Genomic DNA, 72,089 nt, shown 5'->3' on the forward strand with positions numbered 1-72,089 from the left:
TGATATTGAGGCGATGGAAATTCCACTCCATCACCTATACCTACGATGTTCAGATGGATGAAAACCACTGAGAAAAATCAAAGAGCTCTCTCACCACTTCTCCTGGGCCCAGTTTTATGTCCCAAAGTAGGCGACGAATTAAAATCCATCAACAGAATGCACCAAATCTCTTAGCTCAGTCTGTTAGCTTCCTACTTGCTCTGGTTTTGGCAAGCAGAACCATCTTTCCAGCCTGCTTTGCAAGTTACAGACTTGCACACCAGCCATCTGGGAGCATCTGTCAGCCAAAAGCAGGAAACTTAGGAACATCATGTCTTAACTGAGGCTGCTCCCTTCCAGCCCTCAGCTCTGTGGTTCCCTATTCAAGTCTTATCCCACCCTTTACTGCCTTTATAGCTAAAGAGCCAGCTCACAGACAGCGTTACCTGGGTGATTGGTTATGAGGCTGAGAGGAGAGGGTGCCTTCACAACCTTCAACCTCCTGACTGCCTGTTGTGTGTAAAACTCTGAAATCCTGGTCAGCCTTCTCTTTATACCCTTCCATTTCTACAGGGACATTCCTTAGAAATAGTGCTGTGGTCAAACAGCTCAGCTGTCTCTTGGTGTTTATTTTCTAAACTACAGAAAAGTGGAAATTAAATTTGTTTCTCTGTAAGATGGCAAAGACCTTGAACATAGCATTTCAGTGAACTTGTGCTTACCTAAGTTTCACAACTTTTCCTCTGGGCCAAGGAAGCATGAATTTATTCCACAAAAGATTGTTTGAACAAACAGGGGACTTGGGGCGGGGGATGTGTGTGGAGAATCTCGAGCTTGTACCTTTCCATAAATATGAAAATCCCTATATGTAACACAGTTCCAAATGGTTCCCTTGAATTTACCCATCTGTACAAATAAGATTGCCACAGTCTTTCTTGGGGATTTCACACCCCTGGGTTTAGTTTTTGTTTTTTTCTTCTGCTCCTCCATGCACTTTTCTTTACATTTAACATAAGCGATCATTTCTTTCGCATCATGCAATATGGATAAAATTAAATGGTGCAATTAGCACCTCAAGTTAATTCAGGGAAGTCTTTGTCAGTTTATTTTGGGTACAAGTCAAGTTTGTTTGTTTGTTTGTTTTAAGTACGCCTGTAAGCCTTCACCATATTATTTACCATCCAAGTGGTCATCTTTACTCTTGCTTTGTCGTACTTGCTGACATGATAACTTTTAAGTTTGTTGTGTCATTGCTATATTCCAGAAAAACTAAGGTTTTGCTTAGTTTTATTCATTGCTATATTCCAGAAAAACTAAGGTGTAACGGGATCATTAGCTTGCTTCACTTTTGTAAAATCTGACGCTGGCTTATGAATCTTTGTAATTCTCCAGGCAAGAAATCAGCTTAAACAAGGACTGGACAAAGGAAGCATTCATTCAGTTGCCCTTGCTCTGACTTCATAGGAATCCTTGACAGTCCTATGTGCTTTTTATTTTCTCTCCTATAAGCGAAATGTACATAATCTACTTCCAGTCCATTATTGGAAGCATTCAAACCCAGACTAGAAATGTCTTTTCTATTGGCCGTTTTTAATTCTGTGGCTCATTTCATGGGCGGAAAACTTCAGGAAATTTCAAGATACTCCAGAGATTAATCCAACTAGAAGTTGGAGAAACAGAAAAATATTGAACGTGCTCAGTGGTAGGGCACCTGGCCACACCACAAAGGAGGGATCGATAGAAAAATCTAAATGCTGCTGCCTGTGTGTCTCTTGTCAAGCCTGTTTCAAAGGAGTCATATTTTTAAGGGGCTTAGAATTTCCAACAAGTATCCAATAGCAATATTTCTCTGCCCATAATCTACAGGAGGAGCAGCTGTGTCCTTGCCCAAGCAGACATGGAGCTTAGGAATTCCCAGCATCCATTCCCACATTTCCAGTAATGTTTATAAATCGAACCTTTTGGAACAGGGCACATTTTTAAGGGCCAATGAAATAGAATGCCATTATTTTCCCTCTTGGAATCTCAAGACAGAAGTTTCACATCTGCAGAACAAAGAGGTGATATTTGAATGCTTGGTTCCAGCTCTCCTTGGAGTAGATGACACACACTCACCCCAGGGAATGGAGAACTACAAATATGGTCACAAAAGATGACAGATCCAATAGGCATGGGATTTGCAACTGGATGTGAGTCCTAATCCACTTATTCTTCCCTTCATTGATTCATTTATCCAACATTTTCTGAGTCTTTTCTGTGGCCCAGATAGAGGTCACTTGGACCATTTCACAAATTGCCAGTGGTGCTACTTCATGCCTGTCCCTTAATCCTGCTTCACTTTGATGCCCTCACCTGTCTGGTTTACTGTATATTAGAGTAAGGATAATAATACTAATTAATCATTTGTAAAACCCACTCCTCAGGGCTTTCTTGAAGATTTGTGAAGCACTGTGCTTCTTTGTCTTAGTACTTTAGTTCCTGTTCTTTGGTCTTCTGTAGAAGTTTTAATATTCTACTAGAATTGAAAGGTGGGAGTTCTCTGGCCTCCCGACTTTATTCTCAAGAATTCACATTTTTGGCCTGCATAGAGTTTTGGGTTCCTTGAGGGTCTAAGCTTCAGACTTTACTGGTCTAATGAAGGAGTGGGCAGCCTAGGAAAGTCAAGAAAGGAAAAACAGTTAGGGAGACTTCTCCCCACACACAAATACACATGTGCCTGTGGACGCAGAAAAATAGTAGAACAGAGACCTTGCAACAGAAACTAGATTCTAGAGTTCATTTAGACAATGGCTTAAATACTTGTACAAATCAAAAACTTGTTCTGACTCTAAATTAGTCCACAGTCTTTCTTCTAATTGAACACCCTGCCTTAATGACCACGTGGTGCTGAAACAAAAATACCACATGTGGATGGCTTTAAATAAAAGACATTTGTTTTCTTGTGGCTCCAGAGGCTTTCCTTGTGGTTAGCCCTGAATTCCTTGATTCCTTAACTTATAACCAGTCCTCACGTGGAGTTTACCTTTTTCCTTGTGTGTATCTCTATGTCTGCTACTTACTTTTTTCATAATATGGAAGTGATCAGGTCTAGGGTCTACCCTACATTGGCATGACCTTGTTAACGTAACAAAAGATTACTCTTATTTCCAGACAGTCTCACATCCACAGGTACAAGGACAACACTGTTTTTGAGGGACCCATTTCAATCCGTAACCCATCCTTTGCTCTAGTCACCATAACAGCTGACATGTCTTGGAAAGTCACAGGTATTACCAGGTCTCAGAGAATTATTAAGTCCTCAATTTAGAGCACTTTGTCCTCAGAGATAGCATTTGACATCTCCTTAGCTTTAGCAGCAGTCCACACAGACCAAATGTCGTTGTAATCCTGATGTCTCGGGGCAAAGCTCTCATCTGCTTTTTGTCCAGTCACTAATACAGGGCTTCTCTAATATTTTTTTTTGCAAATATTCACAAAGCAAACTGAATGTGATGTGCTTGAGTAATTGGGAAATTTGGTTTGCAATTTTAGTTATTATGTGATTGCATTAGAGGTCTAATACCCTGCCCAGAAACAAGAACCTTTTACAAAAAAAGAGTTGTAGCTTAGCTTCTTTGTGTTTGTTTTAATGATGAGTAGTACACACAATAAAGTGGGGTGTACAAATTATCCTGAAATGATGGGTCAAGTTGTAAAAACCTAAACCGCATTGTGGAAATGTTACTTATAATGAAGCACTGGGTTTACTCAGTGATGCATGAGTTTATAAATTTATGCTAATATATTTTGTTGTTGTTGTTGTTGTTGTTAGGTACCATGGAGTCATTGCCGACTCATAACACAGGTTTCCGAGGCTGTAAATCTTTACAGGAGCAGAAAGCCTCATCTTTCTCCCATGGAACAGCTGGTAGTTTCAAACTGCTGACCTTGAAGTTAGCAGCCCGATTTGTAACCACTACACTACCAGAGCTCCTTAATATATTTTAGGGGGCTTTAAGAAGTTCATGGAAAAATGGAATTAAAACATAATGGAATTGTTCCACCAACTTTTTTAAGCCCTCTGTACAAAGGAAAGCTTTATTGGTGAAATGTCAACAGGAAAAAGAACTTGGTTATTGTGAGTCTGAAATCCTTGCTACAAATGCCATTTTCCCAATGAAATTACTGATTTTATAGCAGTTTTCAGTGTGAGCTTTCTTCTTGTTGTTAGGTGCCATCGAGTCAGTACTGAGTCTTATATACAACAGAACAAAACCCTGCCCAGTCCTGTACCAGCCTCACAATCATTGCTCTGACCCTACTTGATAACACTTAAACAGCAGGAACTACAGGACTGCCAAGGAACCCTGGTGGTGCACTGGGTTAAGTATTGGGGGATGCTAACTGAAAGATCCATGGTTCGAACCCACCAGCCACTCTAAGGGAGCAAGATGAGGCTGTCTGCTTCCGTAAAGGTTTAGTCTCGGAAACCCTAGGGAGCAGTTCCGTTGTGTCCTATAGGGTGACTAGTTCGGGAGTTTGGAAGTGACAACAGGACTGCCACTGAAAATAGTAAAATAATTCAGAAGGGATACATTAAGAGCATATATTTGCTTATAATATGATGTATTTAATGATAGTTTGTTATTGTTTATCTAATGTAATTTTTAATAACAGCTATGTTTACAAACTGGCTCACAAAATTCCCAACAACTGTAATCTCCCAAGCCGGCCAGAGCCAGCAAGTGTGCATGTGTGTGTGTGTGTGTCCTATTTGTTATCTGTGTCATTCTTCACAGCACTGAGTCCCCTCTTGGCTGGGAGTAGATAGCTCAAAGTCCCTCAAAGACCTCCCTAATCAGCCAGCCAGCCTTGCTCCTGATTATTAGTTACACAGGATCGCCATCTAGTGACACAGAGGAGATTGTCAGTGGTATTTGTCTTAACAGTTTTGTTTCTTCAGGCTCTGAGTGTTTCTAAGGCAAGCCCAGTCCTTAGTGGTGCTAACGGTTAATTATTTGACTACTAGCCAAGAGGTCAGTGGTTCAAACCCACCCAGTGGAGGCTCAGCAGACCGGCTGTGTCTGAAAGGTCACAGCTTCGAACCCTTGGAGCACAGTTCTACTCTGCTCTGGTGATCATGAGTCAGAATCAAGTTGACAACTAACAACAGCAACACTGAGCCAGGAGAATGTCTCCACAGTGCTATCCAGCCCTGCAGTGTGGTGAGAAGTAGACACTGATCAATTCACTGACAAAGGCTTCCTGTATCCCTCGGAACATCAAAAAATTTGAATTTTTATTGAGAGCATTCTGGAAAGCTTGCTCAGAATTAGGGGAAAAGTCCTTGGCCATTGGCCAATTCCTTACATGCTTTACAAAAGACACCGATTCTCCCAGACTTGCTGTGACTTGCCCAAGTTCCTTGCAGAGCTGGTCCTCAAACCCAGGACCCTTAAGCCAGTGCCCCTTGCCCTGTTACAGACTGTCCCTTGGTCAAATTGAGTTCACCTTGTGTCCCTGGGCCTTGTGTGTGACTGGGGGCTACAGTCCCACTGCCAGAGTGTAGAGTCTACTGCCTTAATGGGGGATGGCCAAATAGTCACATAAGTCATTAAAATCCACCCCCTGCTTTGAAGGAGGCAATAAGAGGATATGATAGGGGGTTGTCCGTGTCTGAGAAAGTGGTGATGAAAATGAGGTCCAAACAGGACTTAGCAGTGCTGGCTGGGCTGAGGACAGACCACAGGAGCATGACAGACCTAGGAACGGGAAACATCAATGTGGCTAGAGCTCAGGGGGCCCTTATGCCTTTGCCATTGTGTTCAGCCAATGATGAAACCAGCGGGAAGACGTGTGCTCTTCCGATCGAGCTCAGGGGGCCCTTATGCCTTTGCCATTGTGTTCAGCCAATGATGAAACCAGCGGGAACCCACATCTGTCGTCTCCTGAGGGTGTTGTGAAAATTAAACAAAGCATCGTCTACAAAATGCCTAGCAGGATGCCGGGCCTGAGCAGGTGCCACCCGGGAGAATGTAGCTGTAGCTCATTCATCTGTTCCTTTCACAAGAACCGTGGAGACATGCTCAGATACAAGAATTGGGTGGAAGTGACCTGGGAGATGGAGCAATTGTCCCCTTTCCCGGTAATGGAGGGCCATTAAACAAGAGAAAGCCACACAAAGGTGGCTTCAGGTTGCCTAAACAGACCATTCCCCCACCCCCCAAGCTGCAGAACTGCCCAGGCCTGATCGGATACAGCCCTCCAGTCTATACTCTGCACCCCAACAAACAGCGCTGGACTCAGCTAAATCTATGAAACCCTCTCACAGAGGGAGACATGCCTGGGATGCTTACACCGCCCCTGGTCAGCCAGCACGAGAGCAGTGTTCAGGGCCTGAGGACAGTCCAGCGAGCTATACCCCTGGGTCTACACCATCCTTGATCGTGTGATGTCTTTCCATTTGTGCGGGTGTTCCTTAACTTCTTCCAAAGATACTGTGCCTTGTTTAATGCACCAGTCTTGCACTTCTCTTGTTAAAATTTTCTTAAGTATTGTTTTGATGTTATTGAAAATAGATTTGCTTTCTTAATTGCATTTGAGATTGATCGTTGCTAGTATGTAGTTTAGTGAACTTTTCTGTATATTGATCCTGCGTTGTGCCATCTGGCTGAACTTACTTATTAATTCTAATAGCATTTTAGTGTCAATCTTAGTACTCTCTTTATTTATGCAACATCATCTTCAAACAGAGATTTTTTTTAACTTTTTTATGTTTCAATCTTGACACCTTTTATGTCTTTTCTCGTGCCTTGGCTAGAACTTCCAGCAGAGTGTTAAATAGAAGTGGTTGAGAACAGGTTTTGTTTTGTTCCTGATGTTTGTGTCTTTCGTCACAAATCTGATATGAGCTAGGAGTGTGTGGACAGTGTCCTGAGCCCCAGCGAGGGCAAGGACCTCCATGGAGAAAGTGTCAGTGCGGCTGAGGCCAGAGAAGGTGAGCAGGCGCTACACTTGGCAGGAGGGGTTTGGTCCTTTTCCCAGATGCAGAGAGAAGCTGCTAGAAGGATGAAGGACTCTCAGGTGGCGAGGTTAGGGAGCTGCTAACAGCTGAGCCAGGGGCTCTGGAATAGAAGCTAGTGTCTGAGAGACACAGCAGGCTTAGTCAAAGCTGGAGCGAGGTGAGGGACGCCCAAAGGCTGCCTGAGTAGGGAGGAGTCTGCCATCCTCTCCCTTCCTCACCGAGTCCTGAGGGTTCTGGGGGTTTTGGTGGGATATAGTGCCTAAGTCCTCATGTTCTTTTGGGTTCCAGACACCCCATCAACCTGTGCTAATGATAGCAGTGTTTTCCCCTGGACATAAACTCAGATCACTGTCGCCAAGTAAACTCAACTCATAGCAGTTACATGTGTGTCGGTGAGAACTGACTTTTCAGAAGTAGATGGCCAGTCCTTTCTTCCGAGGTACCTCTGAGTAAACTCAAACCTCCAGCCTTTTGGTCAACATTAAGTATTTGAACCATCCCTGGGCATAATAGGGGTTAAATTTCCATCTACAAGTATTTGGAGAGAATGAACATGCGTGTGTGTGTGTGTGTGTGTGTGTGTGTGTGTGTGTATACACGTGCACAGGACTGCACTACTTCATAGAACTTCCAGCTGGAGACTTTGCTTCCTCCCAGAATGTTCTGATTACACTCCCTACCTCCACCCTCTCCTGTCATTTCCTGTTGCTGGGAAATCAGGAGTCAGATGACTTCTGGTATCCAGGCTAATGGCTCTTATTAACCAAATGCTGACATGTCCCTAACATATAGGTTGCTTAATTAAAAACCAGCTTGCTCGGCCAGCTTTCAAAGAAGAAAGCACTTTGAGCAGGGAATGGGGATTTCCAACAGACATTGGATGAGAAATGATGTCATACTAATGGTCTAGAAAAGCGCTTTTTCTCTTAGATGAAAGAAAAGTGATGGGGGCAGGGAGGAGGGGCGCTGAAAGGAGCAGAGCTTTGGGGATGGCTACCTTCCATGCAGCCGGCCGCCCCACAGCTGTCCTCTCACAATTCCTTCAGCTTGTTGGTCAGCACCTAAGCATCTGCCATCACACAGCCGACTTTGCAAGCTGTGAATAGGAAGCAGGACCTCAACTCCTGTGAGCTTAGCTCAAAGCTGGGTGTGCTTTTTCCTTCCAGAACTCAGGCCCAAGGAAGGACCCTCCCTCTTCCTACTTCCTCCTGCAGGTTTAAACCTGCCTGGCCAGACCTAACAGCCAGCCCACTGTGTGGGCTCACAGCCCAAATCCTCTTAAAAGAAATCAGAAGCTTAAATTTCATTGTTAGTAAATGAATGTATACTTTCCTATGTTTTGTTGCAAAGCAAGGGAGTGGTTGTATTTTTTTCTTTCGTTCTTTTTTTATTTTGTTTTGTTAAATGGATTTAATGAAGATTCTTAGTAAATAATTAAGTAGCCCTGATTAGTGTGGTGGATTTTGAGCTGGGCTACTAACCACAAGGTCAGCAGTTCAAATCTACCTTCAAGTCACTTCATGGGAGAAAGATGAGGCTCTCTGTTCCCATAAAGATTTACAGTTTTGGAAAGCCTGTTTGTATGAATCGGAACTGACTTGATGGCACGCTCCCACCACCACAACCAGTAAATAATTCAGTAAATCGGTTTAAAGAGTTTATTCAGTAGAATTGTGTTATAGTTGCATGACTTTGAGACAATGGATAGATAGTGACTTGAGGTAGCATACTATGTAGAAAAGGAGCCCTGGTGATGCAGTGGGTTAAGCATTGGGCTGCTAATGCAAGGTCACTGGAAAGAGTACATTGAAATCTAGAACGTCTGATTCTAGTTCTGGAGACATTTTTGATGGTCATGACGGTAGGATGCCACTGATGACTAGTGGGTAGAAGCAAAAGATACTGCTAAACACCCTCCAATGCTCAGGGCAGCCCCAACACCAAAGAACAATTCTGCGCACAAAGCTAACAGTGCAAAGGCTGGGAAACTTTGCTCAGAATCTGGTACAAGAAGATTCTAAGCAGAATTTTTTCATGATATTGAAAAATGGATTCAACCCACATGGCCACCCACAGTGACCTGCCTAAGCCAATTGTGACATTCGTACAATGGACTAGTCGAAAGCAACATGGGTACGTCTCATGAATCTTCAGTGGATGATAGAATTTGTATAGTGTGATTCCTTGTGTACAGTTTCTGGAAACAGGCAAACTGTTATACATAGTGTTTAAGAATATTTTCATGTGTGATAAAACTGTAAAGAAAAACAAGAGATCATTAATACAAAAGGTGGGGGAGGGGTGGCTTCTATGGTACTGGCAAAAGTACTAGTTCCAAAGGGGTGGGGGGGAGCATAACTCTTCATTTTATTATTATGTCTGTGTGTGTGTGTGTTCACACACACTGTGTCGACCTTAGTATGAGCATGTGTCTTTTCTACATTGCCTTCCTTGCTGTGGAAGTGACGATAGCAATGGTAGTTATTATGGTTTATTGAACCCTAGTGGCCCAATGATTAAGCACTCATCTACTAGTCAAGAGGGCATTCAAGCCCACCAGCTGCTCCATGGGAGAAAGATGAAAATTTCTGCTCCCACAGAGATTTAAAAGCTTCTGAAGACCATATGCAGGGTCACTGTGAGTCAGCACTAACTCGATGACACTTAACACAAAACAAACACTTTATTAAGAGGTTACAAGTCAGAATTGACACAATGGCAACTAAAAACACTGACTTTTGCAATGGTTTTGTCAGATATTTTTATTAGAGAAAATTTAGGGAGTGAAACCTGGGGTGCTCGCTTCCACGAGTGGAGCTGGAGTTGACCTTGAATGAGTGGGGCTGGCCTCTTCCTGTACTCAGTGCTGCCGCCTTCCATTGGCTGGCCTCTGTTCCTCTACTCAGTGCTGCCGCCTTCCACTGGTTCCCATCTCTCACCCAGCTCCCTTCTCTCCACAGTGTCCGGAGACAAACGACCAGCCGGCCGCCCCCAGCAGGGGGCAGACCCAAGCCCCAGCCCAAGCCTAAGCCTCAGGTGCCACAGTGCAAGGCGCTCTACGCCTATGATGCTCAGGACACAGATGAACTCAGCTTCAATGCCAATGACATTATCGATATTATCAAAGAAGGTAAGCGCATCGCTAGCTGACTGAGACACCCTCCCAAAGAGCACAGTCACTTTGCTATAAAAACTAGTTTAATATGAAGAGAATGAATGAGTTCCTCTAGCTGAAACTTACATGCTCAGCTTTATAAGGACTTGAACTTCATTGTTTTAACGCTTCTATCAGCTTGGCTCTGTTCTTTGTATCGGCTTCCTCTTCATGTTGTTTTACCACATGGTAGCAATGCCAAACCAAAGCCACTGAGCAAGAGTCTTAGCTTTCACGCTGATTGGGCCCCTTTAGGTTACATGTCCATCCTGAACAATCACTGTATCCTGACTGTGTTAGACCTGGCAGTGATTTCCTTGGAAGAGGGGGTGAATCTACCCCACCGAAACTTCAGGCCTCCATACAGTGAACGGGAATGGAATGAAGCCAAGGAAATATCCTACAGTGTTATAAAAGGGCAAGGGGAAATAAAAGGGACTCACAGACTTGGTTGAGTGCTTTTTTAATTTGGAAGAAAAGATAAATTAGAATATAATGAGGTTAATTTCTTTTTTTTTTTTTTTTAATTTCAAACATACGTGCTTATGGAAACAAAACAATAAATCCTGCTTCAGGGTATTAGAAACCGCAGGAGGGAAATGGCATTTGTGGTGAGAGTTGGGGAGAATTAACTCTGAGGTAGATAGTGGGAGGGAGAGAGAATGAGCAAAGTCTAGAAGGAGCAGGTCATTTTAGGAAAACAAGTAGCCACTGGACCAAGGTGTAGAACCCCAGGGAGATGTCATGGAAGGTCAAGCTGAAAATAGCCTGGTCTTGGAGGGCCCTGAATGACAGGCTCAAGAGAGTGTGTGATGATAGCAGAGAGCCATGGAGGTATACACAGAACAAGGGAACCTGGGTGATTCTCTGTTCTGCAGAAAGGTTAGTTTCCACGAAGAGATGGTCAAGTTAACATCCAGGTTATCTCAATCGGTCTTTCTTTGCCTGGAGAGAAGAAGTCAGGGAGAGGAGGAGAAAAGGGAATATGTAACTGGGAACCACTGCCCCTCCATGAGACCAGAAAATCTGGATGGTGCCCCTTTTGATCAAAGATTTTACAGAAGAATCCTGATGGGGGTGTGAGTGTGGAGGAGGATGCAGAACGATTCCAAATTCGGACAGAATTCAGCCTTTCTGGCATCATAGAGGCTGGATGAATCCCCCAAACCACTGCCCTGCAATAATCTTTAAAGCTTAAACTAAAAATAATTCCCCGAAGTTTTCTTAAAACTAAGAATAGTTTTTGCTTATCTAGTGAGAAGGGCTACCTTGAGCATTCTGCTCTTTTTAAGAACCATCTATATGAGATCAAATTGGCACCAGCATCTCAAAAGAGTGGATAGAAAACTCAGGGCAGGAAGTTTATGTTAATAGGGAGAAACAATTGAGAAGTGGAGAATGAGAATAGGTGTATAGCTTGAATGTAATCGTTGTCACAGATTCGTACATGGAGACATGGTTGAATTGTTGTATGTTCTGCAGCAACAAAAAAGGTGCCCAAGGACAAGTTCTAGAATTGTGCTTTTAGTAGGTTCCCTCATCATATGAGCTTGCCTCAGGAGAATTCTCAGCCCGTGCACCAACCCCTACTAAATGACCTCTGAGTTTTGTTTTTATCTCCTTTAACTATTTAGTTTTCTACAAGTTTTACAGCCATTTAACATCCTTTTTCAAAGATGGAGGAATAAAAATGAGTGTTGAAAATATGCTTTGGTAAACAATAGACTTGTTCCATAATAATATTGGAAATAACCCAATTATGGGGTTGGCTAAATAAGCTTTCTGTTTCCATCAGTGAATCATCAGTGCAATTTTTTTTTTTAATTAAAAATAATGAGGCATATTATTTAAAGGGCATAGGGTTTGTGTGTGAGAAGATAAAGAAGACATGGTGACCCTAGATGGCAGTGATGGCTGCAGGGCTGTGCATGTACGTCATGTGACGGAGCTGCACATTCAAACATAGCTGCAGTATATATATTCTACCACAGTTTCAAAATATGAAATAGAAACAGATTAAAGCTTTTTTTAAATGATGCAAAAGTATAGTGTATTTATTGACTTGGAAAGACGTTCACGAAGAAAAGGAAAAAGTTAGATTATAAATGTGTAGTTTTATTCTTATAGAAACACACATAGCTGTTGTTGTTGTTAAGTGCTGTTGAGTCGGTTCCGACCCATAAAGGCCCTGTATAGGGTTTCCAAGGAGCAGTTAGTGAGCTTGAACCATCAGCCTTGAGGTTCAAATCAACTTTGCAGTCCAGCACATTAACCCAGAGCACCACACCAGGACTCCATACAAAAGTGTAAGTGTGTGTGTGTGTGTGTGTGTGTATAAGTGTATATATTCTCAAGTGTATATGTGTCAGTATATTGATATAAAGGAGGTACGGAAAATGTTTAAAATGGCCATCCTTGAGTATTGAATGTACAAGTGAGCATTACTTTTCATTTTTCAGTTCTTTCACATTTTCCTAGAAGGAATATGCACTATCAGGTATAATTACAGCAACTATATACTTGTGTAAAATATAGAATCTTAGACACACTCGGACTGTAAGTTAACATTGTAAATAATGTGGTGTGGTTGCAGGAATAAAGGGTACAGGTAAATGGAATAGAACAGAATCCAGAAGCAGACCCATGTATATAGAGACATTTAATACATGATAAGTGTGACATTTGAAATCAGAGGAAAAAGGATAGAAAATTACTTCCCATTTTGAAAAGGAAATAAAAGTTGATCTCTACCTCAGACATCTCTGCCTCAATAAATGTCAGATAAATCAAAGACCTAAAAATAAATTATAGTCTTAGAAGGAAACCCAGAATATTTTATTCATCTTTGGATGGGAAAAGTCTTGCTATGCAAAACATAAAACCCCCAAACCATGCAGGATTTAACTTCATTAAAAGGCTCAATTAAAACCTTTTGCATAGTGAGAAGTGCCAGGAACAAAATTCAATGCTAGGAAGCCGACTAGGAGACAGTAGGTATTGCACCCATTAATTAGCTCCGGTCCGTGAGTACTAAGAAGTGGGCGGTGAGGCAATGCACAGAAGAGCCGCCCTCATCATCAACAAGATGCAGAGGAAAACATTTCACCTGCCATGACACCGACAAAGAATAAAAGGTGATACTGCCTACCTTCCCTTATCCCAGTCCTTGAAGCAGATGAGTTTTAGAAACCAGAAAAATATGGGAACAGTTTCTTTTTTAATAACATCAGACTGGAAAGGATTTCTAAAAATGAAAGAAACCCCAGAAGCCATAATAGATCAGGTGACTCAACAAATTATCAAAACATCATAACAGAGTTAATAAAAATGGGGAAGGGCTATTTACAACTTCCAACAGAAAAGTAGGCAAAGGACAAGAATAGCAGAATCCAACGTGCAAGTGCTATGTACAGCTCTAAAACAAAGGCGTCATGGTGTGGCGCTGTGGGTTCATGCATTGAACTGCAAGGTTGGGTTGAACCTCAAGGTTGGCGGTTTCAGCTCACCTGCCGTTCCTCAGACACCCTATTCCAGGGTCGCTATGTATGAGTCAGAACAGACTCGATGGCACTTAATGACAACTGAGGTTGCCCTGGTGTGGTGCTGTAGGATAAGCACTGTACTACTAACCACAAGGTCAGCAGTTCAAACCTACCAGCCACTCCTTGTTGTTAGGTGCCATCAAGTCAGTTCCGACACATAGCGGCCTTCTGCACAACAGAACCAAACACTGTCCCATCCCGCGCCGTCCTTACAATCATTGTGAAGCTGGAACCCATTGCTGATGCCACTGTGTCAGTCCATCTTGTTGGGGGTTCTTCCTTTTTTCACTGACTCTCCACTTTACCTTGCATGATGTCCTTCTCCAGGGACTTGTCCCTCCTGATATGTCCGAAAGTATGAGAGACAGGTCTCACCATTCTGGATTCTAAGGAGCATTCTGGCTCTACTTCTTTCAACACAAATTTGTTTGTTCTGGAAATCCACGGTATTTTTAATATTCTTCTCCAACACCATAACTCATATCAAATGCATCACTTCTTCTATGGTCTTCCTTATTCATTGTCCAACTTTTACATGCAAATGAGGCTGTTGTCGATAACATGACTTGGGTCAGGTGCACCTTAGTCCTCAAACTGACATCTTTGCTCTTGAATACTTTAAGAGGTCTTGTGCAGCAGATTGCCTAATACAATATATAGTTTTATTTCTTGACTGCTGCTTCCCTGAGTGTTAATAGTGGATCCGGGCGTAATGAAGTCTTCGACAACTTCAATCTTTTCACCATTTATCATGATGTTATTTATTGGTCCAGTGGTGAGGACTTTTGTTCTCTTTACATTGAGGTGCAACCCATACTGAAGGCTGTATTCTTTGACCTTCAGCAGTATTTCAAGTCCTCTTCACTTTCTGCATATGCAGATTGTTAATCGAGTCTTCCTCCAATCCTGATGCCATGTTCTGTGAGCAGAAGGAGGGGTTATAGTGTGTGTCACGGACTGTGGTTCAGAGCCGAGCATTGAGATGGAGGCAAAGGTTTACTGGGGGAGTAAATAAGGAGCCCTGGCAGTACAACAGTTACGTAACAGTCCAAACCCACCCAGTGGCTTTGAGGGAGGAAGACTCGGTGATCTGCTTCTAGATTGCAGCCTAGAAAATCCTGTGGGACACTTCTGTTTGATCACTTAGTCACCTGACAAGAATCCCTGTGAAGAAGAAGGGAGGACGCTTGAGTGGGGAACTGACCGATGGGCTGCAGACCTCCGTCTGTGCCAGCTTGCCAGGTTGCTCACTAAGGAGCCCTACGCTGAGCTGAAAAGGCTGGGTCCTTGTACTGTCACCTTGCTCAGTCTAGCCCCGGAAACACCCGCCCATGCATGGATGTTGGGCCTGCCAGCCACCCACGCACCTCCCATCTTAGCAGCAGGCTCTTTCTTGCAGATGGATCTGACTGACCATCTCTGTGTCCACCGCGGGGAAGGGCTTACCTGCCACAGCAGCCTTTTTCATTTAAGATAATTGTTAAAGAAGGAAAAGGAATGAGGGTGGCACCAAATCACTTTTACTTGTGTAACAAGCCCACAGGCGCAGGATAAGATGCCTGTAACAGAACAGCCGTAACGCTCCTCAGTCACCATCTCTCCATCTCTCTGCAGATCCTTCTGGCTGGTGGACGGGTCGGTTACGAGGCAAACAGGGCCTGTTCCCCAACAACTACGTGACCAAGATCTGAGGCACATGGAGACTCTATGCACTGGGTGAAGGAGGTCCGGGCACAGACAAGGAAGGGGACGTTTGGGGACTCCCTTTCTGATCCACAGCAAGCAATTGCTTCTCCAAGGCCTGGAGTTATTCCATACCTTCCCCACGGAGGACAAGTCTCCTAAAAGGTCCACTGTTCATAGGAACCCAGGAGGGCAAAACCACCACCCAGCAAGATTTATTTATTGTATTTAAACCTGGTGAGAGGATGAACGAGGTCCACTCAGACTTTGTTGGCTTCTAGCAAATCAGCAGCAGCAGCGTGTGCGCTCACCAGGCCCAGAGCATGGCTGTAGGTGGTTGCTGACAAGTGCCTTTAGTTGAAGAGCACATTTCTTTGGTCCTTTTCCTTACCTGACACACACATTCCTCTCTACTGCCTCTCTGCCTTCAGGGAGGACTCAGTCTGCAGGCTGGGCTCAGAGCGGACACTGCCCAAGAAGTGCCAACAGCAGGTGTGGCCTGTTGAACCCATAGGTGCAGAGGGCGTGGTCTAGAGCTTGCCAGGATCATCGGGGGCTGGGTTGTCAGCCTTGTTTTCTCTGGGTCTCTAATGGAATGTGGCTGGCCATGTTGGTTTCTTTGTTTAGTGCTGTAAGCCCTCTTCCCAGACGGATCTTTTTTTTTTCTCCCAAGCTGTACATTTATAAAAATAGATCATATACTGTATATACCAAAACATGGTAGAAACATGTATGAATGTACTAAGTAGTATTCCACTGTACTTATTCATAAGGTAGGTTTTATTACAAGCCTCGCACCAGGTACTCACAAATGTGCACTATTCCTTCCCAACTACAGCATCAGTGTTAATGCTTTCCCGCTCCGCTCCTGCAAACCCTTCTCACCATTGCCCTGTAGGTAATTTTCATCTGCACCCCTCTGGGTCCCTCCTGCCGAAATAAATAAAGGAATCCATGAACTGCCTTGGTCTTCCGTGACATTTATTGCACCATCCATCAAGAAGGGGATGGTTGTAGTACACTGAGATCTCTCCTTCCAATTACCACAGGCTACTGGGAAATGGGGGGCCTGATGTGGCAATGTGAGTGCATGTGCTGGACTGCAAAGTAGCTTTGAACTGCAAGGTTGGCAGTTGAAACTCACCAGCTGCTCCTTGGAAACCCTATACAGGGTTGCTATGGGTCAGAACCAACTCAACACTTAACAATAACGTTGGGAAATTAGGGCTTGACTAACATATACCTGAGTACCCCCAAACACACAGGCAAACAAAAAACCACGTGATACTGACTCATAGCGACCCTGTAGGATTTCCAGACTGTAAATCTTTACGGGAGCAGGCAGCCTTGTCTCTCCCGTGAAACAAACAACCTTGCAGCTACAGCTCACCACCACTGCGCCACCAGAGCTCCTTGAGTACCCCAAAGTCCCTAGGCGGGAAAAATGGTCACATTATATACGAAATATATATGTGGATTTGGAACAAAGGTAAGCCATTTAACTCTGGTGTTTTCTACTTCTAGAACACAAAGCAACCTTCATTTCAGTAACTGTAACGTGCTGAATGAACATCTTTCAGTAAATCCATGGAGGTCACTTTGTAAAGCATAGAGTATTTGTTTCTTCATTTCGTCACATCATGACTTTATTTTTCTCCATCTCTTCCTTCCAGGCAGTAGTGCTCACAAGAACAGGAGACAACATGGATGTACAGTGATAAAAATTTACAAACGCCACTGCTGGCTCTAGAGCCTGGACTACACATCACCCAGATTGTTTCTCTCTGTGGTGCCCTGTTAACTCTTCCCAACGGAGCTAAGCAGACCAAGTCTGTTCTTCCTCGAGTTTCCAGTGCCTCTACTGCACTGGTGGTGGGGTGAAGTCTGCTTCCCAGCACATCTTTGTTGGAGACCCCAGCTTTGTGTCCCTGGCACTCCTCACTTGGATGGCCAACAGTGGCAGTCTGAAGCAACGATTACAGTTCTAATCCGTCCTAGAGGGTCACTGTGAGTTAGCATCTCCTCAATGGCAATGGATTTTTTTTTTTTTAGTTTAATGTTACCTCCTTTATGCTTGATACACTAGTGTGTAGCAAGCATAGTGTGTATTGTCACATGCTTGATACACACTAGTTTTATTTAACACAAAATCCTATGAGGTAAACACTCCTATCCCCATTAAAAATATGGAAATCAAGGCATTCAGGAAACACAGCTGGTAAGTAGAAATCAAACCCAGGCAATTCAACTTTAGAGTTTGTGTTCTTCCATACCTGTAGTTGGAGTCCTGGTGTGGTGCTGAGGGTTAATCACTGGATTGCAAGACTGCTTTAACCGCAAGGTCGGTGATTCAAGCTCACCAGCCGTTTCTCAGAAACCCTATACAAGGTCACTATGAATCAGAATTGACTAGACGGCACTTAACAAAAACAACGGCATCCTTGTAGTTAGAATGCTGGTGTGGTGCTGTTAGATAAGCACTCGACCATAACGTCTGTTTGAACAGCAAGGTTGGCAGTTCAAACTCACCAGTCACTCCTCAGAAACCCTATGCAGGGTCGATGTGAATCGGAATGAACTCAGTGGCAGTTAACAACATACTTGAGGCTACATCATCTCACTTATAATTTCAGTGTGTTTATACTATTTCTTTTTTTGCAGCTTATTTTGTATTTTTAAGATTTTTATTTTGGGTGTCTGCTCTGACACTTAAGAGAAATATCTTAAGTCTTTTTTATGACATACTAGAATAATTTCCTGAGTCAAACTAGTTAATATTTTAACTAAAGGAGCCCCGATGGCACTGGGGTAGGCGTTGTGCTGCTAACCTTGAGGGAGGGGATTCAAACCCATCAGTCACTCCTTAGGAGAAAGCTAAGGCTGTCTGCTCCTGTAAAGATTTACAATCTCAGACACCCTATACAGAGCTAGCAGTGGTCTGGTTCTTGGGTTTGGAGGAAGAATTTCCTGAGTCAGACTTAATATTTAAGGGGGAAAAGGTAATTAAGGAACCTATAAAATGCCTTTGAAATATGTTCACAAAATCCATCTTTTCTTGATCAGAAGTTGAGCTCAAAGATTCCTGGGAAACGGCTTTTCAGAGAGGAAATCTCTCATTCAGAGCCTCACTTCGCTACCATTCACATTTGTAACCTAAGTTGGTCTAAGGCCACTAGGGGAACAAGTTTCACTAACTACTAATTCAACAAGTGATATCTATAAAATTACATAAGCAATTAGTAGGGTTTCGCCTAGTTTCTCTAAATGCTCAAAACCTGCAGGCAAAGATGTACTAGTCAACTCTGTTCTGCCTAGAAAAAGGATGTCAGATGCAAACCTTCACCAGAACCAGCTTCTCCCCAGGTGTCGTCACCCTCAAGGTATTCCTAAACTGCAGAACCAGGTGCCTGTTGAGTTCACTGTCAAGCAAAGGAGAAGGCAATTTTTATCAAGCTCTAGGAGAAATGAGGAGTTAACTGGGTCTACCTCAAAGTTTTTCAGAGACTTATTAATCTCCCAAGGGTCTGCTATGCTTCCCAACTTATTTGATCAACTCTTCTCTCGGGACAATGAAGGTTTTGCTGAACTGAAAGTTTGGGAACTTTATGCTACAAGAGACTCACTTTTATTTCTGATTTTTAATAAAGTTACTGGCTGGAGACTCAGAAGGCATTTATTTCCCCTTAGATGTTACATGGGATTGCCACCAGGCACAAAAAGGCCCCCATAGTGTGGCTGAAGGAGCCCTGGTGGTGGTTAATCAAGCAGTAGACTGCTAACAGAATCTTCTAGTCACTCTGGGGAAGAAAAAAGTGGCAGTCAGCTTCCATAAAGATTGTTGTTAAGAGCCATCGAGTCAGTTCCAACTCACAGTGACCCTGTGTAGGGTTTCCTTCCAAGGAGCAGCTAGTGAGTCTCAACCACCAACCTTGCAGTTCAAATCAACCTTGCAGTCTGGTGCATTACCCTACAGCGTCACCCGGGGAGATTCTACTCTGTCCTCTTGAGTTGGAATCACTGAGAGGGGTCACTGAGTTGGAATCAAGTCGACAGCATTACAGGAAAAGTTCCAAGTTTGAACTAGTTCTGTTGCCGTCGCCCCTCAGGACTGCCCTTCTTGGTCTCAGCTGGGCCTGAGAGAGGCCCATCACGATGGCTACTTCTGGCACCAGCGCCCCAGTGGGCTGGTGAACCTATGTAAGAATTAGGGAGCAGTCATCAGGAAGATCAAGAGAAATGGTCATCTTCCATTTATAATTTCATAATGCATCAATCTTCTTACATTCAAGAAGCCTACAAATAAAGCAGTGTTCACTGAAATCAAGTTCTAGTTTTTCCATTCGAGAAAATGGTGCGAAGATCTTTCCTAAGGTCACAAAGGCAGTCATTTACATAATACCTTAAAATAAAGTTAGTCATAGCAAACTTACACCGATTCCTTCATAGAAAATGCACACATAAAAATGCATGGGATACTTAAAGAAAAATCAATAGCTTTATTTTTCCTCAATATACATTTAGAACACATCAGAAAAGACTTCATGAAACAGACCGGAGGACTATGTACAAAGTCAAGAGTCCCAAAGTCAAGGCCACCACAGTCTAGGGTCTTCCCATCAGCGGTGAGGCAAGGTCTTTGATGGCTTTGGCGTTCAGCTGTGGAATGGTGCTAATCTTCAGCAGTCTGCTGCTGGCATACTTATTCTTGATGGCCTGCAGGAGTGAGTCATTTGTGATTAAGCTCACATCAGGACGCCTACCTTCTACCTACCTCATACCTAACCTAACTGACAAGTGCAGGACCCCAAATTCGTCTTAACCTGTTGTTCCTTTTACGTCCATTTCTGTCCATGTCTTTTAGGACTACGACTCCTCTGGCAGCAAAAGTGATGGTGGAACAAATGAGTTCAAGGTTCCCAAGTTCTCTCATGAGCTACCAGAGAGAAGAGAGGTGTACCACCGGGACACAACAGTAACAATGGACCCCAGAGAAGCCCCTCAGCACTGAGAACACATCTTGCTTCACAGGGTGCTAAATCAGGCTAAAGTAACATGAAAGAAAGCAGGTCATGTGGTGAGGACACAAGACTTCCGTGGTACAAATGCCATGCTCTTTGTCACCAGGCCCCTTTGATGCCACAGGGGCACAGGGCAGGACCAAGCCTCCTCTGACTCCTTCCCTCTCAGGTGGGCCACAGAGACCACCACTAAGCCCAAGAGGCTTCTCCCTCTTTTCTTCACCATGGTCACTAATTGAGTGCCTTTCTGCCATCGTGTCTGGAAAGGCCCTGAATAATAGAATCTGAATCCTCAAGACTCCAGACAGCCATTTGAGCTGCCCTGGCTCTTCCTGATCACATGCCAACCAGCCTTCCCTGCTTACTGAGCGGTTATCCTGGATGCTGGATTAAGAATAAAGCACAGACAGTGAATGGCTGACTGCAAACCAGGCTGAAACAGCGTTCCACCATACTTTGTTTCAAAGAAAGATAAAGTCTGTTTTGAAAAGAATTTGCGCTCACCAATATGCTGCACCCCCTGCTGTTCTAGACAAATATAAACAACTTGTACTGAAATAGACTCTCACAGAAGCCATTATATATTTACATGAAAACATAAACACAGCCCTAGTCCAATGCATGCCACAGCTGAGAAGAAATAGTACTTACGATGAATTTCGTTAGGTTTTCGTTGACTTTCACTACGTTTTTGGCCATGTGCTGCATGACTTCCAGTACTTCGCTCTCTGTGTATCCAGTGTAATATTCCTGCTTTAAGCTCTGGAACACAAGGCAACGAGAAGGAACCTGTGACTGAGACCTCGGGCATGAGAAAGCCTCTGCTGCTTTGCAAGAGCGAGTGTTGCCCATGCAGACAACTCTTCGGCAGACGCTGTGAAAGACTAGCCTTCTTCCCTCCTGGAACTTCAGTTATAGCCCCCACCAGTACTGTGGACAGCGCTAAAATAGGGCTCCAATAAGACATGGGAGGCTCCAGGCTAAGAAGTCAAAGCTTGCACAGGTATAAGCTATTGTTGGGCACCATCGCGTTGGTTTTCACTTAGAGCGACCAACCCCAGGTCCTGAGTAGCATTGCCCCACAAGGATTTCTTGGCTGTAATCTTTTGTTTAGCAGCTAAGGACCACCGGGGTTCCTTGTACAGGTATATAAATATAGGGTACTTAGAGTAACAAATCTTTCCTACCTACCTTGGAACAAAACAAACAAAAAATACCCCCCTGCCCAGTATGGGCAGAGGCCTGGGATGAGCACATCTCACACTTCCCACTCAGCATGTGCCCGAGAGCGGCTGTGAATAGGCTCCAGTCCACCCCCCCCACCCCCGGTTTCCATACTGCTGCTCGGGGGGGGGAAAACCCCTCAGAATGGACTGAGTCACATGCAGCACAATCGACCACATCCAGAGCTCCAACCACCCATGACTCTCTGCTGGGGCTCTGTGAGACCAGGGAGAACCAGAGAAGACACTACCTTCCAGTCCAGCTGGGGAGCTAGCCTCCAAGAGGAAAACGCCAGCAAAACAACAACTGTTGATGGATAAGATGTTGAACACTTACCACGTACGAAGATCTATCACCTGACTTTACTAAAAGTCATTCCTTTCATATGTACAATATGAACCTGGTGAAACTGAATGGGAAAATAAACCTCAGCTGAACTTCAATCCTTACGTAGTTTGAAGGGAAAAAAAAAAAAAAGACCTAAGCAGGAGTGAATACTGAAAACAGCATTTTGAAATCAATTCCAGAAAACCAGCAGGCCTATTGCTAATGGGTTTATAGCCTAGAGAAGAGGGTTTCAGAGCAGTCTGGGAAATGAGTTAACATATCAGGATTGTGTGTCGTGTACCAGTGGCTCTTTTTGCCTCAATTATTTTTTTAATTCAAATTCAGAAAAATGGAAGGATAAGATAATGAACATATAATGAATATCTGTATATCTGCCATGAAGCTTCCTCAGTTAACATTTTGTCATTGTTTCGTTGAGATCAAGTGTATATAAGGTGATGTTCATCATTTCCACCATTCTCATGTGTACAATTCAGTGGTAACAATTCACCATGTTGTATAGCATCACCACAATCTGCTCCCTTAGCAGAAACTACCACACTCTCACACCTGAAAACAACTAATGAACTCTGGTCTATGCATTCTAGATATTTCACATAAATGAGATCATACAGTATGTGTTCTCAACACATTTTCAAGGTTCATCCATGTCAGCAGGTATCCGAATTTCATTTCTGTTTATGACTGAGTAGGATTCTATTGGCTGTGTAGACCACATTTTGTTTATCCCTTAGTCTGTTGCTGGTGGGCACTTGGGTTGTCCCCACCTTTTCAAATACTGTGAATAATGTTGCAATGAAAGTTGGTCAATTGGCATAACAAAGTCCACAAAGACATTCTACTTTGGTGAGTAGAGACTGGGATCTTAAAAGGTCATGAGCTACCTAAGGTATGCACCTTAGATATGGTCTCTCCATGTGCAGATGAAAGAAGATTGATGAAAGCTGAAAATGCTTGGAATCAACTAGTCCAGGGACCGAAGGGAACATCAGTCACCACGACTCTGAAAACAGATGAAGTAGATGGTGATTGGCTGCCACTACCAAGTGCTCTGAAAGGAAGCATATGAAAAAGTCCCAGATACAGTGGGTGAAAATGCTGACCAGAACTCAAAATTACAAAAGACCGGGCCTACTGGTCAGAAAGCAACTAAAGGACCTCAAGACTTGGCCACTCTTCAGGTCTGGAATTGAATTCAGCCTTCTGGTTCAATTTTCAGCCAAGTAGTAGATAGACACATAGCAGGGACAACTCTAGTAGAGTATGCTCACCATGGAATGGTCAACCACTCAAGACCAAAAGGGCAAGAGGTTTACCTAAGATTGGGAAAGACGGTAGACTGGAAATAAGAATCACAGGAAGGAACTAGGATAAATGATGGTACCTGGAAAGGATTGTAATCACTGAGACGAAGCAAAGTGTACACTGCTGTGGCATACAGTAACTCTGTTTAATTTCATGAGGAACTGTCTAATTGTTGTACAGTTTTTAACACTTCACTGTTTTCTTTCTCTGTCTACATATTAAGAAGCCCTGGGGTGCTGTAGGGTGGGTAAGCACTGAACTGCTAACCACAAGGTTGGCCTTTCACACCCATCGGTTGTTCCATAGGAAAAAGACGGGGCTTTCTGCTCCCCTAAAGATTTACAGCCTCCGAAACCTCACATAGGGTTGCTATGAGTCAGAATCCACTCAATGGCAGAGGGTTTAGTTTTTGGTTTGGGGCCAACATATTATGTACATATACTTTTGCTGAACCATTTAAAAATTACATGTAACTCCTCAATATTTCAGCATGCTTTTTCCTGCCTATTCCATAACACCATCATAACATAAGAAAAATTTCAAGTATTCCATATCATCTAGTTATATATGGTCAGTATTCAAATACCCCAGTTATCCCAAAAATACACTCAAGGTCCATGCAATGTTTTGGGTTATATCTTCAGTCTCTCTTCATTTAAAACAACCTTCACTTTTTTAACTTCTGACAGACTTTTTGGAAGCATCCAGGATAGTTACTTTTAGAATGTCCCATATTTTGGATTTGTTTGTTTTCTCAAAGCCTTTTTGGCTAAGATTACACCTACACACACACATGGACTGGGCAGGGTCTAGGAGGCAACTCCCCAACTACATACTGCAGTTTTTTTTACCAACAGTGAGCCCTCCCATACTACCCACCACCCAGAAGTCACTTGGAGATGCAGGAGAGACTGTGTAGGGCATTTGTTCACAGGAAGAACACCACAAGTCGTGTGTCCCTTGTCACAATGAACCCAGACTCTTCTTGGGTGTGTTATAAACAGAGAAGCCACTCCTTAGGCCCCCTGCTCTGAGCACACCCCCGTGTCCATCATTTTAACATGACTACTCCACAGATGAGAACATGCACATCTTACTTCATCAGAAGGTACATCAAGTCCTGTAATCCCACCATTGGTGACACCAACCTTGATCATGTGGTTAAGGAGGTAGCTGCCAGACATTAGTATTTGTAGGGTGATATTTTGAAACCTTTTGAAATCTTGTTCCCCAAAATTATTTCACCTAATGATATTCAGGTATCCATTAGGAAGATTTGCTTGAATCAATTATTACAACAGAGGTTTTAAAAAAAAGCTGAGTTTCTAATCAACATCACAGGCATTCTACTTAAAAAAGCGAAGTCCCCTCAGTGATTCATTAAGGACTTTTCTTTTTCTTAATGCATTATAAATCTGCTGTTGTCATTCTTCTTTTTATGCTCATAGTAAACCAGATCTGGCCAGTAAGGAGCCCCTTCAGGCCATTTCCTATGTCATTTCGCTATGACCCCACTGACTCACAGCAACCCTGTATACAGTTTCCAAGGAGTGGCTGGTAGGTTTGAACTGCCAACCTTGTGGTTAACAGTCCAGTGCTGATCCTAGATATCCCCACACCAGGACTCCAGGACCCCATTACCATTAGTCTTGGAAAATTTCTCACTTTCAGGCACAGCTCGTTTTAGGCTCACTTTGGCCATGGCCATGGCCCTGCGATCAGTAATGTCTTTAAGGAGTCCTAAGCGTAGTGGTTATGAATTGGGCTGCGAACCGCAAGGTCAGCAGTTCAAAACTACCAGCTGCTCCGCGGGAGAAAGATGAGGCTTTCTGCTCCCATAAAGATTTACAGCCTCGGAAACCCCGTTCAGGGTCACTATGGGTCGGAACCGACTCGACGGCACATAACAACAACAGTTCCTAGTGGGTAACAGTGTTTCATAGCTAAGATCTAGACCTTAGGTAAATTCCTTATTATTATTTGTTATTGTTTCTAGGCATGTCCATTATGAGTTTACTAATAGCTACCGATCATACATAAGATTATCAAAGTTTTCCCTTTGTTTTTAATTTTTTAAACAATTTTTCCTCTTTTTAGTGTAAATTTCAGTCTTCAATAAATGGAATGCACTTATTTACTTTATCCTACAAAAGACATAAAATAGCTTCAGAATTGCAATGCCAAATTACTCCCTTTTTTAAAAAAAAATTCTTTTTAATAATATTTTATTTTTGGCGTAAACATATGCAACAAAACCCATTCCCATTCAACCATATTCCTCTTAACAATAAGCTAAGTAAATATCAAGTCTCCTTACCATTTCTATTCCTCTGTAATGTCTAACTTTCTATCCCACTAGTACACACACAGTCTGAATGCTATCTTCAAAAACTATTTGAAAATAAGCACTCAAATACTTGTACAAAAGGTCAATGTACAAAGGTCGCACATTGTATGATTCCATTTACAAAACTATTCAGCACAGAGACAGAAGGCAGAATGGTGGTTTCCCGGAGAAGGGGGAGGGTGGAATGGAGAGCAACTGCTTAACAGGTTTCATCTTGACAAAAACGTTCTGAAGGGAACTAGAAGTGGAGGTTACATAGCATTGTGTATGAATATAATGAATGCCATCCACTGAAATATTAACTCCTTCCTGGTGACTTCTAGCAAGATGGCGGACTAGACAGACACCCTACAGAGACCCTCTGCAACAAAGATAAGGAAACAGAGTGGAACCGACACAGAGGACAATCTTGGAACCCTGAGCTTCAGAGAAAGGTTAGAAAAGTGGACTAAATATCTACTGGGAGGAGAAGCTGGAAGAAGCTGAAAGGAGACTTGGCCAGACTTGGCACAGCCATCTTAAACTTTTCAAACAGCTTTGGAGAGAGACACAGCGGCTTGACAACACAGATTCACTTGGGTGATGGTCAAGGTGCGATTCTTATTTGCCACACTCCTCTGGATAATAGAAGGTTGGCCCACATCCTCAGCTACCCCCACTGCAGACCCTGCTCTCCACGAGTCCAGAGCCATTCGATTGGAGCCAGTGTGCAGCAGTGTTTGCTGTGCTGCCTCAGTGTCTGGATCCAGGAGGGCTCTGCTCTAGATCTACAGAACTCAGAGAGACTCCAGGACAGAATTAGACGAGCCACCCTACTCCAGGTCCCCTTTGGTTCTGACAGACACTGAAACCAGCAACCTAAAGGGCCTCCATGAACTACTTCCAGACGGTGTGCCCTGAAAACAGACAACACCTAGGCCTATAGGAACTCAGCCATCACATCCCTCCTCCACCCACTTTATGAGTTCTTCAACTGGCAGGAATCCCCAGAGTTTTTGCTCTGGTTTATTTTTCCTTTCATTGTGTCATTGCTTTTGTTTGTGTTTTATTTCTTCTCCTTCTTCCTCTTTTTCCCGTCTCTTGATTTTTATCCTTTTATCCTGCTGTGGCGCTTTGGGATAAAGCACTGGACCACAAAGTCTATTTGAGCCACAAGGTTGGCAGTTCAAACTCACTAGGTATTCCTTGGAAACCCTATACAGGGTGACTGAGTCAGAACCAACTCAACGGCACTTAACAATAACAACAATCTACACTTCAGTTTTTTTCTTCTTTTCGACCCTCTTTTTTGTTCTTCTTAATTTTTCTTTACTAGTTTCTGGTCTCTTTCTTTATTCATTTTCCCTCTGGTTTTTTAGCCCTCTTCCATTTTCTAATTTTTCTCCTGTACGTCTCTATTTTCCTATACCTCTTTTATTTTTTGGACTCCTGGTGTGACGCTGTAGGATAAGCACTGGACTGCAAGCCATAAGATTGGCAGTTCAAACCCACCAGCTGCTCCTAGGAAATCATATACAGTGTCGCTATGAGTCGGAACCAACTCATCAGCACTTCAGGACAATAACTTTTCTCTTTTTAGTTTTTATATCCTTTCTTTCTTGTTGCTGCCCCTTATTGTTTTTCTCCTTTATCATATTCTCCTTTCACTGTTGTTTGCTTGTTTTTTGTTTTGTTTTCCTATGTGATTTCTCCTCTTTACCCAGCAGATGGGAGACATCAATTGTGACCACACTGTATCCTCTGCAGCTCCATACACTGGACAAGAGCCACTACCCACTCCTATGCCACCTAGGATGATCAACAATGAGCATCAGCTAACAAGAGCCAAACCCATCCTAAAGGAAAACCGTTCACATGGGCCAGTCTCTAATCACACCCACCAGGACCTAGTTGGTGAGAGCTTAAGAAGACATCAATGTACAATCACTAATTAAATACAAATACAATGACCACAATGTCTCAGAGACATTAGATGATTTTAGTGCACACAAAGAAATGAGACTGGCTAAAACAAATGACCCAAATGCAAAACCAGAAAATGTTTCTGAAAAATAAAAGGTAATGGGACTGAGAATTCAAAAGAATGATTATTTGGTACCTTCAACGTACTGACGGAAAGATCAAGGAAAACAGAAAAAACTTTACAATGGCAGTCAAAAATAAATGCAAATTTTGAAACAATAAAAACCTGCAAATAGTTATCCAGAATATTAATACAAAGAACTCAGAAATGGACAATACACTGAAAGGGCAAAGAAGTAGATTTGAATCAGCGGAATTCCAAGTTAGTGGCCCTTGAAAATACTAGTTAAGTTACAAGAACAATCAGGAAAAAAGAATGAAAATATCAGAAAAAAGTCCGAGATTTATGAGGGACACCATGATGAGGAATAACTTACAGATGATCAGAATTCCAGAACAGGAAAAGACATTAAAGACATGGAGAAAACTGTCAAAGAGTTGCTGGAAGAAAACATCTCTAACATCACAAAAGATAAGTATACAAGAAGCTGAATGAATTCCAAACAGGATAGACGCCCTGAAGAAAATCACCAAGACATATCATAACTAAACTTTCCAAAATGGAAGACAAAACGAAGTTACTACAAAGAAGAACCAATAAGACCAAGGTCTGATTTCTCGGCAGAAACCATGCAGACAAACCATGCAAACCAATGCAATGGGCTGACATAAATAAAACTGAAAGAAAAAAAATTGCCAACTAAGAATCATGCTGTTGTTGCTGGGCGCCATCAAGTTGATTCCAACTCACTGTGACCCTACACACCACAGTACAAACTACTGCCCAATCCTGGGCCAACCTCACAATCTCTGCTACTTTTCATCCCACTGATGCTACCACTGTGCCAATCCATCTCACTGGGGGTCTTCCTCTTTTTCTATGACTCTCCACTTTACCAAATATGATATTCCTCTCCAGTGAACAACTGCTTCTTGGTCTAGGCACAGGTTCCTCATGAGCACAATTAAGTGTTCCGGAATACTCACACTTCACACTATTGTCCATAGAATCATAAATCCAGCAAAATCGTCCTTCAAATATGACAGCAAGATTAGGATATTTCCAGATAAATAGAAATAAAAGGAATTTGTAAATATCCAGGCCAACTTTTAAAAAAATACTAACGGGTGTTCTTTGGACTGAGCACCAACAGCCACAGCAACCTGAGATTACCATACATGACACCACCACCCAGAACTCAATCCAGAGACAAAAGCATCAAACAACAAAACAAACCTACAAGACTGAAAATAGGGAAACAGATGTCAATTTATAATGAATTCAATTACAAAGGCAAAAGAGGGAATAGTGTAGATAGAGAACTTCAAAATGACAAGGAAAGTCAAGTAGATTTTGAGATAAAACAGACTGTTTTAAACAGAGAAAGATTACATGGTAATCTCAAAGAAAATTAATACACTTTCACATCAAAATAAAAAAGAGGAAAATCAGAAACATTTAGCAAATATTAAAACAACAGCAATGAAGAAAATGAAAAGAAAATCCACAAACAATATGAACCAGGGGCAGAAATCTATGGGGAACAAAGAAACTAGCAATAGTACAAAAACACACACACAACAAAATGACAGCAATCAATTCACACTGTCAAGTATTATGCAATGTTGAATAATAATGATAAATCTGGGAAATATCTCATAACATGGGTGAACCTGGACAACATTATGCTGAGTGAAGAAATGAGTCATCACAAAAGGTCAAATACTGTATGAAATCACTGTGGCAAAAAAAAACTAAGAAAAGGTTTTCTTGCAAAAAGAAACATTTTATGCTGGTTACTAGGGGTAGGAGGGAAAGAAAAATTATTTCCTGGGTAGAGGATAAACACATGTTAACTTGGGTGAAGGAGAAGGCCAAATACAAGAAGATGAAGGTTGGCACAAGAAAGATGAAGGTAGTGGAAGACACAGGAAGAAGTGCAAGAGTTAAAGTGAATTGAGTGAGACCGAAAGGAATGTTGGGAAACATGATTACAGAAAGCTTGTAAGCCCGTCTTCAGCTTAACTGATTGGAATACCTAAAAGGGATTCCAGAACTTGCCTAGTGAAATAGGCCTCTTGCGGAGCCTTTGCAGTGTATAGGACCTTAGGTGGAATCCTGTGCCCCATCCAGAACTTTCTGAGGTGGGACATTCCCACTAGAAAGGACAAGCAGACCAGCATGGAACAGCTAGAGCAACAGAAGATAACTCTTCAAAGAAAGATCATCAGGAAAAACCCAAAACAAAAATGGCAGTATGACTGGCTACTACAAGAATAAGCAAGTTGTTTGCCGGGAAGCCATCAAGGCAAGCAATCAAGTTCCTTCAGAACAACACTCCCTCTAAGACTAAAATTCAAAGGGAACACACAAACAAGCATGTAAGCTTGCTGACAACCACATTGGTCTACTGGTGAGTGGAAGAGGGGGAAAGACAGCAATGAAGAAATGGGCTGAGTTCAACCATGTTCCATACACTCCCTCTGACCTGGAGATGAGAGAGAGAAGAGGAAGGGCTGTTTGGACCAAAGGGTGGTGAGATCTGGGGACACCTGAGCTCATGGACAAGGACATAGCCACAGAGCACTAGAGCAGAAAATGAAGCATCCCACTGATATGAAGTGACGGGAGATGCACACGAACACACAAACTTGCAGACAGTACCCATTTGACCTACCCTTGATGGCTTGATAATCAGAACTCGACTAGAGGAAGATAAAAAAAAATTTTTTTTATAAAGGAAATGAGGGTAATTTGCTACAATCTGATGAACCTGACCTATACTAATGGAGGTTGTAACTCTAAATACCAACAGAGAGGGAAGGAGTCTTCAAAGCAAGTATCAATGCAAATATCAACTCTGTACACAGGGTAGAAAGGGATGGGGAACTTACACATTAGCTACCGAAAATGAGGGGGCAATAAAGCCACAAAGTGATTGGCTTAAAAGCGTTCAAGAGGAAGTTTAGTTTAAGAGTGTGTGAGGGAAGAAAGAGTCCCCACTAAATAGTTTGCATCTTGTCTAGATGAGTCTGGTGAAAAGAGATGGGGATAAGATTCATGATTCAATAGTAACTGTTATCATGACTAATTGTTACTGACACAAGTGTAAAGGTAGAAGTTTTGTAACAAAAACAGGGAAAGTAGTTAATCTTACAGTCCAGAAATAGAGGACCCTAGGACCATCAAGGGAGAAGAGCACAAGCGGAATGTAAGACCTTATCCTGAGAAGCAGCGACACCAGAGATGGAGGCAGAGATGGGGACATGGAGAGAGGGAGCAGCTAAGAAGTCTAAATTTATGGGAAGAGAGGAACTCAGAGATGGCAGCCAGGAAGCAGAATTTCAGAATGTGTCCTATGGTGGTATAAATTATTATGTATGTCTGAATGTTTAAAAAGCAAACAAAAAAACAGCTAAAGTGACTAGAGAAAAATACTGTTATCTGATGGTACATGGAGGGGATTATAATCAGTGTAATGAAACAAGGTGTATAATTTGTTGAATGTAAAATTGATGATCTACCCTGTAAACTTTTACTCGATTCACAATAAAAAGTTAAAGAAAAATCCATTCTCTGTGTTCTATTTGATGATAGTTACTAATTTGATTTTAGTTATCCTGTTTCTATTTAACTTCATTTTAAAGTCTGAATAAAGCATTTCTATTGTTCAAAAATCAAAACTATAAAAATCTTGCAATCAGAAATTCTGTTCCCACCCACCTCCCATATTCATTCTGGTTTATTCCCCTTTTATGTTACACAGGGTGTATGATACTACACACATACCAGGGGCCTGGTAACCTTGCATGTCTGTGCATAGGCCCTGAAGGCAGGGTTTGCATCACAGCTAACCTGTCTTGGCAAAACGCTGGGTCCTCTTGAAGCAGGAAAGGATGGCAGGCCTGGGAGAAGCTGCCCACCACTTGTCTTCCCATGTCGCCTGAGAGGCTATTAGGAGATAGTTTCCCATCACTCCCTGGGTTCTGATGAGACTGCCTGCTCCTCACCTCTCATAACTGTCCTGACTGGTGTGAGACAGGCACCCTTATCTATTCTAGTGGTGGGTCACTGTGTCTTCACCGGCCGTGGAAGTCAGGCTTTGTATGCTTATTCACTGACTTGTTTATTTCACTTAACAAAATATACACTGGAAATCACACCTTATCCAGTTCTTAGTGGCCTTCCTCATTCTGGTTACAATTCTATACTATATTTGTGCACCCTGATTTACTCAACTAGTCTCACGTAGAAAGATGTTTGGATTCTTCCAAGAAGCTTTCTTGGAAAAAAGCTTTTTTTTTTTTTCTTAAAAGAGACTTTGGAAATCGGCTTCAAGCACTGTTGTTGTTGTTAGGTGCCACTGAGTCAGTTCTGACGCATAGCGACCCTGTATAGGGTTTCCAAAGAGCGGCTGATTGGTTTAAACCATCAACCTTGCTGTTAGCAGTCCAGCGCTTATCTAACAGTGTCACGCCAGGACTTGCTTCAAGGATAGCATTGTGGAAATGTTAAGTCCTTTCATATGAAGAGGACATAAACTATAACCAACTAATTTTTCTTAAATTGACCACTCACCCATTTTCCTTGGTCTAGAATCTTCTGAGACAAGCAGGAAGCGGCGGCTGCTATCTTAGAAGGGTGATAATGCACCATGTCATAGTCAATGAGAGTCAGCTCCATCAAATACTTGGCTAAAGTGTGCTGTTCAACATCAACCTATGAAGGAACAGCAAGAATCACAACTGCTATTACTTATCTTGCAAAATTCTGGTGAGAACTAGAACTCAGATGCACTTAGTCTACTTATCCATCACAAGAAATGCTCTAGTGCACAGTCTACTTCAGACACACAGCATAGTGCCTTTTCTCTTACCAAGTGATGAGATACGCATTAGGACCTTTCTAAAGGATGCTTTTTATAAACTCATTAGCTTCCCTATTAAGAGCACGCAGGTCAATGTTTCTGGGATGAGACATCCAATTAACATAATAAAGTCTCCCACAAAGTCGCAAACACTTACCTCCCCAGCTTTCGATGCTCGTCTTAAGAAGTGCAGGGGCAAGGGTCGACCCAATTCAAATTTCAATTCTTTCAAAATTAGAGTTTCCATTTCTCGGATTTGGGGGCTGGTATAAGCATTGTCTGTGATATAAACGAAGTCTTCAATATTTGGAGAAAACATCTCCTCATACTTGGAAGCCAAGAGCAAAGCAGTAATGCCAACCAGTTGAAGCTTCTTACGAGAGACTGGCTGAATCTAATTGAAGCAAAAAAAAAAAATTCAAAAGTTCTATCTAATGCACACCAATGTTCACAGCAGCACTATTTACAACAGCAAAAAGATGGAGACAGCCTAAGTGCCCATCGATTGAAGAATGGATACACAAACTGTGGTACATACACACAATGGAATATTATGCTACCTTGAAGCTACCACATACCATGGATGTACCTTGAGGACATTATATTGAGTGAAATGAGTCAGTCACTAAAGGAGCACTACTGTATAGGAGCACTACTGTATAGGAGCACTACTGTATAGGAGCACTACTGTATAGGAGCACTACTGTATAGGAGCACTACTGTAAATTACTGGGAAGAAGAACAAGAACAAACAAATCACTTCCCCAGGAAACATCAAGGCAAGTGGTCAGGTCCCCTCAACGCAAACCCCCCTCCAAGACTAAGACTCAACGGAAATATGCACTCTGATTGGTGACCACACACATCACCGAGAGGGGAAAATGGGGTAAAAACATCAATGAAGCAGGAAGCTAAGCCCTACAATGCTCGGTGGGCTTCTGGGGACCCAGATGGGGACCTGGTTGGCCAGCAGTGTGAGGAGACCTGGGGACTCTTGGGCCCAGAGACAGTGGCATGGCCATGGAGGACTCAAGTGGAGAGTGGAGCTACCGGCTGATGGGAAGAGAGGGCAGGTGCACAAGAACACCCACATTTGCAGATGGTACCCACATGACCTGGCCCTGATGACTGGATGATCAGAGCTCAACCAGGAGAAGAAAGAAGAGAAAAAAAAAGAGTGATCTGATACAATTTGATGAACTTGACCTATACCTACGGATGCAGTGACTCAAAAGAGGGAACAAATCCTTACAGCAAGAAACATTCCCACCCCCTCCACACACAGAGTAGACAGAGATGGGCAACTTGGACATTGGATACACAAATGGGTGGGGGGGACTACAAAGGCAAGAAGTGACTGGCTTACAAGCTTTCAAGAGGGAACCTAGAGCTAGGGGGCATGGAGGAAGGCAGAATCTCCAGTGAGTACTATCCAACCTGTCTAGGCAGGGTTGATGAAATGAAATGCAGATGGGTCACTTGTGATACTATAGTGAATAATTGTTATAAGGACTGACTGTGAGGGTTGGAAATGTAAAGGTAGACATTTTGCAGCAAGGAAGGGAGTGATTAATTCTCCAGTCTAGGAGCGGAGGTCTCTAGGACCATCAACAGAGAAGAGCCGAGAGCGGGACCCTACCCAGAGAAGCAGCAATGCCTGAGATAGAGGCAGAGACGATGACATGGAGTGATGAAGTGGCTGGGGACTTTGGATCCAGAAAGGGAGAGGGACTGTGTGCTGAAGACTGGGGGCGGGGAGTGCAGGGGGCGGGTTTGTAGGGTATACCCTTTGATCAGTTGATGATGCATCGAGGGGATCAGAACCATGGCAATGAAACGATATACGATGGGATGAATGTAAAACTAAAGTTCTCTCATGTAAACTATCATATAATTTATATATATATATAAAACCAACCAGAAAGTTAATGGTAATATTTCTATTTGTTTACCTTCCACGATATGAAAGTGTAACAAAGGAAACACATCTACAACATCTTTTCATTTAGACCCCCACCAACGTAGAGTGGTTGAAGTTGTAAATTCATCATAGTTATAAAAATTAATAGCCAAAAAGAATATTTCAAACCAATTAGTCTCTGCGATACAAGGGTGATGTTCTTCTTTGTTTATTCTAATAAATTTGTCTTTATTTTTCACTCCGAAAAAAAAATACTAGGAAGAAGAACCCATACTAAGAGGGAAGAAAAAAAAAAGAAAGAAATTCTTTGCTGGTTACTATTTTATAGTGGTATGCCAGAGAAACGATGCTTGGCTGTCTTTGAATCTTGGTTTCTCTTGCATACCATTGTATAATATACACTTGAGGAGGACAGACAGGAATAGCCAGAAATATCACCATAGAAAGCTTTTAAGTCCATCTTCTGCCTAGAACAGAAGATACTTCTTGAAAGAAAGACTGACAGGAAAAATATAAAACAGTAATGGCAGTCTGACTGACTACTACAACAACAAGCAAGTTGCTCACTCAGAAGACATCAAGGCAAGTGGTCGGCTCCCTCAGGGTAAACTCCCTTCCAAGACTAAGACTCAAGAAGAATACACGAACAGACATGCAGTCTGACTGGTGACTATGTTGGTCACCGATAAGGGGAAGTGAGGGAAAAAACAACAATGAAGCTGTGAGTTAAGTCCGACAACATCCAATAGAATCCAGTGAACCCAGGTGGAGACCTGGTTGATCAGCAGTATGGCAAGACCTGGGGAGTCTTGGGCCAGAGTCAGTGACATAGCCACAGAGGACTAGAGTGGAGAGTGAAGCATCCAGCTGATAAGAAGAGAAGGCATATGCACAAGAACATCCACATTTGCAAATAATACCCACTTGACCTGGTTTCAATGACTGGATGATCAGAACTCAACTAGAAGAAAGAAGAGGGAAAAAAGAGTAATCTGATACAATTTGCTGAACTTGACCTACATCTATGGATGCAGTAGCTCAAAAGAGGGAACAAATCTTTACAGTGTGGATCATTCCCACCCACTCAATATACAGGGTAGACAGGGATGGGCAACTTGGACACTGACTACCCAAAATGGGAGGGGAGGGGGAACCTACAAAGGCAAGAAGGGACTGGCTTACAAGCTTTCAAGAGGGAGCCTAGATCCAGAGGACTTGGAGGAAGGTAGAATCTCCACTGAGTAATATCCAATCTGTCTGGGCGGGGCTGATGAAAAGAGATAGATAGCACTTCTGTGGCACAATAGTGAATAATTGCTATCAGGACTGACTTTGAGGGTTGGAAATGTAAAGGCAGATGTTTTGTAGCAAAAGGAGGCAAGTGGTTGACTTTGCAGGCCAGATGCAGAGGTCCCTGGGGCCATCAAGGCAGAAGAGCGGAGAGCGGGACCCAACCCAGAGAAGCAGTGGCGCCAGAGATGGAGGCAGAGACGATGACCTGGAGAGATGGAGCAGCTGGGGACTTTAGACCCAGAGAGGGAGAGGAGCTGTGTGTTGAGGACTCGGATGGCAGGCTTGTAGGATTTACCCTTTGGTTGGTTGATGATGCATGGAGGGGATTGCAATCATGGCAATGAAATGATATACGATAGGATGAATGTAAAGCTAATATTCTCTCATGTAAACGATCACATAATTCACAATAACAACTTAAAAAAAAAAGTTCGATCTAGCAAGAGGGTTGGTTCTTTGGGTCGAGCATGTTGAGAGGGACCCGGGGTACTGCGTACGCCCCTCTTCCAGGCACTGGGCACCTGAACCCTGAATAAGTGCCTCCACCTGTCATGACAACTGTTGTCCACCGAGTACTGTGTACCAGGCACAGTACAGTGCTAAGGCCCTCACCCGGGATTTCGTCAAATTCTCATAAAAATCCTAGAAAGTACATATTTTTATTTTCATTTCCAAATTTTGTTGTTAAGTGCTGTTGAGTCTGTTCTGACCCATAGTGACTGTGTATAGGGTTTCCGAGGAGCAGCTGGTGAGCTTGAACCACCAACCTTAAAGTTCAAACTGACTTTTCAGTCCAGTGCATTAACCCACAGCACCACACCAGGACTCCATTTACAAATAGATGGCCTAAAAGGAAGATTCAGAAGCCAGCCAAGATCACTCAGTTATTGAGTAGGGAAGCCAAGGTATGAATCCAAGCCTGACAATCAAGCTCCTAGTTGCTGCTCCTCCCCAAATTGGTACTCAAAGTAATAGAAATGAGGCCATGCAATTTAATGAATGCCTAGGAACACTCTGAATCATTGTGTGGTGGCACTGTAGGACAAGCACACAACCACAAGGTCGGTTTGAATCAGCCACTCCTTGGAAATCCTATGCAGGGTCGCTACAGGTTTGAACCAACTCGACGGCACTTAACAACAAGGTAAAGCTTGATGAACCTGCACTACCTCGCATTTCAGCACCTGCAGTTCTCGGACTTTTCATAAAGTGCCTTTGGGTCGCTCCTAAAGATGCACCGACCTCCTTAACTTTTTGTCTCCAAAGCCTAAATGCATGGTTTGATGACACACTATCTGATGACATGAGGTTTCTGAAGCCCCACCGTCACAGAATAAACCCCCCCAAAAAATATATGTCAACCTGGCTGGGCCACGATTCTCAGTGGTGTGGCAGTTATACATTGATGTATGTTTCCCCATGATCGCCCTTGATCTCATGAAAGGAGATGAGGGTGGAATAGATCACCCTGAATCAAGTTACAGCCCTGAGGAGACAGAAGGGGAGTCTCACTGGGGTGTAGCCTGTATCACCTTTGATTTTTTGAGAGAAACAAGCAGAGAGAGAGAGAGGGACCTACTTCCACCAAGAGAGAAGAGCTGGGAGCAGAGCATGTCCTGGGAACCTCCTAGAACTAGGAGACACAGAGAGAAGAAGCCTTCCCCTCGAACTGCAGCCCTGAATTCAGGCTTCTACCCTTCAAACTGTGAGAGAGCCCCCAATTGTGGCCTCTGTGATGGAAACGCTACGTTCTGAGGACAGCCGCTTACCTGCAGGAAGCGGTCCATGATGGCAATACACATGTACAGTGTCTCCTGTAGAAGCCTAAACTTGGAGTGAACTTGCACCAGCCAGTCCACCAGGATGGCACGCATGCGTCCATTGATATCACTGCCAGCTAAAAAATGTGGCTTTATGGATTGCAGAACCTGTCGGTAGAAAGAAGAGTTCAAAAAATTGAGCTCATTCTCATTTCCGCTGTGTGGTAAACTCCACATGATTGGTCCAACCTACACACAAGGCCCGCTCACCTCAAGCTGTCTCAGATATTGATAGATGTCCTTCACATAGTCACTGCAGAGCTGAGGGTTCTCCCAATCTTCATGGTCAATATCCTCGATTTTGCAGAGCAAGGCATCAGAGAAAGCTTGACACAGCTTCTCTTCCTTCATGGAGACATCCTCATGGAGGGGAGATGGACCCTATGTCAACAAAATACAGCACATGTATTACTATTACCTCAGAAGGAGCCTTAATGACAAATACGTTTGAAGTCAACTGGCTTCAAGATCAGTATCACATGCATTTTTGAGATACGGTAAAGCCAAAACAAACTCAAAAGTGTAGTTCTACTCTGCACACATGGGGTTGCCCTCAGTTGGACTCAGTTTATGGGCAATTAACAACTTCACTCTAAACAAAAGCCTAAGCCATACAGACCCTCCATGAGCTGGTCCCTACTCCTACTTTTCCTCTCTGATGGATCCCTTACTCCTCTCCCCTTAGCTCATCTACTTACTTCAGCCTACAGGGCTTCCTTCTCCCTTGCAGCAAACAGGTGAGGCTTTCTCTACAAGAATGCTCTTGTCCCGTATCCCTGTGGATACAACCCTCACCATCTTCAAGTTGTTCTTTATGTTACCTTCTGAATGACATCTATCATAACCTCTTATTTAATATTACAACCTGTGGTCAATCCCCCTCCTCTCCCATACAAGTATGTCTGATCTCTCTACGTATGCATGTTCTTTCCCTCATAGAATATATAACCTTCTAATAATAAAATACAGAATTTACTTTTTTTTCAAAAAAAGCATTTTGCACAGAGGTTTACCGATTAGCTCATTCTGTTTTACATCACCAAATCACTGTTTCATCTCAATGGCTGCAATCTCCTCAATATATTGTAATCTCATCACTTTCCCCACCCACTTCCTCCCTGTGTTTCTTGTTTCCATTCCTCCTACTCTCCCAACCCTTCAGAATTTTCTCTTTAGGCAAATGCTGCCCTTTAGGTTATAAATGCTTGACCATTCTAAGGTGTGCACACTTCACTCGTGCTGCTGTCCCCCTGGAGACCTATCTATTGCTTGACTGAAAATTGAGTCATGGGGGTGAGTTCAGTTCTGAACCTGAAATGTGACCAAAGGTCTCATGGTCCTACCAGTTTCTATCTGACCAGTAAACTTGGTCCTTTTGTAATGATTTTGAGTTTTGTTTCACATTTCCTTTCACTCTTTTCAGGATCTTCGAATGGGATTCCTTTCAGAGCAGTTGGTTATGGTAGTTGGGCACCATCTAGTTCTTCTGGTCTCAGGGTCATGGAGACTGATTGATGCTCAGGGTCATGGAGACTGATTGATGCTCACATGGTCCATTAGTCCACTGGACTAATTGCTTCCAAGTGTCAATTTTCACCACTCTTCTTTCTTCCACACATGGAAAAACCAATAGTTGCACCTTAGATGGCCAGTCAGGAGCTTTTAACATCCCAGTCACTCACAAAAGTAGGGTGAAGAGCATTGTCATTGTGAACTCTGTTATGTTAACTGACCATGGTGTCCCTGAGATGTTTGGTACTCTCTAAGATTTTATAATTTTACCCCCTGTATGCTCTACCACATTCAGGGATGATATGTTTGTAGTTCAGCTTGAGTTTCTATCCATGTATATACCCAGAGATCACTGTTGTGGCAGGATTTATCACTGTATAGAACAGTATTTATTTACCTCTGTTCCCTTTAAATTATAGGATTTATTTCTGTATTAAGTTTATTGGTTTTTTTTTAATTTTCTTGTTAGAATACAAATTCCCTAAATGAACATTTACTTATTTATTTTAACTGGCCTGGTTGACTAAGGTATCTCAAACATCCATTATAATCCACGACACCCAGTAAAATAGCTATTGAGTAACAGAAACATAATTATCTGGGGACAGAGATTATTGAAACTGATCATTCTCTTTAGCAGTAGTCTCCTTTGCAAATGCAATACTTTATTGTCTTCAACTAATCTATTTTAAATTGAGAAATTGACAACTAAAAGGCAGAAAAGCATATTCTAGTCTATGAATACAACAGGAGGAAAAAGCAAAGACTGAGCAAATGTACAATCCAGTATTTTCTTTTTTTATGCTTACTGGGTAATTACTCATAAAAATGAAACAAATTAAAAATTTATAAACCAGGTAAAACAAGTATTCAGGACTGAAGTATAAATTATACATGACTCTTAAGAAGAGTAGTGAGTACTTCCCACAGAGAGAGCTATCAGGAATATGTATAAGGGAAACAAAAAACAAAATCAAAGAGAAGGTTGTATAATAAACCACACAACTTAAATCTACATTGAAGCCCAATGAACACAGTTTCTAGTGCTTAGTTTGTTGTCAAGTGCCACCAAGTCGGTACCGACCCATAGCGACCTAATAAAACACTGCCCGATCCTGGGCCAACCTCACTATTTTTGCCACGCTTGAGTCCATCAATGCTGCCACTTGGCCAATCCATCTCGTTGGGGGACTTCCTCTTTTTCTCTTACCCTCCATCTTACCAAACATGATATCCTTCTCCAGTGACGGGTCCCTCCTGACAATATGTCCGCAGTATGAGGAAGGGATAAAACAAAATTTTAAAATCAGCAGTTCAAAACATGATCTTTCCCCTGACACCAGCGGTCTTAACTGGCAGAAGGTCAGGTGAACAAAAGGTATTCAGGGCATTAATTCAAGAATTTGAGAACCTCAAAGGGCTAGAATTAATGAGAAGAGCTACAAGAGACACTGGAGAGAAACCTAACGTTCCCAGAGAGGAAAGAACTGATGGGAGATGAGTTGTCAAAAGTATGCTGGTGCAAACTGCCAGAGGAAGCAAAGAAACACCAGCAATTAGGAGAACTGTAAGCTAATTTAGTCTGGCACAAGTATAGCATGTGAGGAATGAGAAGGTGGGCTGGGAAAGTTAACCAGAACCTCACTTAAGGTTGGGATTTGATGAAAAGGTGAAGTGAAACCACTGGAGGAATTTAGCAAGAGTGAATGGAATCCAATGTGCCTTTTAATACAACGATGGAGTTTCAAGTTACATTATTAGTCCCTTCCCCAGGAAGGGAGGTCAATACCAGGAAACATGGTTTAGAAAGGCAGAGATTATTGGCAGACCTCTTGAAAAGCTCCTTCCAGTTTTCTGCTCAAAAGTGAACCAGCCCACCTCCTCCACACACAGAGTGGACGGAGATGGGCAACTTGGACATTGGATACCCAAATGGGGATGGGGGGACTACAAAGGCAAGAAGTAACTGGCTTACAAGCTTTCAAGGGGGAACCTAGGGCTAGGGAGCATGGAGGAAGGCAGAATCTCCAGTGGGTACTATTCAATCTGTCTGGGCGGAGCGGATAAAAGGAAATACAGATGGGTAACTCGTGATACTGTAGTGAATAATGCTTATCAGGACGGATTATGAGGGTTGGAAATGCAAAGGTAGACGTTTTGGAACAAGGAAGGGAATGATTAATATACACTTGAGGGGGAGAAAAAAGAATAACCAGAAATATCACCATAGAAAGCTTGTGAGTCCATCTTCTACCTATAACTGATTGGAATACCTTAAAGGGGGCTAGAAGTTGCCCAGTGAAGGAGGCTTCCTGTGGAGCCTCTGCATTACATAAGACCATAGGTGGGATCCTGAAACCCATCTACAATCTTCTGAGATGGGAAATTTCCACTTGAAAGGTCAAGCAGACCAGCCTGGAGCAGCTAGAAAAACAGAAGATACCTCTTGAAAGAAAGTTCAACTGACTACTAAAAGGCAAGCAAGTTGTTCACCCAGGAGACATCAAGGCAAGCAGTCAGGCCCCCTCAGGGCAAACCCCGTTCCAAGACTAACACTCAATGGGACTACAGAAGCAGACACATGCTCTGACTGGTGACCACGCTGATCACCAATAAGGGGAAGTGAGGGAAAAACAGCAATAAAGCTGCGAGTTAAGTCCAACCACATTCAATACACTCCTGTAAACCCAGCAGTTGGCAAGACCTGGGGACTCCTGGGCCCAGAGTGAGTAACATAGCCACAGAGGACTAGAGTGGAGAGTGAAGCGTCCAGCTGTTAAGAAAAGAGGGCATATGCACAAGAACATCCATACTTGCAGATAATTCCCACTTGACTTGGCTTCAATGGCTGAATGATCAGAGCTCAACTAGAAGAAGAAAGAAGAGGATAAAAAAGAGTAATTGGAGACAATTTGATGAACTTGACCTACACCTATGGATGCAGTAGCTCAAAAAAGGGAACAAATCTTAACAGCGAGGATCATTCCCACCTCCTCAATACTCAGGGTAGACAGGGATGAACAACTTGGACATTGGCTACCCAAACTGGGGAAGGAGGGGGAGCCTACAAAGGCAAGAAGTGACTGGCTTACAAGCTTTCAAGAGGGAACCTAGATCCAGAGGGCACAAAGGAGTGTAGAATCTCCAATGAGTAGTACCCAATCTGTCTGGGCAGGCCTGATGAAAGGAGATGGGGATAGCACTCTTGTGGTACAATAGTGAATAATTATTATCAGGACTGTGAGGGTTGGAAATGTAAAGGTAGACATTTTTTAACAAAAGGAGAGGAGTGGTTGACTTTGCAGGCCAGGAGCAGAGGCCCCTGGAACCATCAAGGTAGAAGAGTGGAGTGTGGGACCCTACCCAGAGAAACAGTGATGCCAGAGATGGAGGCAGAGATGATGACATGGAGAGATGGAGCGGCTGGGGACTCTAGACCCAGAGAGGGAGAGGGGCTGTGTACTGACTACCAGGGGGCAGGCTTGCAGGGTGTACCCTTTGGTTGGTTGATGATGCATGGAGGGGATTGTAACCATGGCAATGTAACGAAAGCTAATGTTCTCCCATGTAAATTATCACATAATTCACAATAAAACAGTTAAAAAAAAAAATGAACCTGGATTTAGCCATACCCAAAGCCTCCAGGATTAGACAAGGATGTTTGTGCCCTGGCTCTTAACTTGCACTTCTTTTTGGACTCTGACATAATGATATTCAGGTAGTTGCCAGAAGCACGTGGGTCAACTATGGAATCCTCTGTCCAGGTCTGCTGCATGCAGGTTACAAAACTGCACCAGCTAGTTTTTTTGCTGCCTGACCAACGCCATCATGGGTCGCATGCATGCTCCCGGGAAGGGCCTGTCCTAGTCGGCTCTACCCTATCGCCGCAGCGTCCCCACCTGGCTGAAGTTGACGTCCAACAACGTGAAGGAGCAGATCTACAAACTGGCTAAGAAGGGCCTCACCCCGTAACAGATTGGTGTGATCCTGAGAGATTCTCATGGCGTGGCACAAGTACGTTTTGTGACTGGCAATAAAATCCTAAGAATCCTTAAGTCCAAAGGACTTGCTCCTGATCTTCCTGAGGATCTCTACCATTTAATTAAAAAGGTTGTTGCTGTTCGCAAGCATCTTCAAAGGAACAGAAAGGATAAGGATGCCAAGTTCCGAATGATTCTGACTGAGAGCAGAATTCACTGGCTGGCTCGCTACTATAAAACAAAGAGAGTCCTTCCCCGCAATTGGAAATACGAATCATCCACAATATCTGCCCTGGTTGCATAAATTTGTTTATGTACTTGAGCAATAAAACCATTATTTAACTACAAAAAATAAAAAAATAAAAACTGCACCAGTTAGTTAACAGCTACACAGTTTTAATGTGGTGAAGATATACATAACTAAACATTTGTCCTTTCAACCATTTCTACATATGTAATTCACTGTCACAAACCTTTGAAGGGCAAAAGTGATCTGAGAATAAAAACTTTCAATCTAGATTAACAAATGAGTAATGTGGGTTATGGGAGACAAGTAAAAAGTCAGAGCAGAAACATGAGGATGTAAAACTACCTGTTCTCCTATTTGGTGAGCAGCTGGATGAAGGATGGGTGAGTAAATTTCTACTACCAACCTTTACTGACTGAGCTAGGTCAATTGAGAAGAAGGATCAATAGAAGGTTGAGGATGGGAGCAGAACTTCTGATTATAACTTTTTTATAGTTGAGATTTTTGAGCAATAGAAATGTTTTATAGAAACCTCAAAATGGAGATAAACAGACACAGGGTAACTATTATCAAATTGGTTAACTATTATCAAACAGAACACAGAAAATGGATTTTTCTTTACCTTTTTACTGTGAATTGAGTGACGCTTTACAGATCATCAGTCAGTCCCACATTCAGCAAATCTGGGGTGTATATATTGTGTATATATTGTGCTGCAATCTGATTTTCCCACATTTAAAAATATTCTATGAAAACATATGAGGGGACCTCAAAAAAGCTGTGGAAAAATAAATTTGAAAGATAATGAAATGTTTCCACTAACTTTCTGAAGCCCCTCTTGTATCTCGTATGGTTGCAGAGTAGTTCATTCAATGGATTTAACAGATCTATTATGTGGCACTTCTCTGCTATGTAAGAGAAATTCAGTACAGCACTATTTAAAAGTCCTTCACTGTATCTCTGATGATTTTCTTACGATAAATTTCAAAAACAGCTTTACTGGGTAGAGAATAACAATTTGAAACAATGTCAAATTGTCCTGAAATATGGGAGGAACCATATTCAAATAATTACTCATATAAAATTCAACACAATGGTCAAAAAAATCAAATCGAAGTCTAAAAGCGTACAATTGGGTCTGTTATTCATGAGGTCCCTGACTTTGTGAAATGTTAATGGTGAGCCAACAACAGCATTTGTTCCAAGTTTTACTCTCAATTTAAAGATTATTTTCTGCCTAACAAACAGCCAGCTTGCTTCCAGCCACTGCATCTATGTACAAGGCTTCAAGTCTGACCCTCCAGGTCAATGTCCTTCTGTCACCTCAACATGTCTAAGCCAAACAGGACACCTTCCCCCAATGACCTCACTCCCGATTTATAATTTATTCCTTAAGCTTTTAAAAAATATACAAGTGTTTAAAAGTCTCAATCCTCTACCTTAAGCAACATATCCAAGTTATTCCTTCTAAACACAGATAGGACGGTGCCCCTGAAAGGAACGCCGATACATCTTCATACAGTCATTGGTAAACTCTACATGTGTGAGATACGGATGAATGAGTTCAGACTCTCATCAAGTCTGATGAGGACAAATGTGGCCCCTCCTACCGTGCCTCCCCTTCCATGGCCACGCTACACTGCTTTCATTTCTTCTCTTTTCAAAAATGGTCACTGGGTCCTTAGTGTTTAAGTTCTCTACTGCTGCTACAACAGAAATACCACACGCAGGCGGCTTTAACAAACAGAAACTTATTTTCTTACTATTCAGGAGGCTAAGGAGCCCTGGTGGCATAGTGGGTTACGCATTGGGCAGATAACAGCAAAGTCAGCAGTCTGAATCCACAAGCTGCTCCGTGGGAGAAAGGTGAGGCTTTTTGCTCCCCTAAGTCTCAGAAAACTCTATACAAGATCACTATGAGTCAGAACCAACTTGACAGCACCCCACACCCACCATTCACAAGGCTAGAAGTCTAACCTCGGGAAGCCAGCTCCAGGGCAAGGTCTGCCCTGTCAGCTGTGGGGACGGTTCCTTGTCTCTTTTCGTTCACTTCTTAGCGATCTTCTTTTGGCTCGGCATCTATCGCCCCCATTTTGTCGATACTAATCAGTTCTTTTTAGGTCCCTAAGGTGAGGAATGGTTTAAAACACACTCCTGGTATGGCACTGTAGGATCAGCACTGGACTGCGAACTACAAAATTGGTGGTTCAAACCCATCAGCTGTTCCTCAGAAATGCTATACAAGGTCGCGATGAGTCAGAACCAACTCAATGGCACTTACTTCCATAGTCTCTTAACATAACAAGGTAATCCCAGACTCCAATGGGACTATAGCCACAGGTATAATGGTCAGGATTTATAACACATATTTTTGAAGGATACAATTCAATCCACAACACTGCTTAAAGGGATAAAGTCCAAATTCCAAGCCTTCAACGATAAACTTTTCCCCAACTTTATGTTCTGCTTCCTCACCTTCTGACCCAAATCAGCATCTCTGGGTAAAGGGCACGACTATGTAAGCCGACTTACACTCTGGTACTTTTATTCTTGTTGCTGCCTTCTGTTCCCAAAAGCACACCCTTTCCCATCAGCTTCCCCTACCCTTAATATTGCACTTATACTAGGCAACACAGGTAAATACTATTAAGCGATGGTGCATGGAGGGGACTGCAATGGTTTCCTGAATGTAAAACTGACGATCTGCCCTGGGAACCTTCACTCACTCAATGCACAATATAAGTTTTAAAAATCCCACTCACACCATGCCATTTCTCCCTTGGAACACCATTCCACCCCTTGGGGTTCTCTCGCTCTCTTGTAGGTGCACTTTCCAAAGGACGGCACTTACATCTGTCCCAGTCATTTGACATTCATCCTTACATATTTCCAAGGGGCAACTAGCATCACTAATTTAATTTCTAAGTAAGAGGGGGGCTTGAAAAAGTTTGTCGAAAAATTCCATTATCTTTTCATTCCATTTTCCACAAACTCCTTTTAGATAAGTCTCTGGCCTAAACCACACACACACATAGAAGTCCTGGTATGGCGCTGTAGGGTTAATGCACTGGACTGCAAGGTCAGTTTGAATCGCAAGTTGGCAGTTCAAGCTCACCAGTCACTCCTTGGAAACCATATACAGGGTCGCTATGGGTCAGAAACGACTGGCTGGCACTAAACAACAACAAACAACATGTGTGTGTTTATACATATATATACACATGTATGTTGTTGTTGTCAAGTGTCGTCAAGTCGATTCCAACCCATAGCAACCCTGTATAGGGTTTCCAAGGAGCAGCTGGTGAGCTTGAACCACTGACCTTGCCGTTCAAACTTTGCAGCCTGACGCATTAGCCCACAGCACCATACCAGGATTCCATATACGTGTATGTGTGTGTATACGTATATATATGGTGGTGGTGGTTATGTGCTGTGGAGTTGGTTCCAACTTATAGCGACCCTGTACAGGGTTTCCGAGGTTGTAAATCTTTACAGGAGCAGCAAGCCTCATCTTTCTCCTGAGGAATAGCTGGTAGTTTCAAACTACTGACCTTGTGGTTCACAGCCCAATTCGTAACCACTATGCATATATGTAGTAAGTGCTCAATATTTTTATTTTCTACATATATGCAATGCTTCATATTTAAAAATTTCAAACATAATAAAAATTACATTTTTTGAGTTAAAAAGTATAGAGTAGCTAGTGTTGTATTCTCAGAACCTACAATAGTGCCTGTCTCCTAGTTAAGTGTCAAGTATTATATGAATGAATAGCTGCATGAACTTGAACATGAGGGAATGTGAACAAGTCAATGGGTCTATTATCATTCTAGTTTACACTAAGCTAAACAGTTACAGAGACACAGGATTTTGGCATTAGACTCCTGGTGTGGTGCTGTAGGATCAGCACTGGGCTACAAACCACAAGGTCAGCAATTCAAACCCACCAGCTGCTCCTCAAAAACCCTATACAAGGTCACTATTGAGTCAAGACCAAGTCAAGGGCACTTAACAACAACAACAATTTTGGCATTACCTTGTTCCTACATGAGCGTAGGTCTCTGAATTGTGAGCTTCCAAAGCCTTTGTAGGCAAATTCATCCTTACAGTGGATTATTTTAAGAATGCCTAAACTCTGAGAATATTACACTTACTTGGCTATTAAGGTGACTAACTTTGTTATTCAAGGTTATAACATTAAATAAAGGTACCACCACTAGACGGTTGTTGTCAAGTGCTGTCGAGTCAGTCCTGACCCATAGTGACCCTGAATAGGAGCAGCTTGTGAACTTGAACTGCCGATCTTACATTTCAAACCAACCTTGCAGTCCAGCTCATTAACCCACAGCACCACACCAGGACTCCATATTTACTACACTTATGCTTAAAAGCCTAAGTTTCTTTGAAAGTTGTAGTGATGCCAAAGGCATTCTTGCAGTCTAGTTAAAAACTAGCTACAACATAAGGTATGTTAGTAAGTTCAGAACTTCCTACCTTTGGAGCCAACATTTCCATCTGTACTGGTTTCACAGAAGCAGTAGGTTTCAGTTGTTTCTTGGCATTTGTTGTTTTGGTGGTTTGAACTGGTACTTTAGTGTTCGGAGCTTTCTAGAAGGAAAAAAAGGAGTTTTTCCAGTCAGAGCTACACAGAATGCACCCTTGCATGCCCACATACAGTCCTCATGGCAGTTACCTTAGCTACTTGTGTTGCTCTGCTTGTAACTCTATTTCCAATTTCTTCTAAAACTGCCCGTCTAATCGTCACATGACTCTTAGTTTTAGAATTAATTTCTTTGTCAATATTTTCCACATCACTGGACACCTAATAAAAACAGAAAGAGAGAAAGAAAAAGAATAAAGAGTTTAGACTATTTAAAATTTTTTGCTATCTAATACACAAATTTAGAATTGTTTGTTTTGGGAAAGGTGATTATGCTCAGATCTATTTCAAAGTGAGAAAGGTAGATTTTAGGCCTTATAATGTTGTTTTTGACTGATAACATCCTTCTAAATTAGGCAAATCACTCGTTTACTTTATAATATTCTCCCACTAGTCTTATAAAGGTATTCTGAGTATTCATGAAAGCCTGTAAGAAACCTTAAAACTTCTGATTATTTCTCATATAGCACCAAGTCACTTATTGTTGTTAAGTACCTTAATGCATTACATGCATAGCGATCTTTAATAGCCAACCCTGCAGTTCAGTGCTTATCCTACAGTGCCATACCAGGATACCAGTCTGTTACTAGTAGTCCTGGTGTGGCGCTGTAGGATAATCACTAGACCACAAGGTAGGTTTGAATACAAGGTCAGCAGTTCAAACTCACCAGCCACTCCTTGGAAACCCTTTACAGGGTCACTATGAGTTGGAACCAATTCAAAGGTAGTTAACAACAAAGTCCCTTATTAAATGTTCCTATAAATTTATGGTATCTATTCAAAATTCTTCTTATATAGAAATTAGTAAGAATAATTAGGATATAACACACAAAAAAAATCTATTACACAACTGGTTATTTAAAATGTAGAAACTTAAAACCTAAACTAGCTTTTAATTTTTCTGCTATTCTAGAAAGATAAATTCCTTAGACATCGTTTACAGAATGAACATATTTTCTCTTACATTAAAGATACTTGTTGGTAGGTGTCATCGAGTCAGTTCTGACTCACAGTGATCCAATATAACAAAATGAAACACTGCCCAGTCTTGAGGCCTCCTCACAACTGTTGCTATGTTTCAGCCAATTGTTGCAGTCATTGTTTCAATCCGTCTCATTGTGGGTCTGCCTTCCTTTTTTTTTGCTTACCTTCAACTTTACAAAACATCATGTTCTTCTCTAGGGACTAGTGCAAAGTAAGTGAGACAGTCTTGCTTGCCATTCTTACTTCTAAGCATTCTGACTATGTGCCTTTCAAGACAGATTTGCTCATTCTTTGGTAGCCCAACATAATTCAAATGCATCGTTTCTTCTTTGGTCTGCCTTTCTCATTGTCCAGTTTTCACATGTATATGAGGTCATTGAAAATACCATGGCTTACATCAGGCACAACTTCAGAAATAACATTTCTGAACACTTTAGAGGTCTTCTGCAGCAGATTTGCCCAATGTATTATGTCATTTGCTTTCCTAACTGCTGCTTCTATGGGCATTAACTGTAGATTCAAGTAAAATGAAATATTTGATAACTTCAATCTTTTCTTCATTTATCATGATGCTGCTTAATGGTCTAGTTCTGTGATTTTTTAAATTTTCTGTATGTTGAGATGCAATCCATTTTGAAGTCTTTAATCTTCATCAAGAAGTGCTCCAAGTTCTCTTTGCTTTCACCAAGCAAAGTTGTATCATCTGCATATTGCAGGTTGTTAGCAAATCTTCCTCCAAACCTGATGCAGCTTTGTTTGTTTTCTGATGCAGCATTCTTCTTCAGATAGTCCAGTTTCTTGGATTACTTAGTCAGCATGCAGATTGAATAAGTATGGTGGAAGGATGCAACCCTGATATACACCTTTCCTGACTTAAAACCATGCAAAAGCGTTCTGGAATTCCATCCTTTGCAATGTTATTCATAACTTGTTGTGAACCACGTTAGTTGAATACCTTTGCACAGTCAATAAAACACAAGAAAATATCTTTCTGGCATTCTCTGCTTTCAGATCAATCTAACATCAGCTTGATATCCTTCATTCCATGTCTTCTTATGAATCCGGCTTACATTTCTGGCAGTTCCCTGTCAATATACAACTGCAATTGTTTTTGAATTATCTTCAGCAAAGTTTTACTTGCAGGTGATAGTAATGATTTTGTTCAATAATTTCTGCATTCTGTTGTATCATCTTTCTTTGGAATGGGCACATATATGGACTCTTCCAATAAGTTGGTCAGATAGTTGTCTTCTAAATTCCATGGTATAGGTGAGTGGGCCACTTCCAGTATAGCATCCTAAGGATACTTAGAAAGGATATAATTTTCTTGGCTAAAGCAGTTTTAGTTTAGGGAGGGCTAGAATTGTAGGGGGGAAAATCATTAGCTAACCTTAACTTGCTTCAGACAAAATATGCTTAGCAACATACCTTACTAGAAAAAGTAATTCATACAAAAAGGTCTGTATTACAGTATTGATGAACAGTTTATGAGAAAGAACAGCATTGTTGTTGTTATGTGCCATGGAGTCGGTTCCGACTCATAGCAACCCTGTACAGGGTTTCCGAGGCTGTAAATCTTCATGGGAGCCTCATCTTTCCTGGTAGTTTCGAACTGCTGACCTTGTGGTTCACAGCCTGATTTGTAACCACTACGAGACAAGAGTTCCTTAGTCTATCCTTAAGTGTTGAGTCCTACAATTAAAACAAAACAAAAACACATCCCTGGTGGCACAGCATTGCTAACCTTATAGGTCTGTGGTTCAAACCCATTAGGAAAAAGATGAGGCTGTCTGCTTCCGTATAGATTTCATCTAGGAAACCCAAAGGAGTTCTATTTTGTTCTATAGGGTCACTGAGTCGGAATCAACTCAACGGCAATGGGTAATCCTAAACAATCTATCATCAACAGGGGCTTAAGAGCACCTACCAGGATAGATTGAGGCACAGGGGGAAATTCACTTCAACAGAAATAATTCAACTATTAAAGCACCTAAGGGCTAGATAATGACGCTTTCTACTCCCGTAAAGATTTACACCCTCGGAAACCCTGTACAGGGTCGCTATGGGTCGGACCCGACTTGATGGCACTTAACAACAACAACAACAACAAAGGGCTAGATAAGAAACAAATTACTCACCAGTTTCACTTAGATCCTTAAAGGACCATGAACTGAATACTTGCATGTATTGCACCTATTGTTAAATGACCTAGAGTTGGTTCCAACTCATCCTGTATAGGATTTCTGAGGAGTGGCTGGTGGGTTTGAACCACTGACCTTGTGGTTAGCAGTTCAGTGCTTATCTTACAGCGTCACATCAGGACTCCATTCTTAAAAGTCACATTGTTCAATATTTCCAGCAGCTACTTGCAATCTTTAAACAACGTTGGAAGTTTAATGTTTATGGGTTGAAGCCCAGTAATGTGGCTGTGTTTAAGTTCAATTGGAAGGTAGGATTGGCAGCTCTTAACTAGCCTATTAGTCAGAATGATGGAACACAGCTGTGCCAGGGCCCTCTCGTTTTCAGCAGAGGAAAAGTAGATGCAGATACCATTCAAATGCACAGGAAATATACCCAAAATATCAGAACACTTTGATTTTTGCAATGGTGAAATAAATTTGAATCCTTTTCAATCAGGCTGCCAATTATATGCAAATTCTCTATTCACTCGAGTAAATTAATTCATTTTTTTACAAGAACAAACCCAGACATTACTGACCTAAGCCACAGTGTGAGGAAATAGCAGGAAAATCATACAAAGCAATATGTGAAAAGAAAAAAGCCATGGCTGTCAGCTGACCAACTTCACAGACTATGGAATTTCACCCTGTGCTACTCCCCAGCTCGCAAAACAGTGCCCTAAGTTAGCAAATTTATAAGTAAACTAAATTTGCATTTGTAGAGCAGTGCTCTAACAAAAAGCGCTTGGAGGTCGCTGAGTACCGCCTAGGGAGACTCACTGGACAGGAAGCACCCCGGGCGCATTGTCCTACACCTCTTCCATCCGAGGGCCGGTGGGGAGAAGCCGGCTACAGAGGGCCCTGGATGCGAGGGAACCCGGGAGCCCCAAGGAAGGGAAAAGCAGCGTCGGTATGGACAAGAGTCAGGGGAGGTTGAGGGTGTTGCGGGGAGAAGCCCACGACCGGTGTAAGGGGGACGCCGGGCCAACTCACCGTCGGGCGTCGGAGCAGAGCCATTAGGATCCAGGAAGACTAGACTGACAGCCCGCTGGCCCAGGAGGGAACGCGGACTAGAGGGGGAGGGCCCGGGCTTCCGCGACGCCGTTAGGCCTAAGATCCCGACCCGCACCTCCAGGAATCGCCGGCGAGGTCTGATTCCAGGATTCAAATACCGCGCCGCTCGCGCCCCAATTGGGCGGCCTTACGTACGGCGCGTCCTTCTCATTGGCTAAAATCGGAGACACTCGCGCACGCTGAGTGGTTGGATTTTCCTGGACTCGTTTGGCTTGGTGTTGTTATAACAACTAGGACCCGTTTTGTTTTTTGTTTTGTTTAAATCCTGGCCAATAAGAAAAACAAAAATGAAACGTGTCCTTGCGACGGCCAGCCGACTTAGGACGCCTTCCACGAATTTTGACCAACCTTAACCTTCAGATATGTCTCGTAGTGTCGTGTGGATGGAAGTCTGTTCTTGGAAGCACCGTGAGAGTAACGTTTATGACCTTCACCTCCAGGAAGCGTCCTGATATATATAGCATTACAGCATAAGTGGACTTCTGGTGTGGCGTTGTCGGTTAATGCGGCAAACTGCAACATCGGTGTGGGCCGATAAGGCCGGCAGTTCTAATTCACCAGCTGCTCCTTGGAAACACTGTACAGGGTCGCTATGAGTCGGATCCCGACTCTATGGCACTTAACAACAATAGCAAAAGTACTGGACTGGTTACTGCAACGTCGTCAGTTCAAACCCACTCGCCGATTGCGGAAAGTTGCTGAGAGTCGAAACGACTCGAAGGCACACACAACATCCTCCTGGAAACATCTATATGTAGTTAGGGTTGTGTTTAGTCTACACCCTGGAACAAGTCTCTGGGCAACTCAGAGCTGCCCTTTGTTAGGTGGTTGAGAGTCAAATGTGAGAGAGGGTATTGTGGCATTCACGCAAAAACTAAGATTCCCAGAAAAGGTTAAAAATAATTTATATAATTAATACTTGCTCTATTATGTACCAGGCACAATGTTTAGTATATGATTGGTGCTCTATCAACATTCGTCGAATTAATACCATCGCATCAAGATTTAAAGTGAGAAAGTGACCCAAGCAGTGACCAGTATTGTTTGCCCTGGAAAAGAGGTGAGCAGGAAGTGGGTAATTAAGAACAAGACAGGAAAGGGGAAAGGAGAAAGGAAAGGTCCCTAGCCCACAGCAATGGTAGTGGAGTAAACTGCGTATCAGGCTCCACTGAGGAATCTGAACAAGCATTCTATCATTCCTATTTTGACTCTTGCAAAATTAATTCACCCAGTATTGAGTCCTGCATGGAGTATGGAGTCCTGTGTGGTGCGGTGGGATAACCACACGGTCACCTGTTCAAACCCACAGGCTCCAACATATTTAACAAGTAGGTAGGTGAACTTCATATACACATTCTTCGCACACCTATGAAATTAAAAATAATAAAAGACTTTGGAAAACATTTAAAATTTTTACCTATTTGTTATGTGGGTACTAATTATCAGCTTGGTGTGGGATAAACTTTAATGACAGTTAAATTGCCTCCCAGGCTCCATCCTCTATTGGGTGTAAGTTTTTGACATTTCTGACCTGGTTCCTCTTTTCTAAAACAAAAATACTTCTGGCTCCCCATCAGTCTCCAAGACTCTGAGATCAGAACTAGATGGTGTCCAGCTACCACTACCAACTGCTCTGAAAGGGATTACATTAGAAGGTCCCAGACAGAGTGGAGAAAATGGAACAAAACTCAAAATTCTAACAATAACAAAACCAGACTTACTGGTCAGAAAGAGACTGGAGGAAGCGGAAACTATGGCCCTCAGCCATCCTTCAGGTCTGGAATGGAGCTTTCCTTGGTGACCCAATTTTCAGCCAAGCCAAGACAGGTATATATTATATAGCAGGGGCAACAGCACTAGTTAAGGTATGCTCACCATGGAATGGTCAATCATTCAAGATCAAGAGGGCAACATTTACCTAAGAACAAAATTGAGAAAGGATGGGAAAGTGAGTGGAATGGAAACAGAAACCACAGGGAGGAAGCGGTGGGATGACTGTTGTTGCGTGGAGGAGACTGCAATCATTGAGATGAAACAAAGTGTGTGCTTTGTTGACTGTAAAACTGAGGATCTTTTCTGTAAACCTTCACTCAATTCACAATAAAAAGTTAAAAAAAGAAAAAATTCCAACTCTTATTTGGCATGGGAAGATGTTTGGTATATTCATCTAAAAGATATCCCATGGGTAAGTATTGGAAGGAAAAAAACAGATGTTTTAGGGTACTTGGGCTGTGAGTAAAATTATATTTTTGCTTTATTGTATGTGATGGTATAATCAAAAGTTAGTGTAAAAATACTAATGTTTGCACACTCAGTACTTTGTAAACAAAGATGTTGTGTTAACTGAAGAGTCTTAATGTTAAAATCAAACAATTTAATACATATTATCAGGTATTATCTTCATTAAAGGAGCGCTTGTAGTGTAGTGGTTATGAATTGGGCTACAAACCGTAAGGTCAGCGGTTCAAAACTACCAGCTGTTCCGTGGGAGAAAGATGAGGCTTTCTGTTCCCGTAAAGATTTACACCCTCGGAAACCCTGTACAGGGTGGCTATGAGTCAGAACAGACTCCACAGCACATAACCACCAACCACCACCATCTTCATTAAAGATGGAAGTAATGTTTGTTGTTTTTTAGCCCCTTACTGCCACTAGCCTAGAACGGGACACAAACTTTGATTTACCCTCTTGTTTAATGCACTACGGTACTCCTGTCATCTTGTTATTGTTAAGTGCTGTTGAGTTGGTTCATGCCGACTCACAGTGATCCTGTATAGGATTTCAGAGGAGCGACTGGAGGGTTTGAAACACCAAACTTGCAGTTCAAACTGACCTATGGTCCAGCGCATTATCTTGCAGAGCCACACCAGGACTTCAATTTTACACAAACTTCCTCATTGCTCCTCATAACAATTCCTATGAAGTAGTTAGTATTCTCTCCCATTTAAAGAGCCCTGTGGCACCGGACTGCAAAGTCAGTTTGAACTACAAGGTCAGCAGTTCTAATCCACCAGTCCCTCTGCAGAACAAAGATGTGGTGGTCTACTTCTGTAAAGATGTATTGTTGTTGTTAAGCGCTGTGGAGTCAATTCCTGTGTAGGGTTTCTGAGGAGTGGCTGGTGAGCTTGAACCGCCGACACTGTAGTTCAAACCGACATTAACCCACAGCATCACACCAGGGCTCCCTGTTAAAACTACAGCCTTGGCTATCCTATGGGGCAGTTCTACTATGTTATTGGGTGGCTGTCAGAATCAACTTGACAGCATGAGTTTTGGGGTGTTGTTCCTCATTTAACTGATGAGGCTTGCAGCAGTTAAAAGTCTTGGCTACAACTATACAAGACCTCTTTAAAAGTGTTCAAGAGCCTGTGGGCCCAAGCATTGTTGACCGTCCAAACCATAGGCTCTGAGGATCAGACTTTAGCTACCTAGTAGACATAGCAAACTGTCCCTCATCTGATTATTCAGTAATGCTTGTTAGTAATCTCATACATGAGCCCTGGATATCCACAGACAAATGTAAAAACCTCCCCTAAAAGCCGAGACTGTAAATTCCAAAAAGGCAAGTCCCACCCCCCCATCCAATAAAAAAAAAAAAGCTAAAGAGGATAGAGAGAAACACTGTTAACTGATGATATATGGAGGGGATAATAATCAATGTAATGAAACAAGCTATATGAATGGTTGAATGTGAAGCTGATGATGTGCCCTGTAAACTTTCACTCAATCCAAAATAAAAACATTTAATTAAAAAAAAAAAAAAGTGTTCAAGAGCAACTATGTCAGTTTCAAGACTAAGGTGTAACTGACCCAAACTACAGTATTTTCAATAGCCTCATATGCTTGTGAAAGTTACAGGAAGACCATAGAAGAATTGCTGCATTTGAGTTATAGTTTTGGAGAAGAGTATAAAAAGTACCATGGGCTGCCAAAAAACAAACCATTCTGTGCTGGAAGTAGAGCCAGAGGGCTCTTTAGAAGCCACAATGGCAAGCATGCTGTATAGGAGAAAGACATCATGTTTGGTAAAGTGGAGGGTCAGTGAAAAAAAGGAAGACCCCCAACAAGATGGACTGGCACAGTGGTAGTAGCAACGGGTTCAAGCATAGCAATGACTTTGAGGTTGACACAGGTTGGGGGCAGTTTCCTTCTGTTGTGCATAAGGTAACTATGAGTTGGTACTAACTTGACGGCACCTAACAACAAATAATCATACTGCTTATGAGTTCCAGAGCTAGGATTTGTTCCCATGTCTGAGTGTGCTTTCTCACTATATATAGTATTTTTCACAGAGTGGGAAAATCTGAAAACCATCAAAATAGAAGACTGATTAAAGATAAAATTCTGGAGGCCAATGATGCTATACAGTCATTATAGTAAAATTCTATTTAATCAATTTATTTTCATTTCTTGGTCAAGTGCTGCTTCCAATGGATGTACACATGAGCTTCAGTAAACAGAGGGTGAAAGGGCATGCTCAGACAGAAGGAGCATCTCAAGCAAAATCAGAAAGAGGCAGGAAAGGACTAGCATGATTGGAAACAAGGTGAGTGGCTTGGTTTGGCAGAAGCCACTGGGTTTCAGCATAGCTGCTACATACTACCTTCCAACCTCAAAACAGGGAGTTTGGGAGAGAAAGAACAAGAAGAGAGCGAAGCAAATAACCAGAGAGATTCCAACAAAGATCTTTAGTGCTAAACAGGAACTTCTCTTTTCTGACATCAAAATCCTCCTGCTAGCTAAATGAATTTACTTAGAAAGTCTTTTACTAAGCATTCTATCAAAGCATGGGGCTTGTTTTTCCTTACTATGATGGAGAAAGGTAGTCACAAATTTTTTTTCCATAATTTTTTTGTTACACCTTCTATTAAAAAGTACAGTTAATTACTCTGAAAGATGTGTTAGAATCATACCAGTGAATGTAATTCTATATGGAAATAGGGTTTTGTTATATCTATCAATGAGGTCATATAGTGCAAGATATTTCCTAGTTCTAACCACTTCTGGGTAACAGAAACAACAGCCTTGACAGAGAGACCACCAAGCACATATGAGAGAGTGAAAGACAGATGTCATGTCAGGATTGTAAAGGAATCGAGAATGCTAAGGTTACAGATACTCAGGAAGACAAAGAGAGGCGTAGAGACACCACCCTGAAATCAGACTTCTAACCTCCTCAAGTGGGAGAAAAGAAATCTCTCTTCTCCAAAGTTCCTTGCCCCTTTAAAATGTGGGCTGGCCTTTGTATTGACTTTGACCAACAGAAAATGACAAAAGTAACACTGCCAGTTCCAGGTCTGTGTCATAGAGGTCTGGCAACATCTACTTTCTCTCTTGACATCCTGAGCTACCTCATGAATCAGTCTAGCAATCCCTTGCTTGTTGTTGCTAAGTGCCATCAAGTTGGTTCTGACTCAAAGTGACCCTGGCTAGGGTTTCAAAGGCTGTAAATCTTTATGGGAGCACACAGTCTCATCTTTCTTCCTCGGAGTAACTGGTAGATTCGAACTGCTGACCTTGTGGTTAGCAGCCCAGTTCATAATCCACTACGATACCAGAGTTCCATATACCCTTACTTTGTTGTCGTTTAGTATCGTTGAGTCATAGTGACCCTGTACAGGGTGTTCCGAGGATTAGCTGGTGGGTTTGAACTGCCAGTCTTGTGGTCCAAAGTCCAGGATTACTTCAGCACCACACATTACTAGTGACCATAAAATTAAAAACTCACTGCTGTTGAACCAATTCTGATTCATCAACTGTATAGGACAGCGTAGAACCACTCAATCAGGTTTCTTAGGTTATAAATCTTTATTGGATCAGATAGCCTCATCTTTCTTCCAGGAAGCAGCTGGTAGGTTTGAACCACTAACCTTTTCATTAGCAGTCCAACCCCTAATACACCACTCTAGAGACCACACTGAGAGAGAAATGTCCAGTCAGGTAGCAGGTGTTCCAGTCACTTTAAATGAAAAATCCAACAAGTTAAAGGAAGACATGCATGACATTCTGAAAATAAAGCTCTCAGCTAAACATAGCCACAACAGCCATACCACCATGAGGAACCACTAGGCCCACCAAGCCCCACCCAAATTGCACCACTTTGAACATATCAGTCACTAAGTTTTGAAGTAGTTAGCTACACATCAGATGAAAGATAAACTTACCTCAGGTATTCCCAAACCTTGCCCAAAGAAGCCTTTTGTTTCCTGGAATAATAGTCTTGTATGCTCTTGGTCTCTTCAGTTTTTGTAGGAAAATACAGCATAGTAGCTAGGATTAATGATCATTTGTGAACTCTGAGTTTCTGGTAGATGTTTCACATGGGACATTGGGCTGCTTCCTAAGGACACAAGGAATCATACATGTATCTGATACTGAAACATGGACAAGAAAATAATTGATACTTTGGAAAGCACAGAAGCCAGTCCGATAAAGACCTTTTGGCCATAAAAGTGCAGATGTCCTGGCAAGAGGAGTCAACACAGGGCATAAGAGTAACTATGGTGCTTTTTAAACTACACTTTCCTTCCAATGGCAGAGCCAACTTCATCTCAGATATAAGCTTCTAATACAGTGTGGCAGCCATGACACTATATAATTTCTAATAGAAGGTCATTAGATAGAATTGTGCCTTCTTGCTTTCACTTTGGGATCACTACTCATTCCTGAGAAACCGGATGCCCTGTTGTGAAGACATTCAAGCAGCCCTATAGAGGGCTACATAACAGGAAATGAGGCCTGTTGGCCAGGAGCCAGAGGAAATGAGACCTCTAGTCAACTGCCATGTGGGTGAGCCATTTTGGAAACAGACCCTCCAGATGACAGAAGACCCAGCCACCATCTCTCTGCTTGAGATCCTGAGCCTGAACCTCCTATGCATGGCCCAAAGAAACTGGGGTAAAGTGCTGTTTAAGCCACTAAGTTTTGGAGTTGCAAAGCAATAGATACCTATTTTTTTAATAGGTAATACAACACTTGGAGGAATTTTTTTGACTAACTAAAAAGTTGGAAGAATCCAGCCACAATAGAACAATTCATCCTTTGAGCAAATACCAATAGTACAGTCATTTAGATAGTTCAATGGAAGCCACTGTTCATTCTCTCTTAAAAGCAGGTTGGGAAGCAGCAGATGGGCAACAGATGAAGACTTGATATTGAAGAAAAACTCCTTAGAATAAGAGCTTTGACACTGGGAGGCTTTCTTCATTATGTGAGAGTAAAGGTAAGCTTTTGGGTTGTTCCTGAACTACCCGGTCAGAATTTTTAGTGTCTCAAGTTACGCTACCTTAAGACACAGTTGTGTACACAGGCAGTGACAGAAGCCAAGGTTTTTTTTCTCTACAGCACAGTATCTATCAATAACAATCTGTAGAATCTTATACTTTGCTATGATTTTTTTTTTCTCCACACAGAGTATTAACAAGGTTAAAGCAAAACCGATTCAGTGATTTGTACTCAAAAGTCAGTAGGGTACACGATGAAAATTATTTCATGAATCCAATCCATTCTCTATAGTGATTCTGTAGTTGTTAAGTGCCTAGGAAAGGATTCATAATCATGTAATTTGTTTGGGCTACACCAAGCTTCTCTTGGAAGGTCACATCTTCCATGTGCTTTTCCTGTGATAAGAGTATCAGCCTAAATTGTTGTTGTTAGGTGCCATCGAGTCAGTTCCCATTCATAGCAACACTGTATAGGGCTTCCAAGGAGTGGCTGGTGACCCTGAACCACCAACCTTGTGGTTCAAACTGACCTTCCACTCAAGCACATTAACCCACAGCGCCACACCAGGACTCCATCAATCTACGTAGCAGAAGTTAAAACAACAACATAGGCAGTTCAATGGTGGTGGTGGTGGTGGTGGTGTATGCCACTGAGTCAGTGAACCCATAAAGGGTTTGCCAGGCTATAAGTGACCAAGTGCTGGGCATCTTTCATTTCTATGCCCAAGCCCATCATCATCAAGTCGATTCTGACTCAGAGCAACCGTGTATAGGATTTCTGAGGCTGTACAATTTTGTGGAAGCAAAAAGCCTCATCTTTCTCTTGTGGCAGGGATGGTGGGTTTGAACTGCAGATCATGCAGTTAACAGGCCAATGCCTAGCCCACACTGTCAGTGTTGTTGTTTTAAAGTGCTGTGGAGTTGGTTCTGACTCACAGTGACCCTGCATAGGGTTTCCAAGGCTTTAAGTATTTGCAGTAGCAGAAAGTGTCATCATTCTCCCACAGAGTGACTGGTGGGCTCAAACCACCCACCTTGTGGTTCGCAGTCCCACGCTGTAACTATGTAGTCCACTGCTCCTGTAACCTATGTAGTATAAGAAAAATTCCAACCTATTAATAGGGCTGCAGAGATCTTATCTCATAATTGTTGTTGTTGTTGTCAGGTGCCATCGAGTCAGAACCGACTCCTAGCAACTCCATGCACAGCAGAACGAAACAATGTTCTATCCTGGGCCAACCTCACTACCGTTGCCACACTTGATGCCATCAATGATGCCACCTGGCCAATCCATCTCATTGGGGGTCTTCCTCTTTTTCTCTGACCCTCCATCTTACCCAGCATGACATCCTTCTCCAGCGACTGTTCCCTCCTGACAATATGTCCAAAGTATGAGAGACAAAGCTTAGCCATCCTGGCCTCCAAGGAGCACTCTGGCTGCACTTCTTCCAAAACAGATCTATTGGTTCTTTTGGCAGTCCATGGCACTTTTAGTATTCTCCTCCAACACCACAACTCAAAGGCATCAATTCTTTTACGATCTTCCTTATTCACTATCCAGCTTTCGCATCCATATGAGGTTATTGAAAATACCATGGCTTGGGTCAGGCGCACCTTAGTCCTCAAGCTGACATCTCTGCTCTTCAACACTTTAAAAAGTTCCTGTGCCCAATGTAGTGTGTCGTCTGATCTCTTGACTGCTGCTTCCGTGAAGGTTGATAGTTGATCCAAAAAGAATGAAGTCCTTGACAACTTCAATCTTTTCTCCATTGATTAGTAGTAATCAGTAGCCTGGACTCCAGGTAAGAGAAAAGTTAGCAACCAAAACTGACCTAGAGTTCAACATTTTACTACTACCTATTCGTTATCAAAGGCAAGGGGATTTGGGTGGTGGGTTGGAATGGCAGCAGCCTAGGGAGGAAAGAATTCTTATCTGCTCTATGAAAAGCATTTTACATTCACTATTTCACTTAAACCTATTAAGAATCCTTAGAGGTAGCATTTATTTCTATTTTGTAGAGGAGACAGTTGGGACTCAAAAAGTTCAAAGTTGCATAATTAACAACCTTTAGGACTCCAAAGCCTTATTCTTTCTACCACTTCAAAAAAGCATTTATGTTGCATGCAGATTTGTCCATAACACAAGCAAGATAGGAGGGAGACTCCTCAGCAGGCCCAACCACAAAACAGAACACGTAACATTGCTTTTCCTTAATTACTTTGGAAATAATTCCTGATTCAAGAAAATAAAATTTATGATCGAATCAAGGTATTCTACCTTGTTCATTTAGTGGTAAAACACATGAAATCTTCATTATTCTGTACCAAAAAAAAAAAAAAAGGAGTGTGTTAGCAGAGGTTTGGGGAGGTGAGTTAAAAATGAGGAAGTATTTTCTGCAGAATGGAATTATTACCACTCATGAAAAATTAATAACGAAATACCCAACAGAGTTTGCATTGTAATGTCAGTGTTTCAACTAGTTTCAAATGCTATTTTTAAGCAGAGTTAGTTTTCTGTATGTCAATTGTGTTATGGTTCAAATTCTTAAAGTGTGCCAACAGTTCAAGTCCCCAAAATAAGAAAAGTTTCAAATACCAGTTTAATTTTAAAGTATTTGAACAGTTATCACTGACAGTTTCATTTTGACAGAAGATGCAGCAGGGCATGGAAGACACCACACAAAGCACAAAATGTTAAAAAAATTATTTTCTTCCTTACTTGGTTTATTGCTAATCACATTTTTCTGTAGTAACTTTAATAAGTTACTACATAACAATTTAGGTGTATGCCACAAATACTTGCATTAAATAATTTCAAAGTAATGCTGTTTATCTGCCAAGGACTATTTGGACAGTTACAGTATCATTCACGGACCATACAAAATTATCAACTTAAAAATGAGCCTGCTGTATTTGGTCAAATGTTGAGCTAACTAGAACTGCAATTGCTTTGGGAAAGACCAAACCAAATGACTTCAAGGGCCTTATATGGCCAGTGGGCTGGACATTCCCCACCCCTGATCTACATAAAAGAAAATCAGCAGCAATTATTAAACAGGTCAATAGGTTGTGGTATATCTAAATCTGATACAATATTAAAAATAGAGAAATCTATCTGGTGGACTGCTAAAACCATGACTGGCAGGTCAAACCAACCAGCAGACAGAAGAAAAATAAAGCTGTCTTCTACTGTAAAGATTTATAGCCTAGGAAACCCTAGACAGAGATACAATGAGTTGGCCTTGAGTCAAAGGCAGTGGGTGCGCTTTGGTTTACAGCAAAACTTGCTGCTTTTAACTAGGAGTGGATCCAGCATCTAGCTCATCATCTGACTTCTGGTTCTTCAGACTTGAACCAATCTTTTATTGCCTGCCTGATATTTGACCTGACGATCTTGGGTTCATCAACCATATAGATATGTGATTCAAAAGTATCCAACCTGACAAGACCCAGACTTTGAACTTACCCACATATACACAACTGTGTGAGTGAGCCATTTCCTTAATATAAACTTACATATATATATGGAGTCCAGGTGTGGCATTGTGGGTTAGTGTGCTGGACTACAAAGCCAGTCTGAACAACAAGATCAGTACTCAAGCTCACCAGCCACTCCTCGGAAACCCTACAGAGGGTGGCTATGGGTCAGAACCAACTCAACAGTACTTAACAACAACAACACACACACATGTATCTATATATACATACATACACACATATACCTATATATATGTTGTTGTTGTTGTTGTTAAGTGCCATCGAGTCGGGTCCGACCCATAGCGACCCTGTACAGGGTTTCCGAGGGTGTAAATCTTTACGGGAGTAGAAAGCCTCATCTTTCTCCCGCGGAGCGGCTGGTAGTTTCGAACCGCTGACCTTAAGGTTCGCAGCCCGATTCGTAACCACTACGCTACCAGAGCTATATATATATATGTTGTTGTTGTTGTTGTTGTTAAGTGCCATCGAGTCGGGTCCGACCCATAGCGACCCTGTACAGGGTTTCCGAGGGTGTAAATCTTTACGGGAGTAGAAAGCCTCATCTTTCTCCCGCGGAGCGACTGGTAGTTTCGAACCGCTGACCTTAAGGTTCGCAGCCCGATTCGTAACCACTACGCTACCAGAGCTCCATATATATATATATATATATACCTATATATATATATACACCCTTATACATACATATACATAAGGAGTTCTAGTAACGTAGGGGGGTTATGAATAGGGCTGCTAACCTCAAGGTCGGCAGTTCAAAACTATCAGCTGTTCCGCGGGAGAAAAATGAGGCGTTCTGCTCCCGTAAAGATTTACAGGCTCAGAAACCCTGTGCAGGTCGGAACTGACTCCACAGTACTTAACAACACATATACACATACACCGAGATATATAGTGTGCTGGACTGCAAAGTTGATTTGAACCAAAGGTTGGCAGTTCAAGCTCAACAGCTGTTACTCAAAAACCTAGATAGGGTTGCTATGGGTCGGGACAACTTGACGGCACTTAACAATATTTTATATATATATACTATATACATACACACACACGTGGTGGAGTCCTGGTATGGTGCTGTAGGATAAGCACTACTACAAGGTCAGTTTGAACTGCAAGGTCGGTGGTTCCAATTCACCAACCGCTACTAGGAAACCCTATACAGGGTCACTATGAGTCGGAACCAACTCGATAGAAGTAAACAGCAATGTATACATGGAGTCCTGGCATGGCACTGTGGGTTAAAGCTCAACAGTTTTAACTCGGTGCTTTAAGCTCACCAGTCACTCCTCGGAAACCCTATTCAGGGTCACTCTGGGTCACTCTGCATTTAACAACAACAACAACAACAACACATATATACACAAGAGTATGTGGCACTATAGGATAAGAACAGGACTACGAACTGCAAAGTCGGTGGTTCTGGCCCACCAGCCATTCTGTGGAAGAAAGATGAGGCTTTCTGCTCCTGTGAAGATTCTTGGAAACGCTATACAGGCTGCTATGAGTCAGAACCAGTTTGACGGCACTTAACAACAATCAGTGCTACTTGTGTTTGGGGGAATACCATGAGGACTCCAATGTGAAGTCCCATCTTACTAGTACTGCTTCAATTCCTCGGACAATGTCAGTTTTTGGAATTCCAAGATGTTTACTGTAAACTCTTCTATAAAAACTAATTATGAAACACAAAGACAATAGAAATAGAAGTTATTTATTAATCAATCCACTTACAAAGCAGGTGGCTTAATGCAAGCTTATTGACATCTTCACATATGATCCATGGGAACATGTCTTCCACATACAGACAGTGATATTACTGACTGGATGCATTTGCAATCTTGGGCATATTAAGCATATTTAAACAAATAAAATTAGGCTATCCTGTATATGAAATATCTTCATAATAATACGCAACCTGAAGTGGATTAAAACTTTCTCCAAAGGAGAAATGTTAGTACGTTCACTTTATATTCTATATTATGCAGTAAATCTTAACTATAGAAATTAAAATTTTTAAATCAGTGATTGACTCTTGGTATGTATGAAATGGGAATCTATAACCAGAGCAACAGTAGGTTGACAATATAATTTGTACCTCACAGTATCTGCAGATTTACTGTTTTTCAAGTTTAGAGAGAAATAAAACAAGAGACATGTAGATTCAGCTGATTTTATTTATCTTTAAACTAATAAAAATCCCTTAAAAGTGATCCTGGGACCTTTAGAAGTTCTGTGAATGCATAGATACCTGCTAATAATGACTGCAATTCTAAATTTTGACTGAATGTGTTTTAAAAAATCAATATAAGCAGATATCTCAACTATACGTGCTTAGCAGAAGACTGAACAAAATTCTACATGTCTTTTTCAATTTCCCTAAAATTTTGTTAAATCTGCAAGTATGTACAATCCAGCTAATTGAAATTAATATTTAGTGTTTATTAGAGCTGTTTCACAGCAGCAAAAATTAAGTCAGGGAAATAAATTTCCAAATAATGTAGGAAAAACATAAATACAATCAGAACAGCAGTCTAAATGTATGATGTCAATATTCAATTCTATCTGCACTGTGCTGAAAGGAAAAGGATACACCAAGAAAATTCATATTGATCACTCTGGGGATATGAATAACATCTGCATCTGACTGAATATGGTTCATATTCTGTTCCCAGTATTAAGGATGATATTTAACTCAGAGCTCCATATTGGAAATATACAGCAGCCATTTTGTCCTAATTCAGGAATGTCTTAATACACAATATTATCATTTTCTAGAGGATCTTTATACATTAAACTAAAGCACATGATTGATTAAATTAAAGGAAGGTTAGTAATGGATTAAAAAAATCATTATTCTCAAGACCTGGTACTATATAAAAAACAAAAGGACCACACAATTCTACTTACTAAAGCAGCTAATCTTGCCTGCAAGTTTAGGGTCACAAGCCCATAATATGTGCAAAGAAATGCAATACAAGGAATCATGCAAAAATACAGTAAAATGATACAGGAAAAATGTCCAATCTAGAAAAAAAGCTTTTATAAATACATCAAAATCAACTGTATACATTAACTGTGGGTCTAGCATTAGTTGTACCATATAGCAGAGCCAGCACGCTAAGAAGTTCAACGCTTCCAAATCTGCGCAGGTAAGTCATGCCATCTTTGGTTGACTGCAGTACCAGGAAGTATGGGAATGAGAGGGAGGGCAAGAGTTCTGAAACATGGTGTCAACTTTCACTTGGCAGCTGGGCCTCAATGTCCACTCTGCATATGGGGCACTTCTTATTGGTAATCAACCATTGGTCAACACACACTTGGTGGAAAAGGTGCATACATGGAAGTCGTCTATTAATGACAAAAAAAAGAGTAAAAATTAGGCTTATGACAACTTTCAGTGGCATTAAAAAAAAATTATGCTGTGTTGTCGTTGTTACGTGCCATCGAGTAGGCTCCAATTCAGAATGACACTGTATAGGATTGCCAAGGAGCAGGTGGTGGGTTTGAACCAGTGATCTCACAGTTAAGTTCAGTGCTTCTTTTACAATGCCACTTTGATAAACCCATCAGCTATTCTTTGGAAACACTATACAGGTCAATATGAGTCAGAACCAACTCAACAGACTTAACAAAAATTATACATGCAATAATTCAGTAGTGTTTTGAATTAATTAGGCATCTTTCTCTTCTGTAAATAAAACTGTCTAAGGAGAACCACACACACAAATTAGCACTGTGGGCAATATAATGTACAAATGACTAAGACAACTTTACTGTCACAGCTGTGGAACTAAGTTATATATAATATCAAGAATTAAGAGCAATAATTACACTGGTAGTAACTCCAGTTTATTTCTGTATGTGAACTTCCAATGTCTGAAGTGGGCAGTTGTCTTTGCTGTTAAAGAATATTTTAAGTATACTTTTAAATAAAAAAAAATCATAACTCTGTTCTGATAGCACTATTAAAAATCTATTATCTCATTTAATTCTCTAAAAAACATGAGAACTCAAATAATAAACATACAGCTGTCAAGTTACCCTAATTAAGGAAGGCCTTCATATGCAATATTATCATTTCCTAACTAGAAGATCTTATACATTAAATTTAAATACATGACTGATTAAAATTGAGTTAACACTGTTTTCATGGGATTCTTATTATATTCACTTAATACTGTGCTACTCTCTCATCAGCAGGTTAAAAGGATATGCTTACTTTAGTACATCATACCAGGTAATCAATTAGGAATTGAAGAATAAGGAGAGCTGTCCAGCAAGATATGGTTAACATTAAATCTAAGTATAACAGTATAATAAAAGTTACTGACTCGAGGTCCATTTACTTCCATCCACTGGCAAGAATGGTGATATTTTAAGACTTCCTAATATTTTTCTAAAAATAAGTGCTTCAATTCTTTATCAATGATTTCTCCTTTATATATGAGGGGACTTAAAAAAATTCAAAGAAAAAATGAAATTAAAAGATAATGGAATTTTTCCATGAACTTTTTGAAGTTCTGTCTTATTGTTAATAATGTAAAAGCAATTAACGCCTACATTTATAAACCATCAATCAGAACTACAGTGTTCAAATAACATTTTATAGGTAAGGTACACAATTATTTACATGTTTTATTTCTCTCAGTCAAATGAAAAGTATGGCAAAATTATCTTTACAAATAAAGGTAACAAAACTATCATAAGGTTCTTTTATATAAAGAACTTTAAAGAACCTGTGTTGCATATGGATTGTGTTGCTTTAAAAATAATAATAATACAGCACACACATGCACACACACAATAGGAACAAAACAGTTACTTAAAATACTATTTTTTTAAATCTATGAAATCAATACTCATTTAGCACAAATAATTTAAAATTTACTAAATCACAAAGGTACACGAAGGAAATAGTACTATGAGTCAGGAAAAAAAGTTTTTAGGACAATTTATAAAAGATGCTATAAAACAAACAGTTCATCTGAATTCCCATTTATGTTTTGGAGAATACATTGATCTAAGTGTCAATAATTCCAAAGCGTCTAAAATTCTCCTCTATGCTAGATTAAAAGAAGAAAAAGATCAGTACTGGCATGTTAGGTAGTAGTACCCAGGAAACATTTTTGACCCATAATCTCCCAGGTCTTGGTGTGTATAATTTCCCTCAACTAAGTTATTTCCATTTCAACCCACTGGTGGTAAATACAGACGTTAATCTTTTTATTTTTTCATGAGTTTTAAGAAGATAATTCTAGAAGTCACAGATTGGTAACAGAGGATCCAGAATTTATCTTTACTTGTTGTCTAATTTCAAAAAAAATACCTTGTACTGTTTTGGCAATGGATTTAGATAATTAATATCTAGTTACCTCACATCTTCACCTTCCTCTAAAATAGACAAACAGATAGTACACTTTTCCTCTGTATCTTCCTCAGTCCCTTCTTCCCCATCTTGTTTGCAGTGCAGTTTCCTCTGTGAGAACCAATCAGTTGTTACCTTATTAGTAGAGATGACATTATTGAACAACTGAGTAAAGTCTGTGTTTATTTGAAGAACAAAGCAAAAGACAAGACAAGACAAAACAAAACTATACATTCACCCACATTTTGCTTCCCAATTAAGTCCATGATTAATTAATGGATGAATTAAGTACACTGTCATCAATTAAGTATTCTTTTAAGACCCTTTATCACATAAATTCAAATATAACAGAAATTCATGAATTTATAATCTATTTTAATCCAGATGCATAATCTGAACTCCAATTTTGTTCTTATATCACAAGAAATTTTATTCTACTAATGCTTCAAATGTAGTCCTGGTGTGGCGCTGTGGGTTAATGCACCAGACTGCATAGACGTTTGAACTGCAAGGTCAGCAGTTCAAGCTCACCAGGTGCTCCTTGGAAACCCTACACAGGGTCGCTATGGGTCGGAACCAACTCGACGGCACTTCACAACAACAACGCTTCATATAACATCCATATAATTTAATGATGATTATAGGTGTGTTAGTAGTGTAGTGGGTTATGAGTTAGGCTGCTAACCAAAAGGTGCTTCAGCAGTTCAAATCTACCAGCTGTTCCTTGGGAGAAATACGAGGCCTTCTGCTGCTGTAAAGAATTACACCCTCAGAAACCCTATATAGGGTTACTATGGATCTGACCTGGCTCCAAGACACATCACCACAATAGTATTTTGTTTATTAGACAGTTTTAAGAGCTTAAATTCAGTGGTAATCCCTAATTAATATCTAGAAAATGTACACAAATAATTTTCACACTTAAAAAAGAAAATTCTCTGTATAGCCTGTTGTTGTTATTTGTTAAGTGCCCTCAAGTCCTGGTTCTGACTCAGAGACACCTTATAGGATTGCCAAGGCGAGCAGCTGGTAGGTTTGCTGAAAAAACTTATTTAGCATATCTGCTCCATAACTTCCAGATGGAATATACTACATTAGAGATTGAGGTTGGAGCATAAGAAAGAGACATCAACTAAATATCCATCAAAATAAGGGACTAGTTCAACAAATACGGTTACTGTCATACACTGGCATTCTTTAGTTACTGAAAAGAATAGAATTCATGCAAAGCTTTGCAGATGATTTCATCTCATTTGTGTTCTTAGTAAGTCTTCTTGTTATTGTTGTTATGTGCTGTGGAGGTGGTTCCAACTCATAGTGACCCTGTACAGGGTTTCCGAGGCTGCAAATCTTTATGGGAACAGAAAGCCTCGTCTTTCTCCCGCGGAAGAGCTGGTAGTTTCCAACTGCTGACCCTGCGGTTCGCAGCCCGATTCTGTAGCCACTAAACTACCAGAGCTCTAAGGAAAAATATATACACATGACATTATTGTAGATGCATAATATGGGATTTACCAACAAATTCTTAACCATGATTTCACCAATAAAAACGAACACTGTATGGCTTTAATAATAATGTAGCTGCAAAAACTCAAAGGAGGTCTATAATATTACATTTTAAGCATTTCAGTGACATCAGGGGCTCTGGTGGTACAGTAGTTAAACAGCTTGGCAGCCAACCAAGAGATCGGTAGTTGGAACCCATCAGCTGCTCTTTGGGGGAACTTCCACTCTACTCTATAAGGTCACTCTGAGTCAGAATCAACTAGAGGGCAGTGGGGTGGGGGCATGGAGTAGTGGTTAAGCACTCAGCTGGTAGCTTAAAGGTCAGCAGTTTGAACCTCAAACCGGCTCTGTGGAAAAACAATGTGGCAATCTGTTTCTGTAAAAGCTGTGAAAACCCTATGGGGCAGTTCTACCTAAAAGTTACATAGAATCAATTCTTACCTTTTTGTATTTATGTGGGTATGTACATCTTTCAATTGTCCCCTGGGATGCTCCACGATTGACATTTCCTAATCGTTCTTCCAAATGAATCAGTTCCTGAAAGTGAAGAAAAACTAGTATTACATGTCAGGATGGTTATTCTTTGACAGGTAATATCTTTATTGGAAAAGCAATAAACTTTTACATTTACAAATTTACAATGCAAATATGCTGTTATTGTTAAGTGCCACTGAGTCAGTTCCAAGGAGCAGCTGGTGAGTTTAAACTGCTGACCTTGTGGTTCACACAGTTCAGGGCTGATCCTACAGCTCCACACCAAGAGTCCCAAGTAAATATACAGTGTTCAAAAAAACTTTTTATATAAAATAAATGACCATTTATGTGATTGTTTCTTATGTAGATATTAGGTGTTTAGCATATTTTCCTTAGCCAACTGACAGTCTATGAGAAAATTATCCTTACAAATTAGGGCAACAATATGTTGCTGCTAAGTACCATTGAGTTGGTTCCGACTGATAGCAACCCTGTATAGGGTTCCCAAGGAGTGGCTGGTGAGCTTGAACCATTGACCTTGAGGTTCAAACCGACCTTGCAGTCCAGTGCATTAACCCAGGACTCACTCACTTACTTTCACACACACACACACACACACACACGACATACACTCTCTCTACATATGTATATAAATATACACACACACGTATTTTTTGTTGTTGTATGCCGAGGATTCAACAAGTTCTGACTCATAGCAACCCTGTATAGGTTTTCCAAGACTATAAATCTTTATAGGCACAGAGAGCCTCATCTTTCTCCCGTGGAATGACTGGTAGTTTTGAACTGTTGACCTTGAGGTTAGTAGCCCAACTCATAACCACTACACTACCACAGCTCCTTATATATACACATTTATACAGAGTCCTGGTATGGCACTGTAGGATAAGCACTGGGCTGCATGTCAGTTTGAACCACAGGTCAATAGTTCAAACCCACCAACCACTCCTTATAGGGTTGCTATGAGTTGGGACTGACTCAGCAACACTTAACAACAACAAATCGATATACACACACACATATATAAACATTACAATAAAAACAGCAAAAAATACCAGTTAATAAGTCAAAGGTCTATAATATTAAACTTTAACACCACTTCCAAATTTAGATGAATAAATAAAACCATTATATTTAATTGATTTTTTTTCCCTTGACAATTTAGATGACAAGATAATGAGCTGCAAAATAAATTACTAGGGTTTCTTTTCCTCTAGCAACATTTTTCAAAATATTAAGAGCAATTAAAAGCACTGATAACTGAAACACCTGAATGGTGCCCGGCTACCACTACCAACTGCTCTGGACTGTAAGGTCAGTTTGAAGCCCAAGGTCAGCATTTAAAGCTCACCAGCTGCTCCTTGGAAAACGCTACACAAGGCTGCTACGAATTGGAACCGACTTGACGGCATTGAACAACCACAACAAATAGAGCAAAAGAAATATGTGGAACAAAACTCAGAAATCAAAAAGGCCAGACTTACTGGTCTGAGAGAGACTGGTGGAATTCTTGGCGCTACGACCCTTGTTCACTGACTGACTTAGAACTGATCTCACCCCCACAGCACAATTTTCAGACAAACAATAAATAGGTTTATAAAGTGAAAAACAACACTAGGGAGGTACCCAGTCCTTAGACCAATCAATCATTCAAGATCAAAAGGCCAGTATTCTCCCAAGGACGTTATGAAGGCAGGACGGGTTCCAAAGAATGCAAACAGGATACACAGGGTAGAAGTGGGGTGTAGGGATTGCAATTAATGACATGAGACAAAATTTGTATGAAATTATTTGCTCTGTAAACCTTTATGCAATTCACAATGAAAAATTATTTTGATCACTTCTCCCAC

The 72,089-nt window shown here is 41.6% G+C and overlaps 3 protein-coding genes and 1 pseudogene across 7 annotated transcripts in view; 2 read left to right on the forward strand and 2 right to left on the reverse strand.

Annotated features, from left to right (window-relative positions):
- The window catches only part of MYO1E (myosin IE), a 287,213-nt gene extending 271,700 nt beyond the window's left edge, over positions 1–15,513 (forward strand). Inside the window, exons 27-28 of the mRNA XM_006831592.1 lie at positions 9,943–10,112; positions 15,293–15,513. Coding sequence (XP_006831655.1) covers positions 9,943–10,112; positions 15,293–15,369 — 247 coding nt within the window. The 3' untranslated portion in view covers positions 15,370–15,513. The remainder of the gene's footprint in view (positions 1–9,942; positions 10,113–15,292) is intronic.
- A 4,438-nt stretch (positions 15,514–19,951) lies between these two features.
- CCNB2 (cyclin B2) lies at positions 19,952–52,120 on the reverse strand. Its single transcript, XM_006831593.1, has 9 exons — positions 52,084–52,120; positions 47,960–48,088; positions 47,761–47,874; positions 37,738–37,908; positions 37,477–37,635; positions 32,651–32,887; positions 32,205–32,345; positions 21,031–21,141; positions 19,952–20,074 (listed from the first exon to the last, which is right to left on the reverse strand). Exons 1-9 carry the CDS (start codon positions 52,105–52,107, stop codon positions 19,964–19,966), a joined length of 1,197 nt encoding a protein of 398 aa, XP_006831656.1. The 5' UTR covers positions 52,108–52,120; the 3' UTR covers positions 19,952–19,963.
- Positions 42,868–43,323, forward strand: LOC102820548 (annotated as a pseudogene).
- A 12,446-nt stretch (positions 52,121–64,566) lies between the features above and the next one.
- Positions 64,567–72,089, reverse strand: part of RNF111 (ring finger protein 111) — a 153,317-nt gene continuing 145,794 nt past the window's right edge. For 2 of the 5 annotated variants that reach the window (XM_006831597.1, XM_006831594.1), the window contains 3 exons: positions 70,189–70,284; positions 68,249–68,352; positions 64,571–66,224 (listed from right to left, as the gene is read on the reverse strand). In XM_006831597.1, coding sequence (XP_006831660.1) covers positions 66,107–66,224; positions 68,249–68,352; positions 70,189–70,284 — 318 coding nt within the window. In that variant the 3' untranslated portion in view covers positions 64,571–66,106. Of the gene's footprint in view, positions 66,225–68,248; positions 68,377–70,188; positions 70,285–72,089 lie in introns of all 5 variants that reach the window. The other 3 variants (XM_006831595.1, XM_006831596.1, XM_006831598.1) reach the window with 3 other exon arrangements.

Source organism: Chrysochloris asiatica, unplaced genomic scaffold, assembly GCF_000296735.1.
Source record: "Chrysochloris asiatica unplaced genomic scaffold, ChrAsi1.0 scaffold00004, whole genome shotgun sequence".
NCBI classification, from domain to species: domain Eukaryota; kingdom Metazoa; phylum Chordata; class Mammalia; order Afrosoricida; family Chrysochloridae; genus Chrysochloris; species Chrysochloris asiatica.

Excerpts from the sequence above, each read along its gene's own strand:
- CCNB2 (XM_006831593.1), bottom strand. The coding sequence starts at position 52,107 with ATGGCTCTGCTCCGACGCCCGACG. Across the intron at positions 48,089-52,083 it reads CTCTGCTCCGACGCCCGACG|GTGTCCAGTGATGTGGAAAA; the intron begins GTGAGTTGGCCC and ends TGTTTTTATTAG. Across the intron at positions 32,346-32,650 it reads GAGCATCGAAAGCTGGGGAG|GTTGATGTTGAACAGCACAC; the intron begins GTAAGTGTTTGC and ends GTTCCTTCATAG.